General features: G+C 42.7%; 4 protein-coding genes across 10 annotated transcripts in view; 3 read left to right on the top strand and 1 right to left on the bottom strand.

Annotated features, from left to right (window-relative positions):
• The window catches only part of LOC110508783 (cAMP-responsive element modulator), a 12,316-nt gene extending 5,047 nt beyond the window's left edge, over positions 1–7,269 (top strand). Inside the window, exons 6-8 of one of the 2 annotated variants that reach the window (XM_021589598.3) lie at positions 1,622–1,801; positions 4,839–5,004; positions 5,354–7,269. In XM_021589598.3, the coding sequence (XP_021445273.1) occupies positions 1,622–1,801; positions 4,839–5,004; positions 5,354–5,498 (491 nt within the window). In that variant the 3' untranslated portion in view covers positions 5,499–7,269. Of the gene's footprint in view, positions 1–1,621; positions 1,802–2,414; positions 2,705–4,838; positions 5,005–5,353 lie in introns of those variants that run through there. The other variant, XM_021589599.3, reaches the window with a different exon arrangement.
• Positions 7,270–14,143: 6,874 nt separating this feature from the next.
• Positions 14,144–45,799, top strand: LOC110508781 (cyclin-Y). Of its 6 annotated transcripts, none has more exons than XR_016492720.1 (13): positions 14,144–14,529; positions 14,721–14,904; positions 36,017–36,091; positions 36,778–36,798; positions 37,460–37,494; positions 37,628–37,651; positions 37,982–38,076; positions 38,180–38,215; positions 38,332–38,389; positions 38,544–38,751; positions 41,054–41,220; positions 41,517–41,679; positions 42,011–43,522. XR_016492720.1 is itself a non-coding variant. In XM_021589597.3 (13 exons), the coding sequence occupies exons 2-13, from the start codon at positions 14,751–14,753 to the stop codon at positions 42,125–42,127; spliced, it is 1,065 nt and encodes a 354-aa protein (XP_021445272.2). In that variant the 5' UTR covers positions 14,144–14,529; positions 14,721–14,750; the 3' UTR covers positions 42,128–45,799. The 6 variants fall into 6 exon arrangements, 4 of the variants coding, with proteins under 4 accessions (XP_021445272.2, XP_036822647.1, XP_036822648.1 ...); XM_021589597.3 differs by having other exon boundaries at positions 38,544–38,663; positions 42,011–45,799; XR_016492721.1 differs by lacking the exon at positions 37,628–37,651.
• A 408-nt stretch (positions 45,800–46,207) lies between these two features.
• Positions 46,208–51,004, top strand: LOC110508780 (gap junction Cx32.2 protein). The gene is made up of 2 exons (XM_021589595.3): positions 46,208–46,800; positions 47,087–51,004. Exons 1-2 carry the CDS (start codon positions 46,737–46,739, stop codon positions 48,271–48,273), a joined length of 1,251 nt encoding a protein of 416 aa, XP_021445270.3. The 5' UTR covers positions 46,208–46,736; the 3' UTR covers positions 48,274–51,004.
• A 7,564-nt stretch (positions 51,005–58,568) lies between these two features.
• On the bottom strand, positions 58,569–61,472 carry LOC110508779 (frizzled-8). Its single transcript, XM_021589594.3, has one exon. The coding sequence runs from the start codon at positions 60,704–60,706 to the stop codon at positions 58,955–58,957; it is 1,752 nt and encodes a 583-aa protein (XP_021445269.2). The 5' UTR covers positions 60,707–61,472; the 3' UTR covers positions 58,569–58,954.
• Between the last annotated feature and the right edge of the window lie 10,617 nt (positions 61,473–72,089).

The following is a 72,089-nucleotide window of genomic DNA, read 5'->3' as shown; positions in this document are numbered from 1 at the left end:
AAAATACAGCTGTTTCCAGCTAAAATAGTCATTTACGACATTAACAATGTCTACACCGTATTTCTGATCAATTTGATGTTATTTTAATGGACAAAACATGTGCTTTTCTTTCAAAAACAAGGGGAATTTCTAAGTGACCCCAAACTTTTGAACGGTAGTGTATATACACTATGTGATGCTCGTCAAACATCTCATTGCAAAATCATGGGCATTAATATGGAGTTGGTCCCCCCTTTTGCTGCTATAACAGCCTCCACTCTTCTGGGAAGGCTTTCCACTACATGTTGGAACATTGCTGCGGGGCCTTGCTTCCATTCAGCCACAAGAACATTAGTGAGGTCGGGCACTGATGATGGACGATTATGCCTGGCTCGCTGTCGGCATTCCAATTCATCCCAAAGATGTTGAGGTCAGGGCTCTGTGCAGGCCAGTCATGTTGTTCCACACCGATCTCGACAAACCATTTCTCTATGGACTTCACTTTGTGCACGAGGGCATTGTCATGCTGAAACAGGAAGGGGCTTTCCCCAAACTGTTGCCACAAAGTTGGAAGCACAAAATTGTCTAGAATGTCATTGTATGCTGTAGCATTAATATTTCCCTTCACTGGAACTAAGTGGCATAGCCCAAACCATAAACAGCCCCAGACCATTATTCTTCCTCCACCAAACTTTACAGTTGTCACTATGCATTCAGGCAGGTAGTGTTCTCCTGGCATCTGCCAAACTCAGATTTGTCTGTCGGACTGCCAGTTGGTGAAGCGTGATTCATCACTCCAGAGAATGCGTTTCCACTGCTCCAGAGTCCAGTGGCGAGCTTTACACCACTCCAGCCGATGCTTGGCATTGCGCATAGTGATCTTAGGCTTGTGTGCGGCTGCTCGGCCATGAAAACACATTTCATGAAGCTCCCAACGAGCAGTTCTTGTGCTGATTTTGGAACTCGGAGTGTTGCAACCGAGAACAGACGATTTTTCAGCACTAGCCGATCCCGTTCTTAGAGAAACAGGTGTGGCTGAAATAGCCAAATCCACTAATTTGAAGGGATGTCCACATACATTTGAGTCCAAAACGGGACACTGGCCCTTTTCAGGGCCTCCCCCGTGCCGTACTCCACAGCACCACCTTCTGAAATTATCCTGGGGAGAACCCTGACATTCATTTCTATATCCAGTTTGTGTTATTGTGTAAGAGATCTTAAACGGAAGATTCATTGTGGAGGCCAAATTCTCCAGGTTACAGTTGTGCATCAATAAGCCAGTGACCTTCCATAATGTACAGTACTTTCCTTTATTTCAAGGAAAACATCTAATCTAATGGACCAAAACATCTAATCTAATGGACCAAAACATCTAATCTAATGGACCAAAACATCTAATCTAATGGACCAAAACATCTAATCTAATGGACCAAAACATCTAATCTAATGGACCAAAACATCTTGCTTAGAAGCAGCTGATAATCAGCTATTTGTAGCAGTGGTCAGAAATGCACACTCCATTTTAGCTCTGCACATTTACTATCTATATTTTGGTCAGATAAGTTTTAATAAGATTCACACAAACATTCACAATATACCTCTGAGTAACCCATCACTTCTAAAAATGTGTGTCCCTCCTCAGTTGCCATCACCCAGGGGGGAGCCATCCAGATAACCAGCCCAGGCAGTGAGGGTCTGCAGGGCGTACAGACTCTGGCCATGTCCAACTCTGGTACACCCCAGATCCTGCAGTATGCAACCCAGGCAGGGGACTCAGGACAGCAGTTCTTCTCTGTACAAGGTGGCCAGGTGGTGATACAAGGTAGGAACACCTATACCTAAATTAACTCAAAAGTAGTGCACTATGTAGGGAAAAGTGTGATTCATCAACTTATAGATTTGCATTAATTTGGTAAATGAACAAAAGGAAGCTCTTGAAATGGCTGGAGCTTGACTAGTTTGTCTCTAAAAAGTGTAAAGTTTGGCTGGTTGACCCCGTAATGTTACTATGGAACCAGTGTTATGATTTAACAGTAGAATAGATTCAAATGATGTTAGTTGAAGTAATGTCCACCAGAGTAATGTACGCTTTTTCCCCCTCAGGGGTTTCAGTAAAACGTCAGTATTTTTATCAATCCAACAACTGGAACATTTCCCACTTTTTATTATTTTAAAACCTTTCTGTTAGGCTACTTCTTTATTAGGCTGAACTTATTTACCTTATTTTTCAGAGAAATGAATGAAAAGCTTAATAATCATATATTAATAACAAGTATTAAAAGTGAATCGCCTGGGAGTGCTTCAATCAGGGTGCTCACATTAGTACGGCTGCTGTCACTTGGGCACAATATTCTAATGTTTGTTCTACATCGCCTAGTTGCGTCATAGGGTCTAAAAATAACCAGCTAACCCTCCCTCCCCTATCTTGCTGCATTGTGTTGCTCCACTTTAGCATTTGATCCAGGAGCAGAGCAGGGGAGGGGCCTAGAGGCAGAGTGTCTTATTGACTTCAGCAGGTCCAATGATGTCATTGTGATGTCAGTGTCCTTAATTTTAATTTTGTGCAAAGTTGATGGGTGTCCACTCCATGTAGAGAGCAGGCAGGCAGGGAGAGAGAAAGACACACAGTCAGCTAGATAAAAAGAGAGAAAGTGTGTAATACTGTGGATCCCAGATTGTTAGAGAGTAGAAGATATGGCTGTTACTGGAGATGAGACTGAATCAGGTATGTAACTATCTTTGTCTGTTTTCCTTTCTCAGTATTTCTCAGTTTAATTTTTATAGCAAGTTAAATGTATCATGCTGGCAGTGATAAACAATGTATACCTGCATTGTTGTTCAATTCAGAGATTTACTTGCATTGTTTCTGTATTTAGAGGACTAAATACATGTTTTTTTTTGTGAGTAATTACTTTAAAGTTTGGATTGTTAAGTGTCTTTACATAACTTTTAAAATGTATTCAAAAGTGTGTGTGTAGTCTACCATAGTTATTAAGTCATAGCAGTTGGCTCAGTTGGAAGCCTCAACTGTGTTTCAGAGTATTAGCAAACTGATGTGCACTGACTAACTAATTCAGGTTAATAGATATCTACTACAGAGGCATCCTGCCCACAGTTCTCTCTCTGAGACTTGAAAACATTACAAGAGTACTGTATAATTACCATTCAACATTCCCATAGTGAAAAGCTAGACATTATGTTGACCGAACATGGTAGTAAGTGTTTAGTTAGCTTGCTCAACCCAGTTCCTGTCTGTCTGAATGCCCCCTAAAACACTCAAACAGAACGCTTCTCTGGAGCAGCCAGGGAGGGGGAGGGGTGGCGTTGACGTCACTCCGGTTTCCTGGAACCAGATGGGGCCAGGGAAATGAGAATGCTAACTGTCGAGTGAGACTCACATTGACGTCAGCTGGGAGTCATACTGTGATTCCAGACAGAACAGAGCCCTCTGTGGGAGCAGTGAAAGAGCAGTGATCACAGCTTCAGCGCTACCAGCTTAGTCATCCACTTCGATAACGACAGGAGAGAGAAGAATTCAGCCTTGTTTATCCCTTTAGATCTGCAAGCTGTTACTTGCTCACTCTTGCGTTAAAACACGGGGGCAGTGGTGGCATTTGGGCTATTATAAATTCATAAATGGAAAAAATAGTCAAATGTTTTGTTGTGAAAATATAGTTGTTTTGAATAAGTGTTTATTCTTGCCATATAAGGATGATAGTTTTCTCGAGTATCAGGAAATGTCAGAGAGACATTTATCAACATACTAGTGGTCAGATCAGAACCACATTCCTACACCAAGGAGCACATTGGAAATACTTTCATGTGTTCTCTTCTGGGTTTTTTATACATCTATTGTGTTCTTCTAGTTTTTTTATTGACCGATAGTAGTCAGAAATGTAGATTGGGAGATGGATAAGAGGGGTACAGTACGGAAAGTGAGTGGGGGAATGGAGGATCACATCGCTGCTTTGGACTACTTTGTACACTACTCAATTTTACAGTACAACATTTGTTTGACCCCAAAATGAATGAATCAGTAGTGAATCATCACCAAATATTGTAGGCTGAAACATAGGCTACAGCCAGTGCTACTGTCTTTTCTCTTTCACTTGGATGGCAGTTATCCACCCAGCTACCAGAAAGACGATTGTCTTAACATAGTCTGACAAAGACATGTCAAGGAGGTAGTTGTAGTAACACCCCACCCCGGACAGTATACCACAACATTCTATAGAAAGTACTACACATGATCAAGGGATAGTTTAGTGTGTAGTATAGCATTCTACAGTATACTACAGAATTCATTAGTAAGTACTGTAGTATTCTATAGTAAACTGTAGTATTTGTTCATGTGGGTACTCAAACCACACAAAGCTAGATCTGTGCTTAGGCCTACTCTCCCTAATTTGGCACCTGTGCTGTGATCTTAAATCTGTCTGTAGAAAAATAACATTTAAATGTCTGTTGGAATCTGGTCTTGTCTGGTTGTTTTAACTGAAAAAACATTAAACAAGTGGTCAGTTGTTGTTAGTTGTTGTGAAATGGACCCATCTACATGATTTGTGTTCAGCGTTTATGTCTAATTTATGGTCGCTTATCCTCTAAGGAGATAGAAGATGAGAAATCTGTGTGATTGAAGGACTGGAGTAAAAAAATACAGCACTTAGTTTTTGCCCCAGTGAGCTAAATATAGGTAAGTGGTCAATGCAAGCGAGAATTTGTTCTCCAGTGACCACCTTGCTTGAATAAATGACGTAATCACTTCCAATTCTGATGTCCTGTCTGTCTGTGCAAGTGATAAACTTGGTTAAAAGAAGTACTATTAAAATGAACCCTGGTGTTCTGTCTGTGTCCCCTAGCTGCCACTGGAGATATGCCGGCATACCAGCTCCGTTCGCCCACCTCGTCGGGCCTGCCCCAGGGTCTGGTGATGGCTGCGTCCCCAGGCTCCCTGTCCATGCACAATCCCCCGGTGCACACTGAGGAGGTAACACGCAAAAGGGAGGTCCGCCTCATGAAGAACAGGTGAGACAGACACAGGTTGCGTCCCAAATTGGCATCCTCTTCCCTTTATGGTGCACTACTTTTTCCCAGAAGCCCTGATCAAAAGTAGTGAACTATATAGGGTGCCTTTTGGGACACATACTAGTTTTACTCTGTTGCTCTGAATTTGGTCAACAACTGCAAAAGGGGAACAGATTTCTAAATCATTCATGGTCCTCATTCTCAGTTTCCTGTAGATTTTAAAGCACCCCTTTGATAATTGATTATCTATAAAGGTTGACTGGATGTTATGGGAAGTCTCTAAAGTGTTTTTGATTGGTGCTTAGAGCTGGGATTTCTCCCGCTGTCTCTTTTACTCTGTCTTCTCTAGGGAGGCTGCAAGGGAGTGCCGCAAGAAAAAGAAAGAGTATGTCAAGTGTCTGGAGAACCGTGTCGCCGTGCTGGAAAACCAAAACAAGACCCTCATTGAGGAACTCAAAGCGCTAAAGGATATTTACTGCCACAAGAATGAGTAGCTGAGTAGCTGCTCTCAGCCTTGTGCCAGGAGAGAGAGAGAGATCCTACTGAGAATGCACAGAGTGGAGTTTACAGATTGACTGCTGTAAAAAAAAGACTCTGGGACGAAAACTACTTTCACTGTCTTTGTTTCTCGTTTACTCCGCTTGTTTGGGCCCAGTCAATTTGATGCTGCACCGGAGGTTGTTAGGTGGCCGTAGGCTTGTGCTCTCCGGGCTGAAGTCAAGTCCTGCTCCGGACAGGACCCCTGTCTGTCCTTGCGCTTGTATGTGAATACACAAGTGACGCCCAGACGCGTTTGCTTCTGCTGTTTGCAGGGAGGTAGCCAATGAGATGCTAGCCTGCAGAGGAAGAGGAAGTAGATATGCTTCCTGAAGGCACACCGCTCACCACCACTGGCTCACCGCATTTGAAAAGCAGAAGCTGCGAAAGAGCCTCACTATCAGCCAGCAAGTTCACATTAAGTGCACGCAGACTCACCAGCAAGTCAACCTACCACAGCCGGACTGTTTGTGCTGTCATGCCAACTCCTTGTTACTTTTTTATCACATTTGGCTTGACAATGAAAGCATTTGAGTTGGCAAGAGTACAACCAGATCTGGGACCAGGCTAAACCTATATATCTTTACTTGTCACTGCTAGCTACAGTTGTTCTCCTTATATTACTGTACTTCTCTGCTCACCTTGGCTGTTGTCAACATACCTTTGTTAAATCAGGTGGACCTCTTCTTTCAGGACAGTGTGATGAGTAAATACACTTTCCGAAATTATTTTAGTTTTGAAATTCTATATTTGTCCTTTTGACTGTCAATCGGGGTTGTCTAATGACTTCACGTGTTACCTGAATCAATGTGTAAAACCCAGTGTGGAGGATGTGAGTATACGCCTTTCACTTGGTCTCTTCAAACAACACAGTTCAATTTAAAATGTCAAATTAACATGGCGTGGCCCTCGGATTAGTGTATCTAAAATAATTATATATTTCTAGCCATTGGAGGAATCTTATCTCACCAAGACCATCTTGAAATGACTACTGCTTTACCACACAAAATTGCTACATTTGATGTTCACTGAATCTCTCACCAGTCATTGTCCCCTTTGTCTGTCTGTCTCGGAACAGTACTGTGCTGTGCCAGTGTACTGTACAAAAGAAGCACTGAAAGTGCTGATAAGCTGACGTTTGGGTATTTTGATACTCATTATAAGCGTTTTATGTGAATTAGTTGATCATAACATATAAGATATGGCCCAAATGGCCCACTATTTTCTTTATAGTGCACTACTTTTGACCTGAGTTCTATGGGCCCAGGTCAAAATTAGTGCACTAAATAGGTAATAGTGTGCCAGTTGGCATGTAAAAATAGAGTTCATGACTGCTCTGTTTGAAAGGTATGTCCATGAGAGCACAGACCTGACTATGAAGATGATGATGATAATGATGTAGCTTTGTTATTCTTTCCTCATACCAGTTCTGCTTGCAGTGATTTTGCAGCCTCCCGCTTGCTTTGAATTTCCTGATAACCTTTCTGTTTACATGTATATGTCCTTTGTATGTTTGTTGTCAGGCCAGTAGTTATACAATTCAGGTGAGATGTAAAATAAATTTGATCTCAGTAAATGTTTTGGATAGAATTGAAAAGTATGTCAAACAGGTTAGCTCTTAAAACCAGATGTTCACCTCATGTGTATTGATCCCTCTTATGTTTGAATATTGTCAAAATATACTATTTCTAATAAAATGTCCATACCACAGTATGAATTACACTGAAATGATGTGTTAGATTAATCCTCATTCAGTAAACTACACACTGTATGGACTGAAGTCTGTACCACACAATGCCTTTGGGCTCACCTCTGAAATAACAAGCACAAGGATGAACAAATACTAACCAACATAATTTCTCTTCACCTCAGATACCTTTAACTCTGACATCACAACATTTCACAACAGAAGTGTTACACCAGACAATTTACATCTTCATGATGCTCTAACATAATTCATTATGATACTCCAGGCATCAGAAATGCATATAAGAAATAGATTTTCTCCCCTAGAGTCCCGAAGGAATATCACTGTTATACCATTATATCACACATACTGTCACACCCTGATCTGTTTCACCTGTTTCTATGATTGTCTCCACCCCCTCCAGGTGTGGCTTATTTTCCCCAGTGTATTTAAGTCAACCAGCGGTTTTTTCCTGTATTCTTTTTTGCTGTTTTTTCTAGTCTTCCCGGTTTTGACCCTTGCCTGTTTCTGGACTCTACCCGCCTGCTTGACCATTCTGCCTGCCTTGACCATGAGCTTGTCTGCCACTCTGTACCTCCTGGACTCTGATCTGGTTTTGAACTTTTGCCTGTCCACGACCATTCTCTTGCCTACACCTTTGGATTATTAAACAGAGTAAGACTCCAACCATCTGCATCTGGGTCTCGCCTTGTGCCTTGATACAGACTATCTCAAGTACAAGAACAGTGTATTGCTTTATAGTGTAGCTAGGAAACAATACTGTTTTATACCTTGTTTCTGCTCTACTAACTGCCCTCAAGGTTCTTGTTATTTTTAAGCCTTGAATTTCTCATCTCTGGAAGTATTAGTGTGAAGGTGTAGTACAATATTCTCTCCTGTTCAGGTCTGTGGACACTGCAGAGTGGATGGGCTGGACCTGTGAACAGGGGCGTTGGAATGAAACCTTAAAACAACTTCTGTTTTTCCTCACTGTTCTGTTGTTGTAAAGCCAATCTGTGACCCTCCACTATATTCTGTGATGTCAACACAATATACAAGTGTCTATCTAGTACAATGTGCTAAGGTGTTTTCACACTTGGTCCCTTTCAGCAAATGTTTGTGAACTCCGTGTGTTTTTCTGTCCAGTGTGAACACTCCAAAGGAACTTAGACCCCTCAAAAGAGCCTCTGAAGCGAACCGAACTGACCAAATCGAGAGGTGGTCTGAGTTCAGTTCACTTGAAATCCTTGGTTCGGTTCCCTTTTCTAAGGCAATGTGAACACAAAGCTCCCCAGGTTTGCTTGTCATTATTTCCGCACCACACACTAGACTACTGCAACAGCGTTTCCCCTGACATAACCCCTCACATTGGTGCCACGAGAAGATGAACATGTGTAGGTTCGCTGAAAAAAATGTGTGCTGTTTTTGGATATTGATTAGCGATTGTCAAGGATGCACAGATCTATAGGCTAAGAGAGCTTCATAAGCTGTTTAATGATTGTGGGGTTTGAATAGTGTGAGAATGACAACATACATGACCAAAAGTATGTGGATACCTGCACGTCAAAAATCTCATTCCAAAAATCATGGGCATTAATATGGAGTTGGTTCCCCCCCCTTTGATGCTATAATAGCCTCCACACTTCTGGGAAGGCGTTCCACTAGATGTTGGAACATTTGCTGCGGGGACTTGCTTCCATTCAGCCACAAGAGCATTAGTGAGGTTGGGCACGGATGTTGGACGATTAGGCCTGGCTCTCAGTCGGTGTTCCAATTCACCACAAAGGTGTTCGATGGGGTTAAGGTCAGGGCTCTGTACAGGCCAGTCAAGTTCTTCCACACCAATCTCGACAAACCATTTTTGTATGGACCTCGCTTTGTGCATGGGGCATTGTCATGCTGAAACAGGAAACTGTTGCCACAAACTTGGAAGCACAGAATTGTCTAGACTGTCATTGTATGCTGTAGCGTTAAGATTTATCCTCACTGGAACTGAGGGCCCTAGCCCGAACCATGAAAAACAGCCCTATGCATTGGGGCGGGTAGCGTTCTCCTGGAATCCACCAAACAGAGATTTGTCCAGACAGCCAGATGGTGAAGCGTGATTCATCACTCCAGAGAACGTATTTCCATTGCCCCAATGGCAGTGAGCTTTACACCACTCCAGCCGACGCTTGGCATTGTGCATGGTGATCTTAGGCTTGTGTGCAGCTATTCGGCCATGGAAACCCATTTCATGAAGCTCCCGACGAACAATTATTGTGCTGATGTTGCTTCCAGAGGCAGTTTGGAACTCAGTAGTGAGTGTTGCAACTGAGGACAGACTATTTTTATGGCTTCAGCACTCGGCGGTCCCATTCCACTTCACAATAACAGCACTTACAGTTGACCGGGGAAGCTCTAACAGGGTAGAAATTTGACAAACTGACTTGTCGGAGAGGTGGCATCCAATGACAGCGCCACGTTGAAAGTCACTGAGCTCTTCAGTACGAGGTATTCTACTGGAAAAAAATCTTGGTTCCTTTCTGAACATAGCAATGTGAACGCAAAGAGAACTCCGACCACAAAATAGGTGAAGTGAACCTGCATAAGAGTTGAGTCCTCATTCAAAGCCAAGGGCAGTGTGAATACAAAGAGAACTGAGTTCTTACATTTATATTTTTACCAAAGAGTTCACTTTAAAGAGGTCGGTTATTTTAAAGAGGATTATATGTGAATAGATTCTTTCAGAATTTATGTCCAATTCTCACTTACACAGAAAGTGCCCATTTGAAGAGTGAATGAACGAGCGTAGGTGAGGGTTTCATTGTCATACGGAAAATCAACTACCGGTACTGTATATTTAGCAGCTTGCCTACAATGCTTACTATATGAGGATTGCACCCGTCAGATAGGACCTATCAAAACTGAGAAGTTGAACAACTTGAGGTGGGTGTATGTTTAATATTTTATTAGCAGCATTGCAACATCTTACTGAAGTTCATACTGTCTGGTTGAAGTGGAAATTTCCACTACAGGAAATTGCGCTCTCCAGTGGTCAATCCTGAAGCCACTACCTTCACTGATAGTTGATCCACACTGGCCTCTTGTGGACAGAGGGTATTATTACATCAAAGATCTTAAATAACTTAAATGTAGTTGAGCCAAAACTACTTACAAGGGCTGAAACATACATGACAATAAAACATCTCTGGTTGAGATATGTCACAACTTAAAACAGATATTGTATCTATATTTGATTGCATCGAATGACATTCTGTCTGTAAATGAGGGAACACCTGCACTTCTCTATCACGTTCATACTTTCGTATGGAAACGTACATTGAAGTCGGAAGTTTACATACACCTTAGTCAAATACATTTAAACTCAGTTTTTCACAATTCCTGACATTTAATCCTAGTAGAAATTCCCTGTCTTAGGTCAGTTAGGATCACCACGTTATTTTAAGAATGTGAAATGTCAGAATAATAGTAGAGAGAATTATTTATTTCAGCTTTTATTTCTTTCATCACATTCCTAGTGGGTTAGAAGTTTACATACACTCAATTAGTATTTGGTAGCATTGCTTTTAAATTGTTAAACTTGGGTCAAACATTTCGGGTAGCCTTCCACAAGCTTCCCACAATAAGTTGGGCGAATTTTGGCCCATTCCTCCTCACAGAGTTGGTGTAACTAAGTCAGGTTTGTAGGCATCCTTGCTCGCACATGCTTTTTCAGTTCTCCCCACACATTTTCTATAGAATTGAGGTCAGGGCTTTGTGATGGCCACTCCAATACCTTGACTTTGTTGTCCTTAAGCCATTTGACCACAACTTTGGAAGTACGCTTGGGGTCATTGTCCATTTGGAAGACCCATTTGCGAACAAGCTTTAACTTCCTGACTGATGTCTTGAGATGTTGCTTCAATATACCCACATAATTTTCCTACCTCATGATGCCGTCTATTTTGTGAAGTGCACCAGTCCCTCTTGCAGCAAAGCACCCCCACAACATGATGCTGCCACCTCCGTGCTTCATGGTTGGGATGGTGTTCGTCAGCTTACAAGCTTACCCATTTTTCCTCCAAACATAACGATGGTCATGATGGCCAAACAGTTCTATTTTTGTTTCATCAGACCAGAGGACATTTCTTCAAAAAGTACGATCTTTGTCCCCATTTGCAGTTGCTAACCGTAGTCTGGCTTTTTAATGGCGGTTTTGGAGCAGTGGTTTCTTCCTTCCCAACCATCCCAACCGTGAAGCACGGAGGTGGAGGCATCATGTTGTGGGGGTGCTTTGCTGTCTCAGCCTCCAGTATTTTTGCTGCAGTAGTTTATGTGTTGGGGGGCTAGGGTCAGTCTGTTATATCTGGAGCATTTCTCTTGTCTTGTCCGGTGTCCCGTGTGAATTTAAGTATGCTCTCTCTAATTCTTTCTCTTTCTTTCTTTCTTTCTTTCTCTCTTTCTTTCTTTCTCTCTCTCGGAGGACCTGAGCCCTAGGACTATGCCTCAGGACTACGTGGCCTGATGACTCCTTGCTGTCCCCAGTTCCCCTGGCCGTGCTGCTGCTCCAGTTTCAACTTATCTGCCTGCGGCTATGAAACCCTGAACTGTTCACCGGACGTGCTACCTGTCCCAGACCTGCTGTTTTCAACTCTCTAGAGAAAGCAGGAGCGGTAGAGATACTCTGAATGATCGGCTATGAAAAGCCAACTGACATTTACTCGTGAGGTGCTGACCTGTTTCACCCTTGACAACCACTCTGATTATTATTTTTGGACCCTGCTGGTCATCTATGAACATTTGAACATCTTGGCCATGTTCTGTTTTAATCTCCACCCGGCACAGCCAGAAGAGGACTGGCCACCCCTCATAGCCTGGCTCCTCTCTAGGTTTCTTTCTAGGGAGTTTTTCCTAGCCACCGTGCTTCTACACCTCCATTGCTTGCTGTTTGGGGTTTTAGGCTGGGTTTCTGTCCAGCACTTTGTGACATCAGTTGATGTAAGAAGGGCTTTATAAATACATTTGATTGATTCCTTTCTGAGCGGCCTTTCAGGTTGTGTCGATATAGGACTCGTTTTACTGTGGCTATAGATACTTTTGTACCTGTTTCTTCTAGCATCTTCACAAGGTCGTTTGCTGTTGTTCTGGGATTGATTTGCACTTTTCGCACCAAAGTACGTTCATCTCTAGGAGACAGAATGCATCTCCTTACTGAGCGGTATGACGACTGCGTGGTCCCATGGTGTTTATACTTGCGTACTGTTGTTTGTACAGATGAACGTGGTACCTTCACCTTCAAGGATGAACCAGACTTGTGGAGGTCTACACTTTTTTTCTGAGGTCTTGGCTGATTTCTTTTGATTTTCCCAATTGTCTAAACAATTGTTGGAAAAATTACTTGTGTCATGCACAAAGTAGATGTCTTACCCGACTTGCCAAAACTATAGTTTGTTAACAAGAAAAGTGTGGAGTGGTTAAAAAAAAAGTTTTAATGACTCCAACCTAAGTGTATGTAAACTTCCGACTTCAAATGTATAAGGTTCCTTTTGTCTAATCCTTATCTGTGCATGGGTATATTTTTAAGTTCCCGAGCTTCATGGCAGTGAGTTCATGATTTACAAGACAGATTTCTGTGGAGCCAATGCTCACCTCATCTATCCATTCCATAAAAACAGACATTTCAAGTGTTATATTTAAGCAATCAAATCAAATCCAATGTATTTATATAGCCCTTCGTACATCAGCTGATATCTCAAAGTGCTGTACAGAAACCCAGCCTAAAACCCCAAACAGCAAGCAATGCAGGTGTAGAAGCACGGTGGCTCGGAAAAACTCCCTAGAAATGTAACGGCTGTCTTGGGTGGAAGAAGGAGAGGACCAAAACGCAGCGTGGTTAGTGTTCATCTTATTTAATAAATCAAAACTGAACACTGAATAACAAAAACAACAAAGAAACAACTGAAATAGTTCTGTCCGGTGCAGACACACAAAGACTGAAAATAACCACCCACAAAACACAATTGAAAACAGGCTACCTAAATATGGTTCTCAATCAGGCCAAACACAGAAATAGAAAATCATAGAAAAACTAACAGAGACAACCCACCCAACTCACGCCCTGACCATACTAAAACAAAAGACAAAACAAAGGAACTAAGGTCAGAACGTGACAAGAAAGGCCAAAACCTAGGAAGAAACCTAGAGAGGAACCAGGCTATGTGGGGTGGCCAGTCCTCTTCTGGCTGTGCCGGGTGGAGATTATAACAGAACATGGCCAAGATGTTCAAATGTTCATAAATGACCAGCATGGTCAAATAATAATAATCACAGGCAGAACAGTTGAAACTGGAGCAGCAGCACGGCCAGGTGGGCTGGGGACAGCAAGGAGTCAACCCTTAGCCATGGTATATTGTCCATACACCACAGACCCCCGGGGTGCCTTATTGCTATTATAAACTGGTTACCAACATAATTAGAGCAGTAAAATTACATGTTTTGCCATTCCCCTGGTATAAGGTCTGATATACCACAGCTGTCAGCAAATCAGCATTCAGGGCTTGAACCACACAGTTTATAATATTAGCTATGTGCAGTGTTTTAGCAATGTGTAAATAATTGTAGTAAGAATAGTGGGGAAAGATAAATAATGTTTATGTTTATTTATTTTGCCTTTTGTACTTTAACTAATTGCACATCGTTACAACACAGTATAATATAATATGACATTTGAAATGTCTATTCCTTTGGAACTTTTGAGTATATTTACTATTCATTTTTATATTATTTGTTTCACTTTGGTTTATGATCTATTTCACTTGCTTTTGCAATGTAAACACGTTTCCCATGCCAATAAAGCCTTTTGAATTGAATTAAATTAACAGAAAGATATTGGTGGTATTTACGATGTTGTTTGTGCTCCATTGGTTGCCCTTTTCTCATGGCAACGTGCCACAAATGTTGCTGCTGTGATTACACATGGCTGTATTTCGCCTAAAAGATATGGGAGTTTATAGAATTCTTTGTGGGTCTGTGCGATCTGGGAATATGTGTCTCTGATGTGATCCCGACAGGAGGTTCTGAGCTAAATTGTAACCACCCACTTGAACCGGAACCTTTTCAAGCTACAACTGTGTTGCCTTCACGATCATGTGTATCGCAGAGCTTCATTTACATTCCCTTTACACAACTGATAAAAACGACGATGTCTCCTCCTCATCAAGCATGGATGATTTAAAAATGAACGTTAGTCATGTTCAAAAGCGTGCTTAATGCGTGGTCTTGGCCGACTGTGGAAGCTTAATTGATTTACTTAGAAGAAGGTAGGCTGGCTAAAAACAGTTTACAGTGTAAAATGCGAATCATTTATCTGCTTAGTTGCAGATGTTGTTGGAGGATTTATCATTGACAGTGTATTCATGTGCTGGTCGCGGCGGTGGTTTCACCCTCGTTGCTTTGATCCTCCTCCCCGCTTCAGTAGCGATTTGAACTACCGGTGTCATTCTTCCAATAGGTAATTGCAACATTGTAACGCATTGGAAAGATGGGGAGCACGACCTCTTGCTGTGTGTCTTCAAGTCCGAAGCTCCGAAGAAATGCTCATTCGAGGCTGGAGTCGTACAACACCGAGCCGGAGTTGAGTAGGGAGGATACGGGCTGCAACCTGCAGCACATCAGCGACCGAGAGAATGTCGACGGTAAAGTATAAAATAATTGCCTAATGTAGACCTATTAATGTTTAATGTTCTCGTGTGATGGTGGTGAGTGTTTTGAAACACGACTCAACATTTTGAAGTTCACACTGAATGTTTTATTGGTTTGGCTTGCCAAATAGGCTATAAATATAACATGTCTCTGCAACCTGGTCTCAGAGTATTTCGTATTGTAACGACCCTGGGTTTATAATACACTGGGTTTATAAGCGGGGAAATGGACTCTGCCTCGCGGCACAGTCGATCGCGCGCCGGACCTCGGGCTCGAAGGTCGAGGGTTCGAGACTTGCTCCCTGCTTGTTTCATTACAGTATTATTCTGTACGGAAACCAAGACACTCCATTTAATGTATTTTAAGTTTCATAAGGTATGCATTAATTTGTAGATGTCCATCACCCATTTCGTATGATATGTTAGGAATTCTGGCTAGGTGGCTAACGTTAGCTAGGTTAGGAGAAGGTTTAGCTAAAGGGTTAAGATTAGGGTTATTTGAGGGGTTAGTTAAAAGGGTTCATGTTAGGGGAAGGGTTAGCTAACACAGTAAGTAGTTGCAAAGTAGCTAAAAAGTAGTATGTAGTTGAAAGGTTGGATAATTAGCAAAAATGCTAAAGTTGACTGATGAGATTTGAACTCGCAACCTTTGGGTTGCTAGACGTTAGTGTTATATGCCTGATCAACCACCCTATTTATTTTTTTTGCCTTAAATAACCAGCTGTCTTATATAACCATACCACATGTAACATACCATACTAATTTTAGTATCCAGGATTTATATTTACTATGTTACATCTAGTGTATGAGACCAGGCTGCATGTCGGCAACATTTACTAGTGTGGGACCTTTATTGGTAATGTATAATATATGCATAGTCCTATCAGCAAGGATTTCTCCTCCCCCTGGCAATGGATCTATGTGATTGACTTAATGTATATATTAGGCCAGCCAGATTATCTGAATGTATGTTGTTACATATATTATTACATAGGTATTTCTATACATGGGGGCAGGCAGCATGGGCATCCAGACTGCCTCTCAGTCCCATGTGACATGTTGAAATATGGGTTGTCCCAAATAGCACCCTATTCCCATTAAAGAGCACTACTTTTGACCGTAGACTGAGCCTTTATAGGTCCTGGTCAAAAGTGGTGCACTATAGGGAATAGTGTGCCATTTGGGGGACAGCCTTGGTGCACCAGAGCAGACAACATCCTGTTCATAAATGCTTCTCTTTGTTTTCACTTGGAGCATGAAAGACACACCAACGGTGGCATGGTATAGCACTCTTTATAGAAACATATATTAAAAATGTATACATTTACTCTCAAAGTGTAAATGGGTATAACCTACTCAAGCTGGACCGACTCATGTAGAGATTACATTCTCTGAAGTTAAATATTGTAAGGTCTGCTCTGCAACACGCATGTCTGAAAATCCATGAACTGCAAAGTCTGCACATTTGACATCAACTGCTATTGGGGTTTCCTCCATTCCCTGTCACGACATCAGGCCACTGAAGATTCATCAGTAATTCTTATGTCCAGTGCTTAAAGTGGATTTAAATATAGGCCGGTACTCACTTTGTGTCCAGCCCAGTATTGTATATATTTAGGTGACAGTACTCCACAATATTTGATCCAATATTCTATAAGATATTCTGTTACTCAAGCAGTAGAATATTTTGAGGTGGTGGTACCGGTGTGTACCGGTCCAATTCAAACACGGGGTATGTCCAAGCCACAGTGAACCTACAGTGGTGGATAGAAGCTGTGACTGTCTGTACAGTTTTAATTATAGGCTGTCTCACTCTGCCTTGGCTCTTACTTCTGAGAGCTGGAATGGACAGAACAGCAAACCCATAATCTGGTGGTGTGGGTTTAATGCACCCAGGATGTTATTCTGGAGCAGCCTTGCGAGTCCCTAGAAACACCACCAATAACACCTCTGCTTTTGAGATTTAGCTTGAAGACGAGAGCAATGTGACACAGAGTATCCCTCTACTACACATATGGATGGTGAGGAAAAAAATAGAGGGAGGGAGATTAAAGAGAGACTGACAGAGAGAGAGATACTGGGGACTGCTCATTTCGTGATTTGAAAGGAGCATATTGGTGAATGTGTTTGTATTTATTATGGATCCCCATTAGCTGCTGCCAAAGCAGCAGCTCTTCTTCCTGGGGTCCAGCTAAATTAAGGCGGCTTATACAATGTTGGGTGTCTGTCAGACAGCATCCAGAGCCCTGGTCAAAAGTAGTGTACTATATATAGGGAATAGGGTGCTATTTGGGACGAGGTCTGTGAGTGAGGTCACAGACAGGATGGCGATGTGCTTCTGAACAGCAGACTGATCAGGGGGCTGTCTGTCGCTGTCCTACCACAGCAGTTGTGTGTGTGTTATCTGTAGCTGTCTTACCACAGCAGCAGCTGAAGCCTGTAGATGCAAATTACATGCCCAGCGGGACAAATCACTACTGAGAGAGACAAACTAATGCCTTCATTTAGAGATGGGGAGTCTTATGAGACACTATAAAGAGGGTTATTCACTTCTGAAAGGATGGACTGTTAACCCCAAGACTCTCATGGAATAAATCTCAGTATTTGTTATTAGAATACTCTTGTCTAAATAGTTCTGGGTCCCTCTTTTAAAAGACCTACAGGGTCGTTCCACGAATAGAGTACATTTTGTGTTGTGTAACTTGGTAAAAAAACATGACATTCTGATGTAATGAGCACATGTTCAACTTCATAAAAAACATGTTTTCCCATCTCCGGGGGTTGAATAAAAAAAAGTGACAATAGTAAGTGCCAATAAAGTAACAGGGTTGACCGTAACAGGGTTGACCGTAACAGGGTTGACCGTAACAGGGTTGAACGTAACAGGTTTGAACTTAACAGGGTTGAACGTAACAGGTTTGAACTTAACAGGGTTGATGGTAACAGGGTTGAGGTTTTCATCATAATCAGCCATAAATCTCCTTGTGACGGGGGAGATGGATGCTTGTTGTGGCAACCGGGAGTAGCAATTGAATGTAAGCTTCACCCCAAAAATGACATTGTTAAAATATTTCTAGCCTAACTATGGGTAACAGGGTTGATGTGTTATGCTCGACTCGCTCAGCTCAAACACCAGAAAATGGCTCAAAGTAGTAGAACCAGCTTCTACATTATTATTATTTTAAAAATTATTTCAAAAAATCATTTAAAATGGAATAGTTTCACCATAATAAAACGAGAGTTCTGTTCACATAACAGGGTTGACCTTAAAATGAGGGACAGATGTAAATTATTCACTAATAATATTAAATAAATAATTATCTTCAGAAATGACTGTCAAAGCAAGAACATAACTAGGGTTTTGCAATGATGGTAACAACTTGAAGAAATGTTGGCGTTAAGTGTGTAAAAAAAAAAGAAGACAAAATTAATTTGATTTAAATCAATTGATTCATTGAATTTCCATGTGGTATAATTAGTAAACTTAATTTAGTATAACATCATTGTTTTATTTAATATTGGTGCTGCACATATTTACTTATAATATCACAGACACTGGCAGTCTCGGGCAGTCTGGGTTATGTTATGTCTGACCCAGGCAGCCTGGGTTATGTCACATCCCATTTATGGCTTTGTGGCCCTGTCCTAAAGTGACTCTCTCCATCCTGTGTTTTTAAGCAGGGGTCATCACGACACTATTTCAAACCCCATGCTTGCCCTGTATGAACTGATCTCTTGGCTGATACTAAGATTAGATTTCAGACTGACGGGCCAGGCAGGCAGGCTGCTTTTGAAGAAATTCAGAGCATGTCTTACTTTGTCCAGAGATGACTCCTGGGTGGATCTGCCTCACATATGCACATGACAAATGGTACCCCATTCCCTTTATAGTGCTGTCAAGACTTCCGCCGAAGTTGGTTCCTCTCCTTGTTCGGGCGGCATTTGGCGGTCGGCGTCGCCGGTCTTCTAGCCATCATCGATCCACTTTTCATTTTCCATTTGTCTTGTCTTCCCACACACCTGGTTTCAATACCATCATTACATGTTGTGTATTTAACCCTCTGTTCCCCCCATGTCCTTGTCCGGAATTGTTTATTGTAAGTGTTTGTGCGCGTTATTCTGGTGTGCGACGGGTTTTGTACTTATTGTATTGATTGTTCTGTTTACGGTGATTTTTATACTGCACCGTTGTAACAGTTTTTGCTCTCCTGCGCCTGACTTCTCTGCCACCAGTACGCACCCCTTACAGTGCACTACCTTTCACAAGTGTCTGGGCTCTGGTCAAAAGTAGTTCAATGTATAGAGAATAGGATGCCATTTGGGACACAATTATTCTGTTGAGAATGGTGCCGACTGGCAAGGCCATTTTTTCTCATTACCTGAGTATAGAAGACAACATGTTCAATACCAACGATCCTGTGTCCTATATTCAGGAAATATCCTAGAATAAATATAATTTCTCTCTAGTTAAAATTTGAATAATATCTTTGAGCGAAAACTTATTTTGTAGAGAAAGAGAGAGAGAAAGAGGTAGGGAGAGAGAGAGATGGTCACAAAGAAATAGACACTCTCAGAGGGGGGGTGGGGGGGGGGACAACGCAGTCTTATGTTCTCTCTGTCACACAAAGCTTACTGTGTTCCTGAATCCTGCCTTAAGATGATTGCTCATTCTGCAGACCAGGGCGCCAGGCAGGCATCAGCTGACGCTCCTATTTAAGTTTATAGATGCAGGGAGTCTCTCCTCTCTTCTCTCTGTGGGGTTTGTGTAATGGTATCTTGTTATTAAGTCCATAATGGGCTCTCAGGGTTGGGTGAGCTAAGACACGGCTTGCGTCCCAAATGGAACCCTATTCCCCATAGGGCTCTGGTCAAATGTAGCACAATATATAGGGAATAGGGTGCCATTTGGGACGCACTGACCTAACATGCTGGGTGCTTTGAAGTCGACTTATAGCTCATTACTTGGAAGTAATTGATGATGAAAGGGTGAGGAAAGGGTTTCTATCATCTTGAATGTAATGGGGAAGAACTCCTGTAGCCTTCTGGAGGTGTTCTAAACATGCCCTCTCCTTTGTATTTATCAATGTAGTGGCTAGATTCCATTCATTGCACTAATTATTTGGTGCAGAAGGAACATCCTTTATTGATTATATGGTCAGAAACGGTCTATATATTATTATGACTCTGCATGAGTCCCTTGCCATGTTATTCTCTCCCCCCATGTGACTAGCGTGTGCATTGTACGTGGAGTAGTCAACAGGAAGTGAGATGCAGCATTTTTAAAACTAGAAACCCTTTCCTCAACTGTCTTTATTCTCTCTTACATTTATCACTGCCTATATATGTCAAATAGACTGGTTTATTATCAGATATAAGATGGTGCTCACTGCTCATGCCTTGAAGAAAACGTCTTGTAATGTATCACAAGCTCTGTGTGCTTCAGGCCTGTTGAGATATACAGTTGAAGTCGGGAGTTTACATACACCTTAGCCAAATACATTTAAACTCAGGTTTTTCACAATTCCTGACATTTAATCCTAGTAATAATTTCCTGTTTTAGGTCAGTTAGGATCACCACTTTCTTTCACATTTCATTTTAAATGTCAGAATAATGGTAGAGATAATTATTTATTTCAGCTTTTATTTCTTTCATCACATTCCTAGTGGGTCAGAAGTTTACATACTCTCAATTAGAATTTGGTAGCATTGCCTTTAAATTGTTTAACTTGGGTCAAACGTTTTGGGTAGCCTTCCACAAGCTTCCCACAAAAAGATGGGTGAATTTTTGCCCATTCCTCCTGACAGAGCTGGTGTAACTGAGTCAGGTTTGTAGGCCTCCTTGCTCGCACATGCTTTTTCAGTTGTGCTCACACATTTTCTATAGGATTGAGGTGATGGCCACTCCGATACCTTGACTTTGTTGTCCTTAAGCCATTTGACCACAACTTTGGAAGTACGCTTGGGGTCATTGTCCATTTGGAAGACCCATTTGAGACCAAGCTTTAACTTCCTGACTGATGTCTTGAGATGTTGCTTCAATATATCCACATAATTTTCCTCCCTCATGATGCCATATATTTTGTAAAGTGCACCAGTCCCTCCTGCAGCAAAGCACCCCCACAACATTATGCTGCCACCCCCGTGCTTCACAGTTGGGATGGTGTTCTTCTTGCAAGCCTCCCCCTTTTTCCTCCAAACATAACAATGGTCATAATGGCCAAACAGTTCTATTTTTGTTTCATCAGACCAGAGGACATTTCTCCAAAAAGTACAATCTTTGTCCCCATGTGCAGTTGCAAACCGTAGTCTGGCTTTTTTATGGCAGTTTTGGAGCAGTGGCTTCTTCCTTGCTGAGTGGCCTTTCAGGTAATGTCGATATAGGACTTGTTTTACTGTGGATATAGATACTTTTGTACCTGTTTCCTCCAGCATCTTCACAAGGTCCTTTGCTGTTGTTCTGGAATTGATTTGCACTTTTCGCACCAAAGTACGTTCATCTCTAGGAGACAGAATGCGTCTCCTTCCTGAGCATTATGACGGATGCGTGGTCCCATGGTGTTTATACTTGCGTACTATTGTTTGTACAGATGGACGTGGTACCTTCAGGTATTTGTAAATTGCTCCCAATGATAAACCAGACTTGTGGAGGTCTACAATTCTTTTTCGGAGGTCTTGGCTGATTTCTTTTGATTTTCCCATGATGTCAAGCAAAGAGGCACTGAGTTTGAAGGTAGGACTTGAAATTCATCCACAGGTACACCTCCTATAGACTCAAATTATGTAAATTAGCCTATCAGAAGCTTCTAAAGCCATGCCATCATTTTCTGGAATTTTTCTAGCTGTTTAAAGGCACAGTCAACTTAGTGTATGTAAACCTCTGACCCCCTGGAATTGTGATACAGTGAATTATAAGTAGTGATTATAAATGAAATAATCTGTCTGTAAACAATTGTTGGAAAAATGACTTGTGTCATGCACAAAGTAGATGTCCTAACCGACTTGCCAAAACTATAGTTTGTTAACAAGACATTTGTGGAGTGGTTGAAAAACGTGTTTTAATGACTCCAACCTAAGTGTATGTAAACTTTTGACTTCAACTGTACAAGTTAGCTGTTATGGTACAGTTTGACACAGTAGGAGAAACGGGGGACAGACAATCTCACTGTTCTTTCATACATTTTCCACCACTTTCAACTCCATTTCTGTTTCTTCTTCTCTTCATCACTCGCTCCCTATTCCTCCCCTCCTGTCTCCTCCTTCCTACTTCTCTGTCTGTAGACACCGGCCTCATCTGAAATTATGCAAATGTAGAGATGCTTAGACGCTGTCCTATTTCCTTTTAATACTTTTAATATTCTGTTAAAACTGGTGGTTTTGAAGAGAGGAAAAGGTAAGCATTTTTACATAACCTTTTGACTGTAATCACAAACCAATCATCTCTATACCTGGAATTAGTGTGCCTTAAACCATTGAATGTGTCTGTCCAAAAAGAAATGTCTAAAGTTTGCAGGAAGGAGAGAAGTTAAATTCCCGCTTACTGCTAATTAATCATTTCTAGCAGATTAAGCCTTGGCAGGAGTATGAGAGGTGGTTAGTTGATTTATTGACCAGTAAAAGGAGAGTCATTTATTCCCATCAGTGAGCATCTCATCACATGAATAACCCATTTAGAAGCATTGGTGTCATTGGCCTTCAATAACGTGCTCAGAGGAAATCATTTACTGCCAATCTGATTTTCACTTGCCATTATGCAAATAATGCAATTATACAAATCTGAGTTGTCTGGTGTTGAGTAAGATTCTTGGATTCTTTAGTTGCAGAGAAATAGTCTTCTCAGGGGAAGACTGAAGCAATTAGTTACATATATGATTGACAAGACTAATGGTGCTCTGGCCTTAGTCTGGCCCTGTCAGTGCTACTTTTCTCACCCATAGGGCTCTGGTCAAATGTAGTGCACTATATAAGGGATAAGATGCTATTTTGGACACAGGCTGTGTTTGCTAAGTGACAGGATGGATGATACAGACAGTCGTTTGGTAGTAGTAGCTGTTTTTGTTAATTCTATCCCTTCTGACATTTGCATGTTTTGCTTTGGGTTAGGAGTTTATAAAGGAAGTGTCATTCTGTTCAGTTGACACAAAGATGCATTTATGTGCAAAGTATTTGCAGCAACTATCAGTCAGTAATATTAAGAGAATCCTTTTAGCGTAGTGAGAGCCACACAAAAGAATGGCAGCCAGTAGTCATCTGGTCAACACTGTAAATACTCATGTTGACATTACTGGACTAGATCCTTAGGAGGAGTCCTCTTGTAAAGTATCAACAGAGACAGAGAGCAGAGGAAACAAGTGTTGTTATTTCTTCAGGGATTTTCTAGGGTTGCCTTACACTTAAGACCTTTCGCAAATTATATGGAAGTATTTTACAGCTTATTTTTTTAAATTGACTACTCTATCATTCTCCCATTATCTTCATACCGATATTCTCAAACTGAAAACTCTATTGTTTTGGACCAAATCTAAATGTGTTGTTGCTGTATTGAATCCTTAAATCTATTCAATCCCTGTTGTTAAGTCTAACAGAAACAACAACAAAAATGGCCCCCTCCCTCCTGCCTGCCCCAGTCACCTGTCACTAGTCAGCCGCAGGCATCCAATGTTTCCAAACAAACATGTGACTGTGATATGTGGCCTGCGTTGTGGTAGCCCCAGCCTCTGTTCTTTCCTCCTTTATGCCTCGCTCTCTGCCTCTCTCTCTGTCTCTCTCTCTCTCTCTCTGCCTCTCTCTCTCTCTGCCTCTCTCTCTCTCTGCCTCTCTCTCTCTCTCTGCCTCTCTCTCTCTCTCTGCCTCTCTCTCTCTGTCTGTCTCTCTCTCTCTCTCTGTCTCTCTCTCGCTCTCTGTCTCTCTCTCTCTCTCTGCCTCTCTCTCTCGCTCTCTGTCTCTCTCTCTCTCTCTCTCTCTCTCTCTCTCTCTCTCTGTTCACAGGACTGTTTAACGGTCCCATTCTTAATTCATAAAGCCTATCAGAGAACAGCAGGCCTACGCTACAGGCGATAGCCTTCACTTACACGGGCTGCATCCCAAATGGCACCATATTCCCTACATAATATTTGGTGATTTTCCACCTGAGATTTACCCAGCACCAGTGTGTCACCAGTGTTTATGTTAATGTTAGCTCTAGTGTTATTTTGTTTCCATCAGGAGTGGGACACTAAAGACTTGGGGAAGAATAAACTACTGGCGATTTGCAAAGAGCAGAATAAACAACCCCTGCATCATCAAGATAGTTGCTTTGTGATGTTTTAGTTCTAGAAAGGTGTTAACCCATGTTCACAGTGAGCCATTGTTATGTAAATAAAAGCTGAAAAGTACCAGTTGCCAGGTCCAGTTGCCAGGTCCAGTTGCTTGACCCCCAAGTCAGTGCAGGTCCACCGAGGCCATGACCCAGTGCGACATGTGTGCCGGTCCGTGTGTGCCGGTCCGTGGAGATAGAAACAGAAAAGTCACACTGGGGTAATTCTCAGGTGGGAAACTCTGCATAATGCTCTACTTTTGACTAGAGCCCTATGGGTCTTGGTCATAAGGGCTCTAGTCAAAAGTAGTGCACTATAAAGGGAATAGGGTGCCCCTAAATCTTTGTTAAAGTTTACCAGCAGTGCTGTCTATGAATTCCATTAATGTTCCACAGTTGACTCCCGATAAGTGTGCTGCAGTTCACCACAAGTCCCAAATACATACATGTTCTATAATATACTGTATCTGTGTCACCTTTAACCAAGGTGATGAATTTACCTAAACACACCATGTTTACATTAAGCTGTACAGTAAGCTTGTGGTCACTGTACATGTGTTTTATGAATGAATGGAATGTCAAAGAAAACACAGGGTAACTGACTGGCTTAAAGCACCTTGGTTTACACCGCTCTATCTCATAAAGAGAACATAACTGAAACCAGTTGAACCATACTATTCAGGCCAACCATTTTTTTTGTGTCATAATACTTGTTTTGAGTAATAACATGGACTAATTGTCAACACTCTCAGGGCTGATTTCCCAGACATACATTTTCCATTGAAAGTTTTTCTTAGTCCAGAACTAGGCTTAATCTTTGTCAGGAGTTTAGCTACTTTCAGATACTCTACTAATGCCTGGGCCATGAACGTTACATTCCTGATATTCATACTACTCTTCCACAGTCAAATGCATTTCCTCAATGACCTACTATTTATATTTTACCATATAAATCAATTAAAGACAACCAGAAATGTAATGAAGCTTTTACAGTGGTTCGCCCTGTAATGAATAATTGTATTGCACCTCTCAGTCTTTGCCAAAAATACTTCACAACTAGTCCTTACATTGAACACGCGTGCTCACTCACCTTATGTAAATAAGTGTTCAGACCCTTTGATATGAGACTCAAAATTGAGCTCGGGTGCATCCTATTTTGGTTGATCATCATTGAGATGTTTCTACAACTTTATTGGAGTCCACCTGTGGTAAATTCAATTGACTGGACATGATTTGGAAAGGCACACTCCTGTCTATATAAGGTCCCCCAGTTGACAGTGCACGTCAGAGCAAAAACCAAGCCATGAGGTCGAAGGAATTGTCCGTAGAGCCCTAGAGCCCTGACTCGACACAACAGCATTGTGTCGAGTCACAGATCTAGGGAAGGGCACCAAAAAATGTCTGCAGCATTGAAGGTCCCTAAGAACACAGTGGCCCCCATCATTCTTAAATGGAAGAAGTTTGAACCACCAAGACTCTTCCTAGAGCTGGCCGCCCGGCCAAACTGAGCAATCGGGGGAGAAGGGCCTTGGTCAAGGAGGTGACCAAGAACCCGATGGTCACTCTGACAGACCACCAGAGTTCCTCTGTGGAGATGGGACAACCTTCCAGAAGTATAACCATATCTGCAGCACTCCACCGATCAGGCCTTTATGGTAGAGTGGCCAGACAGAAGCCACTCCTTAGTAAAAGGCACATGACAGCCAGAGTTTGCCAAAAGACACCTAAAGGACTCTCAGACCATGAGAAACAAGATTCTCTGGTCTGATGAAACCAAGATTTGGCCTGAATACCTTCACATCTGGAGGAAACCTGGCACCATCCCTACGGTGAAGCATGGTGATGGCAGCATTATGCTGTGAGGATGTTTTTCAGTGGCAGGGACTGGGAGACTAGTCAGGATCGAGGGAAGGATGAACGGTGCAAAGTACAGAGAGCACCTTGATGAAAACCTACTCCAGAGCGCTTAGGACCTCAGACTGGGGCGAAAGTTCTCCTTCCAACAGGACAACTACCCAAAGCACACAGCCAAGACAACACGGGAGTGGCTTTGGGACAAGTCTCTGAATGTCCTTGAGTGGCCCAGCCAGAGCCTGGACTTGAAACCGATTTAATATCTCTGGAGAGACCTGAAAATATCTGTGCAACAACGCTCCCCATCTAACCTGACAGCGCTTGAGAGGATCTGCAGGGAAGAATGAGTTACTCCCCAAATACAGCTGTGCCAAGCTTGTAGCGTCATACCCAATAAGACTTGAGGCTGTAATCACTGCTAAAGGTGCTTCAACAAACTACTGAGTAAAGGGTCTGAATACTTATGTAAATGTGATATTTAAGTTTATTTTATTTTATACATTTGCAAAGATTTCTACAAATCTGTTTTGCTTTGTCATTATGGAGTATTGTGTGTAGATTTATGAGGGGAAAACACAATTTAATCAATTTTAGAATACGGCTGGAAAGTAACAAAATGTGGAAAAGGTCAAGGGGTCTGAATACTTTCCAAATGCACTGTAAGGCTTTGTAATAAATATAATCTAGTGATACATCATTTGACATTTCTACCATCCATTGTGGGAGGAGAGCCAACCTTTCTATTAATTGCAATGCATTTTATAGCCCCTATAAATGCTAGGTTACACTGTTTCTTCTGTTAACAGTCTCAGTATCAACATTTCCAATAAACAAAAAAAACTGGGAAAAATCTGTAGACATGCTGAGAGAAAATGTTCCTGCCTCGTGTTGCCATCTATTTTGTGAACTTCACCAGTCCCTCCTGCAGCAAAGCACCTTCACAACATGATGCTGCCCAACAGTTCTATTTTTGTTTCATCAGACCAGAGGACATTTCTCCAAAAAGTACAATCTTTGTCCCCATGTGCAGTTGCAAACCGTAGTCTGTCTTTTTTATGACGGTTTTGGAGCAGTGGCTTCTTCCTTGCCGAGTGGCCTTTCAGGTTATGTTGATATAGGACTCGTTTTACTGTGGATATAGATACTTTTGTACCTGTTTCCTCCAGCATCTTCACAAGGTATATTGCTGTTGTTCTGGGATCGATGTGCACTTTTCACACCAGAATACGTTCATCTCTAGGAGACAGAACGCGTCTCCTTCCTGAACGGTATGACGGCTGCGTGGTCCCATGGTGTTTATATTGCGTACTATTGTTTGTACAGATGAACGTGGTACCTTCAGATGTTTGGAAATTGCTCCCAGGGATGAACCAGACTTGTGGAGGTCTACGTTTTTTTCTGCGGTCTTGGTTGATTTCTTTTGATTTTCCATTGATGTCAAGCAAAGAGGCACTGAGTTTGAAGGTAGGCCTTGAAATACATCCACAGGTACACCTCCAATTGACTCAAATTATGTCAATTAGCCTATGAGAAGCTTCTAAAGCTATGACATAATTTTCTGGAATTTTCCAAGCTGTTTAAAGGCACAGTCAACTTAGTGTATGTAAACTTCTGACCCACTGGAATTGTTATATAGTGAATTCTAAGTGAAATAATCTGTCCGCAAACAATTGTTGGAAGAATTACTTGTGTCATGCACAAAGTAGATGTCCTAACCTACTTGCCAAAACTATAGTTTGTTAACAAGAAATTTGTGGAGTGGTTGAAAAACTAGTTTTAATGACTCCAACCTAAGTGTAAACTTTCGACTTCAACTGTAGTTGCTCTATTGATGGTCTTAAACTGCAGTAATTTATGTCTGAGATTATATGAACATGACTGGGCATTCTAACGTAACATTCATTCGTCGTCATGAATATAGCATAGCGTCTCCCAGGTCTTCCTCACATTTTAGTTTTACATGTTTTGTGTCATCGGGAAAAGCCTTTATCATCCTCAACTTTAGAGGTTTGTCAGACTGTCTTACAATATTTTCAATCATTTTGCTTGTCCAGTGTTTGCTGCACAGAGAAAATAGTGTTGTGTCTGCAAAAATTCACCTCATCTCAGTCAGACTGGTCTTCCCTGGCTGCCTGACCCCGATGAGACCCCTGTCACCATCTGATCCTGCTCAGATGAGGCATGACAAATAATTACATTGGTGTACATTTATACATTGTATTATCCATGAATAGAATCAATGGTTCAACAATTGAAATGACCATTATTCCCAGATCCCAGACTGTAGTCTACCCATCAACTCAAGATGGAACTTAGTATCCATTCACTGATTGTTATAATATAATGCAAAATTGTACGGACCAACCCCATTCCGTACAAATGTGCGCAACCGCAACATTCAAACGAGGCATCAAAGAAAACTAATGGGACTGTAGCGACTGTGTTGACTTCAAAATCTGGGGTGTGAACTAGGTTTCTATTCTAGCGTTGATCGACATGGTAATGGCGATCAACATGGTATTGGAGAAAAGTTGAAAAAACGGAACCTCCGTTAAAATATGACACGCCACGATGTAACGTACAGCACGCATAAAGCAACTATTTCTGTCTTACAATCTCTCTCCACCAGGGGTAGCACTTCGCTCATCCTTTAAAAACAAGAAATGGACAGTGACGGGGGTGGGGGGTCGTTTCCCCACCCGCCATTTTTAAAAAGACCCGACGGGGCTCATTGCCTGCTTGAATTATGCAGAAACGGGCCGTGTTTAGGTCATGTAATTGATTATGTTGGAAAGGGGAGAAATTGTGCTTTGCAATGGTATTGACATTACAGTTGATCTGGAAGTATTATGTTTTTGGTGCGCTAAAATAAGGGCAATTGTACGGACCAAGGCGATGTACGAGGTTATGTGAGTTTACTTTACTAGCTCAGAACTAGGAATATTTTTTCTTCTTCTGTCAAACAGCAGTTACTTTGCCCGCTAGATTAGTGAACTAAAGAGTGGCCATTTTCTGCTCGGCTGGCTTTTACAACTCAGAGAAAAAGCACAACACAGACAGCAGCTGCCTCTGTTCCTCTCTCCCGAGCTGGTCCTATACGCCAGCCTTTCAGAAGCTTTGCCTTCACACAGCCTGTCTGCAAGCTCTATGGTGACTGTACGGTCCTAAATCCACCGGAAAACAGCCTACCCAGAATGTGGGTGTCACACCCTGACCATAGTAAGCTGTTTATTCTCTGTGTTGGTTGGGGCGTGATTGTGACTTGGGTGGGTCATCTAGGTGAATTTGTATGTCTATGGTGGCCTGATATGGTGCCCAATCAGAGGCAGCTGTTTAAATATGATTGGGGATCATATTTAGGTAGCCATTTCCCCAGGGTTATTAGTGGGCTCTTGTCTACATTTAGTTGCTTGAGTGCACACCAGTAGCTTCATGTTTCGTTTGTGCTTTATTGTTTTGTTTTTTGGGTGAGTTTCAGTTTATTAAAATATGTGGAACTCTACTCACGCTGCGCCTTGGTCTACTCATTACTACAAACGTGACAGAAGATCCCACCAACAAAGGACCAAGCAGTGTGCCCAGGAGGAGGAAGTATCCTGGACTTGGGAAGAGATCCTGGATGGGAAGAGATCCTGGACTTGGGAGGAAATCCTGGCGGACAGGATTGCCTTCCTTGGCGGGAGTCGCCTAGGAGCATGAGAGGACAGCAACAACGTCGGGGTGGAAGCTCACAGAAACCCCAATAATTTTTTGAGGGGAGCACATGGAGCCAGTCAGGGAGTCGAGTGAGGAGCTCGATGCAAGATTCCGGAGAGAGGTGCTGGCGTTGAGAACGCTGCAGAGCGGGCGTGCTGAGGTGCGTGTCATCAGCCTGGTGTCACCTGTACCGGTCCCACGCATCAGGTCTCCAGTGCGCCTCCACAGTCCAGTACGTCCTGTGCCTCCTCTCCGCACTCGCCCTGAAGTGCGTGTCATCAGCCCGGTGCCACCTGTACCAGTCCCACGCATCAGGTCTCCAGTGCGCCTCCACAGTCCAGTACGTCCTGTGCCTCCTCTCCGCACTTGCCCTGAGGTGCGTGTCATCAGCCCGGTGCCACCTGTGCCGGTCCCACGCATCGGGCCTCCAGTGCACCTCCACAGTCCAGAGCTTCCGGGAACAGTTCCCAGTCCAGAGCTTCCGGCAACGGTCCCCAGTCTGGAGCTTCCGGCGACGGTCCCCAGTCTGGAGCTTCCGGCGACGGTCCCCAGTCTGGAGCTTCCGGCGACGGTCCCCAGTCTGGAGCTTCCGGCGAAGGTCCGCAGTCCGGAACCTCCTGAGACGGTCCGCAGTCCGGAACCTCCTGAGACGGTCCGCAGTCCGGAACTCTACTCACGCTGCGCCTTGGTCTACTCATTACGACAAACGTGACAGTGGGGGAGGGGGTCATGCACCCCTGGGTTTAAGTATAACTTTAGTATAACTGAAGCTTTAAGTGAGAGGTTTAATGCTTTAACAATTAATCATTTTTATCCCCCCAAACTTGTAATCATTATATAAATAAGCACATTTAATTTTGTCTGGCTAACCATTCCGAATACAGATAATATGTTTTGCTTATATACACTGAGCAAAAATATAAACGCAACATGTCAAGTGTTGGTCTCATGTTTCATGAGCTGAAATAAAAGATCCCAGAAATGTTACATAGACACAAAAAGCGTTTTGTTTGTTACATCCCTGTCAGTGAGCATTTCTCCTTTGCCAAGACAATCCATCCACCTGACATGTGTGGCTGATTAAACAGTATGATCATTACACAGGTCCACCTTGTGCTGGGGACAATAAAAGTCCACTCTAAAATGTGAAGTTTTGTCACACAACACAATACCACAGATGTCTCTTGTTGAGGGAGCGTCTAATTGGCATGCTGAGTGCAAGAATGTCCACCAGAGCCGTTGGCAGAGAATTGAATGTTCATTTCTCGGCCATAAGCCGCCTCCAATGTCGTTTTAGAGAATTTGGCAGTACGTCCAACCGGCCTCACAACCGCAGACCATGTCTATGGCTTCATGTGGGTGAGCGGTTTGCGGATATTAACATTGTGAATAGAGTGCCCCATGGTGGGATTATGGTTTGGGCAGGCATAAACTATTTCATTTTTAATTTAATTTTACCTTTATTTTACTAGGCAAGTCAGTTAAGAACAAATTCTTATTTTCAATGACGGCCTAGGGGGTTAACTGCCTGTTCAGGGGCAGAACGACAGATTTGTACCTTGTCAGCTCAGAGATTTGAACTTGCAACCTTCAGGTTACTAGTCCAACACTCTAACCACTAGGCTACCCTGCCTCCTTGTCCATGGTGCAGAACTGCAGGGTTTTGTTTCTGTCAGAGGATTGCCTGACCCCCTTTCGCTAATTGTGTTCAAGTGACCTCTGCCTCTGAATACCTCCTGGTTCTAATTTCTGAATGTGTTGAAACGTCTCTCAGTGTAATACTATGGGTCTGTGTCCGAAATGGGACCCTATTCCCTATTTAGTGCACTACTTTTGACCTAAGCCCTGTTAGCCCTGGTCAAAAGTAGTCCAATATACAGTGAATAGGATGCCATTTCAGACACAACCTGGGTTTCTGTTGCATAAGTGTGCTAAATTGACGGAATGGCTGTGTTTTATGCAAGACTAATCCACACTGTCAGCCCATTTAGAGTTGCCCCACGTCTCAGCGAGCTAACGAAAATTATAACCAAAAGGGCCTCTCTCAGCTCTGGCACACCCCTCCGGGTCAGTTGGCCTACAGCCAGTCCAGCATGCTCTCTGTCTGGGTTGCCGCCAGGTCATATCCCTCTGCTGCTGACTAACACCTCAGACCTCTTCATCAGCAGCAACAGCACCCCCAGGTCTCTCCACCCATCACAGTAGCCATTTGTTGTATTGAAACAAGATGATAAGAAAAAACAATGAATAAATGACACAAGGCAGAAAGCATATTTTTCCTTTTAACACCCCTCATAGCAACTCCTTTGCAGCTTGCCATTGACTGTTCAGTTCTGTGGTATATTGTTCTGTAATCTACTGGCTGGGTCTGCCTGCCAGGGGAAGGGATACAGTAGAGCTGTGTGCATACCAAATGGCACCCTATTCCCTTTAAAGTGCACTACTTTTAACCAGGGCCCAATAGTGCACTATATAGGGTGCTGTTTGGGCCACTGTAGGAGTTAGAGGACCTCCCTGCATTCCTGGCAGTTCTTTATTCAGAATTGACAAAAAAGGCTCTTCAAGGTACTCATTTCAGTACAAGGCTATCTTCAAGGGACTTTTCTCACTCTTGAATATGAAGTTGGCCTAGCTTTGTGGTTTGAGTTTATTCTATTCAATTATTTAAGGTAGTACCAATAGTCCTGTTGTTTGAGCATGAAACCCCCATTTCCTGGTGCTGTTGAGGTGTTGTTGTTGTTGTGGTGCTGTTGAGGTGTTATTGAGCTGTTGTTGTTGAGCTGTTGTTGAAGTGTTGTTGTTGAGGTGTTGTGGAGGTGTTGTTGTTGAGGTGTTGTGGAGGTGTTGTTGAGCTGTTGTTGAGGTGTTGTTGTTGAGGTGTTAATGAGCTGTTGTTGTTGAGCTGTTGTTGAGGTGTTGTTATTGAGGTGTTGTTGTTGAGGTGTTGTTGTTGTTGAGCTGTTGTTGAGCTGTTGTTGTTGAGGTGTTATTGAGCTGTTGTTGTTGAGCTGTTGTTGAGGTGTTGTTGCGGTGTTGTTGAGGTGTTGTTGTTGTGGTGTTGTTGAGGTGCTGTTGCCCCTGGAAAAGTAACTCTGTGAGGGCTAGAGTAGCGTTCAATGGTATCAAATGTATATTTTGACACATTGCAGACATTATCATGGAGACTTCATTATACACAGTCCAAATGAATGGTAGCTATAGTGGCTTATTAGTATCCTTCAGTACCTTTTTCTCCATTAGGGTAATTTACCATACTATAGCATATGTATAGCATATGAGTGTAACTATTTGTTTGATGTGAGACATGAACGCCCATCCGTAGCTCATATACAGTGGGGCAAAAAAGTATTTAGTCAGCCACCAATTGTGCAAGTTCTCACACTTAAAAAGATGAGAGAGGCCTGTAATTTTCATCATAGGTACACTTCAACTATGACAGACAAAATGAGAAAACAAAATACAGAAAATCACATTGTAGAATTTTTAATGAATTTATTTGCAAATTATGGTGGATAATAAGTATTTGGTCAATTACAAAAGTTTAACTCAATACTTTGTTATATACCCTTTGTTGGCAATGACAGAGGTCAAACGTTTTCTGTAAGTCTTCACAAAGTTTTCACACACTGTTGCTGGTATTTTGGCCCATTCCTCCATGCAGATCTCCTCTAGAGCAGTGATGTTTTGGGGCTGTTGCTGGGCACCACAGACTTTCAACTCCCTCCAAAGATTTTCTATGGGGTTGAGATCTGGAGACTGGCTAGGCCACTCCATGACCTTGAAATGCTTCTTACGAAGCCACTCCTTCGCTGCCCGGGTGGTGTGTTTGGGATCATTGTCATGCTGAAAGACACAGCCACGTTTCATCTTCAATGCCCTTGCTGATTGATGGAAGGAGGTTTTCACTCAAAATCTCACGATACATGGCCCCATTCATTCTGTCCTTTACACGGATCAGTCGTCCTCGTCCTTTTGCAGAAAAACAGCCCCAAAGCATGATGTTTCCACCCCAATGCTTCACAGTAGGTATGGTGTTCTTTGGATGCAACTCAGCATTCTTTGTCCTCCAAACACGACGAGTTGAGTTTTTACCAAAAAGTTATATTTTGGTTTCATCTGACCATATGACATTCTCCCAATCTTCTTCTGGATCATCCAAATGCTCTCTAGCAAACTTCAGACGGGCCTGGACTTGTACTGGCTTAAGCAGGGGGACACGTCTGGCACTGCAGGATTTGAGTCCCTGGCGGCGTAGTGTGTTACTGATGGTAGGCTTTATTACTTTGGTCCCAGCTCTCTGCAGGTCATTCACTAGGTGTGTGGTTCTGGGATTTTTGCTCACCGTTCTTGTGATCATTTTTACCCCACAGGGTGAGATCTTGCGTGGAGCCCCAGATCAAGGGAGATTATCAGTGGTCTTGTATGTCTTCCATTTCCTAATAATTGCTCCCACAGTTGATTTCTTCAAACCAAGCTGCTTACCTATTGCAGATTCATTCTTCCCAGCCTGGTGCAGGTCTACAATTTTGTTTCTGGTGTCCTTTGACAGCTCTTTGGTCTTGGCCATAGTGGAGTTTGGAGTGTGACTGTTTGAGGTTGTGGACAGGTGTCTTTTATACTGATAACAAGTTCAAACAGGTGACATTAATACAGGTAACGAGTGGAGGACAGAGGAGCCTCTTAAAGAAGAAGTTACAGGTCTGTGAGAGCCAGAAATCTTGCTTGTTTGTAGGTGACCAAATACTTATTTTCCACCATAATTTGCAAATAAATTCATAAAAAATCCTACAATGTGATTTTCTGGATTTTTTTTCTCATTTAGTCTGTCATAGTTGAAGTGTACCTATGATGAAAATTACAGGCCTCTCTCATCTTTTTAAGTGGGAGAATTTGCACAATTGGTGGCTGACTAAATACTTTTTTGTCTCACTGTACCCAGGCCGTGATGTAGATAATGCCCTGAATCGCAAAGCATGAATCATTCTTCAATGTCTCTGTGAGAGTGAAGAGAAACAAACAACAATTTATATATGAGTACTAGAGGGGACAGCAGATAACACAAACAACACACAGGGCTCTGGTCAAAAGTAGTGCACTATGGAATAGGGAATAGGCTGTGATTCGGGACGCATCCTATGGCGCTTCACTGTTAAGGCAGTGCTTCACTATGGCGCTTCACTGTTAAGGCAGTGCTTCACTATGGCGCTTCACTGTTAAGGCAGTGCTTCACTATGGCGCTTCACTGTTAAGGCAGTGCTTCACTATGGCGCTTCACTGTTAAGGCAGTGCTTCACTATGGCGCTTCACTGTTAAGGCAGTGCTTCACTATGGCGCTTCACTGTTAAGGCAGCTCACTCTTTCATTTCCTATAGCCTGTGTTTTTCAGAAAAGCTATTAATTAGTATTTTAATTATATTATTATTATTTATGACCGTCGGCAGGTAAGAGCCAATTTACTTGATCCGATAATGTGGTCGGAGGCTCCGTGTTGATGGTGTGACGCAATTGCGAAGCCTCCGGAGGCATGCAGAGGCCAAATTGAGCTTCATACCGCACTACCGTGTGTCTCTCAAAATGTGTAACAATGCAGAGGGCTCCGTATAGCTCCACATTGACATGATTGGTTGATGGTAGGTGAGGGCAGGAGGTCCTGGATAAACACAGACTCATCTCCTTGACAACTTCCTTCACAACAGCTCTATATGTATGACACATATCCTGTCTGTCTATGGAGTCCATCTGAACTGTACTGTGCTGGTTTGGATATTTTCTTTTCACATTGTCCTTTCCAGTACGCTTCCAGCAACTATCGTGATGTGTAATCAGGCCAGCCCAGTACAGCTCAGCTTGGTTTGGCTCGGTTTGGCCCTATTGTGTGAAATAGGCATGTGGCTATGTTCTGTCTGATGTCATATACTGGCTGAATGAGTTAACAACGAGGCCAATGCATGGATGAGAGAGAAACTTTGGGTATAAATGTAACCTTTGAAATGATGTCATCTCACCCCTACATTTTGGCGGTCAGTTGTAAGTTGCATGTGTTTGTCTACAATGAAATGTTTTCATATTCAACAAGAGGGTGTTTTTCTGTCTCTTGCAAAACATTTGTGTTGTAACTTGAGGAACTCCACACATCTGATCCGACAGGTTAATATTTAGGTTGTGTCTCAAATAGCACCCTATTCCCTGTACCGGGGCCCTAAAGTGAAGGGAATAGGGTGTTATATTCAGTAACTGACAGAGTGATTGTCTTTGTTTTCTCAGAGCTGAACATGGAGTACAACCCCTCTGACCATCCTCGGGCCAGCACAATATTCCTCAGCAAATCTCAGACGGATGGTGAGTGGCTCTCAGTCAATCAATAAAAAATTATGAATCTTTGACGTCACTCAACGGGTGCATTTAACTTGGACATACTGGTAGGCCCTGTACTCCACGTTCAGGACTTTAGCTAAAACCAGGATTGCGTCCCAAATGGCACTCTATTCTATATAGGGAACAGGGTGCCATTGGGGACGTATCAGGGTTTCTTCCTAACCATGTGACCTGACCAAGAAAACACACAGGTTTATCAGGGAAAACTCATGGATACTGTCAATACAGTATAACCTCTGTAATATGTTATAAAGTAGGATATTCCCAGATCACAAGACTGCTTCCAGTGAACACAGCCAGCTCAGCTCTGTGTGGTAATGTATGCCTTGCCCTGGGGTGTTTCCCTAGAAGTACTACAGTATCTACAGCCTCTGGGATTCTCATCCTATCACACTGTTTTTCACTGATAAATCTTTCCATTTTACTAGGAAGGATTTTAGAACAACACAGTGATTCTAGAAACTTTGAGTCATGCTTAGCTATGTTATACTGTAACAAGACAGTATTAGCATAGCAGGTTAAGTGACACAATTGTCCAGGATAGAAGCTACATTTGATACATACTATTGTATTAAAGTGAGAGCCAGGGATAGATGTGTGTTTGAGTTGAACCGGTAAATTAAGTAGATGGCTTTTGGTTTGTTTTTCAGTGGAGTTGTCCAGCAAAAGTGGTGAGTAGTGTATAGGTACAGTAATACTGAGTGCTTCTGTTTCCCCCTAGCTGTGGAGTAATGTCTGCCTCTAATACTCTCTGTTCATAACCAGTCACCAGCCCTAACCATAATGAATCATCTCTGATAGTGTGATATTAACCACTTTGTCCTCTTTGTGCACACTTGGTTACGCTTCTCGCTGTACAGTATGTTGCAAATAACGCATGTAGGGTCCATAGAAGCGTTGCTGTTTCAGTGCAGAATGTCTTGCTGAAACTCTCATCTGCCATTGTGCTTTTTTCTAACCACATTTTTTTGGCCACGAATTTCTCGCAAACCCTCCCCATCCCAAATCTAATGACAAAACCTTAGAATCTGTACATTTAGATTTTTACATCAACAAATAACCTTCAACTCATTACATTTTCATCTCTTATCAACCAATAAATATATTTACTCAATAACATTTTATTTTTCAAAATGTATCTTTCTCAAAAACATTTGTATATTGTCCCAGAAAATAACCTGTACTCTTCATGTTTTGTAAAAACTAAATATCATCATTTTGGCGACCCCACTGCAGTTCGTGACCCCGGCATTGAATACCGCTGCTCTAGGACAATGCTGATAACAAAGGATAAGAGCCTTTCTCAATCTTTCTCTTCTTATCTCTGTTTAGTGCGTGAAAAAAGAAAGAGCCTCTTCATCAATCATGTGAGTATTAAATACGTATTAAATATAGATTCAGGCTAATATATTATTTCCTTATATTGGACAGTTAGTCTTTGTAACGGACTCATAATAATGTATGAATTGCCCATGGTAATTCTTTATATTGTTTTACAAGTTAACACACATTGACGAGTCAAAGGTAAGGTACAACATTATTTACGTGTGTCCTCCATGGATCCATTTCATTACTACTCATGTGACATCATGTTAAATTCATATAGTTAGGGCTGACTTGCATCATTCATGGTAACATGTTAGGGGTGAAGGACCCTCTGCATGATTGACAATGATTAGCAATCTTTAAATAGTGAATACACAATTATGTCTTAATTTGCCACGCATGTCCATCGCATGCTACATTTGAGGAGGTAGCCTCAGTAGAGTAACAAAATGCCCTCGACTAATGGTCAACTTCTATAATTGCAGCAATGTAGAGATGTGTATTTGTAATTCTATTTCATTTTTATAGCATGGATCAACTAGAAGAAAACACAGCTCCTGTTCCACCATCTTCCTGGATGACAACACAGTCAGTCAGCCCAATCTTAAATTCACCATTAAATGGTGAGTGTATGTCCCAGTTCCGTTTACATGGGTTGACCTATGGGACAGACAGAAAGTACTGGTTGTGACAAATGCTTTAACAGCTACCCTTCTTTCTTTACAGTGTATCTCTTGCAATATATTACCATATCAAGAATAGGTAAGAATACTCTATCACTGTGAGCAAGCAATGCCTTGAATGGAGAGTTTGGTTAGCTAGTGTAACAGTCCAGTAAAATATTTGACCTTTGAGCGTTCCTGAATGACCTGTTTCAGGGACACAGATGGAGGAATGCGGCAAGACATTTTTGACGAGAAGCTTCACCCTCTCTCGGTAACAGCCAATGCAATCCGTTCCTGTATTCATATTGACCCACTGTGTGTGTGTGTGTGTGTGTGTGTGTGTGTGCCTTTATGGATGAATCTATACATTTAGTTTTATACAGTGACCATGTTCGTATTGCCTTCATGTTCTTCTACTCTCTCAGAAATCTGAAGTGCCGTCTGACTATGACAAACACGACCCCGAGCAGAAGCAGATCTACCGCTTCGTCCGGACGCTGTTCAGCGCTGCTCAGCTCACTGCAGAATGTGCCATTGTTACACTGGTAAAGGAGGGGGACTGGTTGACTCCATTGTTTGCGTCCCAAATGGCACCTGACCCTATACCCTACATAGTGCACTACTTTTGACCAGGTAGCTTACCAATGGGACACTTGTTTCATCAGAGGTGTCATAAATTAGACCTACAGTGCCTTGCAAAAGTATTCGGCCCCCTTGAACTTTGCGACCTTTTGCCACATTTCAGGCTTCAAACATAAAGATATAAAACTGTATTTTTTTGTGAAGAATCAACAACAAGTGGGACACAATCATGAAGTGGAACGACATATATTGGATATTTCAAACTTTTTTAACAAATCAAAAACTGAAAAATTGGGCGTGCAAAATTATTCAGCCCCCTTAAGTTAATACTTTGTAGCGCCACCTTTTGCTGCGATTACAGCTGTAAGTCGCTTGGGGTATGTCTCTATCAGTTTTGCACATCGAGAGACTGACATTTTTTCCCATTCCTCCTTGCAAAACAGCTCGAGCTCAGTGAGGTTGGATGGAGAGCATTTGTGAACAGCAGTTTTCAGTTCTTTCCACAGATTCTCGATTGGATTCAGGTCTGGACTTTGACTTGGCCAATCTAACACCTGGATATGTTTATTTTTGAATCATTCCATTGTAGATTTTGTTTTATGTTTTGGATCATTGTCTTGTTGGAAGACAAATCTCCGTCCCAGTCTCAGGTCTTTTGCAGACTCCATCAGGTTTTCTTCCAGAATGGTCCTGTATTTGGCTCCATCCATCTTCCCATCAATTTTAACCATCTTCCCTGTCCCTGCTGAGGAAAAGCAGGCCCAAACCATGATGCTGCCACCACCATGTTTGACAGTGGGGATGGTGTGTTCAGCTGTGTTGCTTTTACGCCAAACATAACGTTTTGCATTGTTGCCAAAAAGTTCAATTTTGGTTTCATCTGACCAGAGCACCTTCTTCCACATGTTTGGTGTGTCTCCCAGGTGTCTTTTGGCAAACTTTATACAACACTTTTTATGGATATCTTTAAGAAATGGCTTTCTTCTTGCCACTCTTCCATAAAGGCCAGACTTGTGCAATATACGAGTGATTGTTGTCCTATGGACAGAGTCTCCCACCTCAGCTGTAGATCTCTGCAGTTCATCCAGAGTGATCATGGGCCTCTTGGCTGCATCATGTTTGAAGCCTGAAATGTGGCAAAAGGTCGCAAAGTTCAAGGGGGCCGAATACTTTCGCAAGGCACTGTATATATTTTTAGAAAAGTTAATTCTCAACTCGTCTGACACCTTCTCAGACAGGGCAGACAGAACTCTCCACCAAGTTATTCTCTCCCCTTTAGCTACAGCATTTTATGTTTGATCAACTGGTGTCTTGTTGGTTACTGCCTGTCTGTCTATCCTTGGTCAGACTCGGGCTTGGAGTGTTCCTGTCTCAGGCTGATCATCATGTCAGTCAGTCTGTCAGAGGCTGCTAACTAGCCTGTGGTTGCTTCCCAAATGTCACCCTTTTCCCTATTTAGTGCACTTCTTTTGACCAAGGCCTATATAGGGAATTGGGATGCAGGCCAATTCTGTCAGAAGAAGCCTCCTAACTAGCCTGTGTCTGTGGGCGGCTGGCAGCCAGTGTCAGAGCCAGTGATATTCACTGACATGAGCAGCAGTGGAGGAAAATTAGGCCAACCGCCAGGGGCCAAAGCCAGTTAGCCACTCTGTCCTCTACTGCACAAATGTACAGTAAAAGGCCTGGGTCTACTACTCTACTGCCAGAGGAACACACAGATGGTCTGCAGCCAGAGCAGAGTTAACGTCAGCATCACAGAAGCACATTCTCCACACACCAAGTGACATTTCGATGCACCAACGTTGTGGCCTTGTCTTCAATTTACACACATCCTTGTCTTCTCTCAGGAGGTCATCCTGAGAGGGCCCTGGGGGCTGAGGGGGAGTAGGGGGAGGGAGGGAGGATGGCCCTGGGGACTGAGGGGGGCTGTGTGGGAGTAGGTGGGATGGATGAGGGATCGGGGGGATGTGTGTGATTAGGGGGAGGGAGGAGGGATGAGCGGGCTGTGTGTGAATAGGGGGGAGCTGAGGGGGGCTATGTGGGAGTGAGGAGAGGGAGGGAGGGATAGGGGGCTGTATGGGAGTAGGGGTGAGGGATGGAGGAGGGATGGGGGGTGGTGTGCCTCGGGTGAGAAGAGGTGGGTTAAGAGGGATTTCACAGGAGGTTACTGTATGAATCAAGCTTCAGATACGGGTCAGATTTGTAATATGGCTCTGTGTGTGCCACGCATTATCAGGAGATGAACATACTATTTAGGCAATACGGTGTTATATGGGAAGCAGCCAATATCACAAAGTTAGTTGCCTCAATTACCTCATGACTTTAGTATTCATTTTCCCACTGTGTTTTTCAGGTGTACGTTGAGAGGCTGCTGACGTATGCAGAGATAGACATTGGCCCAGAGAACTGGAAGCGTATGGTACTGGGAGCCATTCTGCTGGCCTCTAAGGTCTGGGATGACCAGGCTGTTTGGAACGTAGACTACTGCCAGATCCTCAAAGACATCACCGTGGAGGACATGTAAGAAGAAAATAAATCAGGGACTTCTGCTGGCTAATTTCAGCTGCCCTGTTTTGCTGCTCACATTTAGTGTGTACACAGTGTTTCTGGAAAGCTCAGACTTGACTGACTTACTGTAGGTCTGACACTGGACCACATTGTGAAATCAAAACCATGTACTGTACATTCAGCAATTCGTTTTTTACACTGATGTTTTGGATATGTGCCCCTAATATGTTGGTGTCGATCTCTAGGACAGTGAGCTGAGTGCCATCATTTGTTGTGAAAAACATATATTCTAAATTTTTTCTCAACAGGAACGAGCTGGAGCGTCAGTTTCTGGAGCTTTTGCAGTTCAACATCAACGTTCCATCAAGTGTTTATGCCAAGTATTACTTTGACCTGCGCTCACTGTCAGAGACCAACAACCTGAGCTTCCCTCTGGAGCTCCTGAGCCGGGACAAAGCCCAGAGACTAGAGGTGAGCCACTGCTCAATTTAGCTGTTTATCAATAACTAGATTTATTTAGAAAGCCCTTTTTACATTAGCAGCTGTCACAAGGTGATTTTACAGTAGCCCGGCCAAGACCTCAAGAGAAGCAGAGGCTATGCAGTAGAGGGTAGGCTGGGTTACTATAGAGCACTTTGTGTCAACGGCTGATCTGAAAATGGCTTGTGTTGATGGCAGCTGATCCTCTGAATAGTCTTGGTTTAACACTTTAACTAACTCTTTTAGTCTATACCTGAAGGGCAGTAACAGTTCTGTTCAAGCGAGTTTGTTTATCGATTCATCATGTTTGTTGCTCCTGCAGGCGATCTCAAGGTTATGTGACGACAAGTACAAGGATGCCAGGAGAGCTGCCAAGAAGCGCTCAGCGAGCGTGGACAATCTGGTCGGGGTGCGATGGGTCCCTGCCATCCTTTCCTAACAACCAGGAACGTAGACCACTCCTGAGACTGGGCCTGAGACTGGGCCTGAGACTAGGCCTGAGGCTGGGATAGAGACCAGCATGGTAAAATTCCCAGGTTTTCCAGAATACCTGATTGGAGGATTCCCGATTTCCTGCTGATTCCGGGAATCATCCAATCTGGATTCCTGGGGAATTTTGGAAAAGTTACCCGAATTCTGCAACCCGAACCTGGATAGACAGACCGACCTTGTCACAGATAGATGCCTTCACAGTGCCTCCGCTCCTGTAACACAGGGAAGAGTTCTCTATAGGACTGGTAGTTCACTGACTGTTAAGAGTAAGACAAATGAAAGCTTCTTTGTGATACAACATAAAGATGACTGTTAAGAGATCTCATGACATCACAGTTTTCTGTGGACAGAAGCAGCCAGGTGACCATCAAGACCATCAGAAGTAGCCAGCCAACCATCACTGTGGAAACATTAGCTTTATGCGTTGTAGCAGCAAACCAACAGAGAAGTTGTCAGAAAACAACATTTCAGTGTCATTTGACCTCTTTTCCTGGGTCGTACCAAACGAAAGAAAAAGGACTGAAACGGTTGGATGAACTGAACTTGTCCATTAAGAAACGGTTTCCGTTGAAAAGGTTTTGCTTTGTCGTGCACTAATGAATAGGATCATGGGTCCTAGACTGTCCAAGCTGGCGTGGCACGACAGACAGTTGGTTGCCTTTGGAGATGGTTCTGTAACTTTTGGTGGAAGGGTTTATATTCATTTTGTGTTCATAAGGTTGTTTTCACTGCCTACTGCTATAGCCGACCAAACCCTAGTACCTGCAGACATCATTTGATCAGGTAAAACAGCATTCTAGCTGTGCAGGCGTTTCTACTGGGGATCTACATTCAAATTCCAGAAACATTTAGTTCTTAATGAACACAATTATTTTGTTCATGTTCAAACAAATTGACCATATTACTTTACTACCCACTGGGCAAAAACTGGTTGAATCAACATGGTTTCCACATTTCAACGAAACAATTCAATGTGATGACGTTGAATCAACATGGTTTCCACATCATTTCAACGAAACAATTCAATGTGATGACGTTGAATCAACATGGTTTCCACATCATTTCAACGAAACAATTCAATGTGATGACGTTGAATCAACATGGTTTCCACATCATTTCAACAAAACAATTCAATGTGATGACGTTGAATCAACATGGTTTCCACATCATTTCAACGAAACAATTCAATGTGATGACGTTGAATCAACATGGTTTCCACATCATTTCAACGAAACAATTCAATGTGATGACGTTGAATCAACATGGTTTCCACATCATTTCAACTAAACAATTCAATGTGATGACGTTGAATCAACATGGTTTCCACATCATTTCAACAAAACAATTCAATGTGATGACGTTGAATCAACATGGTTTCCACATCATTTCAACGAAACAATTCAATGTGATGACGTTGAATCAACATGGTTTCCACATCATTTCAACGAAACAATTCAATGTGATGACGTTGAATCAACATGGTTTCCACTTCATTTCAACGAAACAATTCAATGTGATGACGTTGAATCAACATGGTTTCCACATCATTTCAACGAAATAATTCAATGTGATGACGTTGAATCAACATGGTTTCCACATCATTTCAACAAAACAATTCAATGTGATGACGTTGAATCAACATGGTTTCCACATCATTTCAACAAAAGAATTCAATGTGATGACGTTGAATCAACATGGTTTCCACATCATTTCAACAAAACAATTCAATGTGATTACGTTGAATCAATGTGGAAAACTGATTGGATTTGAAAAAAGTACTTTTTTCACTGAACTTTTAACCTAAACTTTTTATGTAAATAAGAAATAGACGTTGAACTGACGTCTGTGCCCAGTGGGTACCTTTCCACTAGTATATCTCCCTAGTTACTGTACATCCCAATACTCAGAATGTTATATTCAGATCTGCAGCTAAATTCATCAATGCTTTACTACATGGCCAAATGTGTGTGGACACCCCTTCAAATTCGTGGATTCGGCTATTTCAGACACATCTCTTGATGACAGGTGTATAGAATTGAGCACACAGACAAACATTGGCAGTAGAATGGCCTTACTGAAAAGCTCAGTGACTTTCAATGTGGCACCGTCATAAGAAGCCACCTTTCCAACAATTCAGTTCGTCAAATTTCTGCCCTGTTAGAGCTTCCTTGGGCAACTTTAAGTGCTGTTATTGTGAAGTGGAAACATCAAGGAGCAACAATGGCTCATCCACAAAGTGGTAGGCCACACAACCTCACAGAAAGGGACCGCTGAAGCGCGTAACTCGTAAAAATCGTCTGTCCTCGGTTGTAACATTCACTACTGATTTCCAAACTGCCTCTGGAAGAACGTCAGCACAAGAACTCGTCGGGAGCTTCATGAAATGGGTTTCCATGGCCGAGCATCCGCAAACAAGCCTAAGATCACCATGCGCAATGCCAAGCGTCGGCTGCAGGGGTGTAAAGCTCACCGCCATTGGACTCTGGAGCAGTGGAAATGTGTTCTCCTGAGGAATTAATCACATTTCACCATCTGGCAGTCCAACGGACGAATCCGGGTTTGGCGAAAGCCAGGAGAACACTACCTGCCCGAATGCATAGTGCCAACTGTTAAGTTTGGTGGAGGAGGAATAATAATGGTCTTGGGCTGTTTTTCATGGTTTAGGCTAGGCCCCTTAGTTCCAGTGAAGGGAAATCTTAACGATACAGCATACAATGACATTCTAGACGATTCTGTGCTTCTAACTTTGTGGCAACAGTTTGGAGAAGGTCCTTTCCTGTTTCAGAATAACAATGCTCCCGTGTACAAAGCGAGGTCCATACAGAAATGGTTTGTCGAGATCAGTGTGGAAGAACTTGACTGGCTTGCACAGAGCCCTGACCTCAACCTCATCGAACACCTTTGGGATGAATTGGAACGCCGACTGAGAGCCAGGCCTATTCAAGAAGAGGCTGTTATAGCAGCAAATCGGGGACCAACATTAATGCCCATGATTAATATGTGTCCACATACCTTTGGCCATGTAGTGTAAATGTGAGTATTTAGCTACTGTGAATGTGTCATCCACAGGATTCAAAGTAGGTTATATTGACAAGAAGGTGACCAATGAAAGGATAGAAATGGGTTATCATACTTGATACACCGTGTGAAGCATGACTTGTGTTTTTTGTTTTAGAACTCTATGTTTTAAGCTACAATGTTTCTTTATTTGTTTAAGAACAAAAACCTGAACACTGAGCCAACTTCTATATAACATAGCTCCTCCAAACGTTATACAGTTTGATTTTGTCTAATAAATATATTAATATTGTTATATTCATGATCAACTTTTATTTGTGTTTTTTCATTTGTCAAGAAGACCCTACTGACAACTGAAGCACTACAATTGTATGAATTATTTTGAAAATAAACTGTACAGTGTATAATCAAGTATTAAAGTGATGATGCGATCATTAACTTAATTTTGAAATATTTATATGAAGCCGTTGATCCATGTTTGTAATAAAAGAAAATGTCTTTTGATTTTGATTCATTTATTTTTGGGTGAAAACTATTTGTACAGTTTAGAAATCCAAGAGGACAACACATGAAAGTGTAAAATACACTTATTTCCAAAGCGTTTGTCTGACTGTTGTATTCATTTATGTTTATATGTGGAGAACTTGTTAGATCACGTGTGTATGCTAATCATTAAATCCCCCTATTAGCAGTCTATTTGTAGCCAATGTGGAATTGCGAGCTAGTTGGCTGTGTGCTAGAAGAGGGACAGAAGCCATACTGTTACATATCCAACATGTAGCAGCTGTCGTCTTGACATGACCATTAAAATGTCTTCATGGAGATGTAGTCTCGCGTTACCATATCCCCAAAAATGCATCCTAATAGCACCCAATCCCTATGTAGTCCACTACTTTTGACTAGGGCCCATACGGCTCGGGTAAAAAAGCAGTGCACTATATAGGAAATAGCGTGCCATTTGGGATGCACACCCAAGTATCATTAATCACTGCTATTTCCGAACGAATGTGAGGAAGCCTGTGTATTGAGGTTAATGGACAGGAGGCCAAGATCGCCACCATTTGGGCACAAAGCTACAATTCTCATTATTGTCCTATAACCTTTAACCTGGTCACCTCAATTCGAATAACATTCTATAATCACGATGCTTCTTTTATGTAGACCCGTCCAGTTGTCTTAGATCAGTGTATTTTGTTGAAATATCCTAGCAATGCTTTGATGGTAACATGATTTGGATGTGATAATAATAGCAGAGAGAGGACCCTGCCTGGCACCACTGAGCTGTTTATAACACTTGAGAGAGATCTATAGTCTAGTAGACATACACTCTGGGGAACTGACAACTTACTCTGGAGCCACTTCTCTACAACCAAATGAGGTACTTGGATTTGAATTGGACTGATTTGAATTGAAGTGAATTGATTGAGTTGAACTGAACTGGATTGATTGGACTGAAATGGACCCTTGCTGAGTAATCTAGATTGGATCAAGGTATACAGACAGGATCTCTATGGGGTGAGCTGCTTGTTGTTTTTATCATGGAGAAGACGGGCCTAATGGAAATACTCTTCATTACTTTCAATCACAACGTCACTTTTCTGGGTAGGTTTTCCTTTCCGCCACGTGGACATACTGTACTGTATGTAGATGAGCCTGTAGATGCTGTATGTATGGGATAGTTCATGTTACTGACATGAAGATTTTTTTCAAGAGTATCTAACACTAAAATTATCTTTGTTGTACTTGCAATGACTGTGATATGTGGTTGTCTTACCTACCTTAGTTGAATGCACTGACTGGAAGCTGCTCTGGATAAGAGCATCTGCTAAATTACCAAAATGTTTAAATGTGTGTGAGTGAATATTTAATTGATTTGCTGTTACTGCAGGGAAGACATGGTTGATCTTGATGGTGGTCCTGAGGTTACTCATCCTCCTGTTCTCTGGCTATCCCCTCTTCCGGGACGAGCAGGAGCACTTTGTGTGCAACACCATCCAGCCGGGCTGCACCAACGTCTGCTTCGACAGTTTTGCTCCCCTCTCCCTCTTCCGCTTCTGGCTGTTCCAACTGATCATGCTCTGTCTCCCTCACCTGATGTTCATCTCTTATATCATCCACAAAGTATCGTCAACTCTCCGTATCAGAGGGAACTATTTCTCTGGGAGCAGAAGTCAGACCGGAGCAGGCACTCTGTGCACCCCTCTACACGCTCTACCAAAAGGAACACCTAACTTTGTAAGTGCCTATCTTCTGGATGTGATACTGCGGATTCTGCTGGAGGCAGCGTTCAGTGCCGGCCAGTACTACCTCTATGGCTTCTCTGTCCCCAGGAGCTTCCAGTGTTATGAATTTCCCTGTACGTCCATGGTGGAGTGCTACATTTCCAGCCCCACAGAGAAGACCATCATGCTCAACTTCATGCTGGCGGCTGCCTCCCTGTCTCTGCTACTGAACTTGGCAGATCTTGTGTGCTCTGTGCAATGGATGGTGACACAGAGGACCAGGAGAAAGGGCAGACGGTTGATGAAAGGTGGGGTTGGGGAGGACATGGAAGTCCTGTACAACCAGAACCACAAGACCCCCAAAACTGTCCTCAAGAGAGGACAAAGTCACATGGACAAACCAACCTCGAACTGTAACCCAAACGGTGACCTTTCACACAGAAGAGTCAGAATAAATGATGAGACTCGCGTTAGGGTGGCTGCCCAACCACTGCAGGGGAGCAGGCTGCCGCGGAGGGATGCAAAGATTGAACCGCCATTTCACCCCATTCCTATGGGGGCTCCATGGAGCGGGCACTTCGTTCATCCCAACCACATCTCCCGTTCATCTTCCGTCCCTCTCTCCCGGCAGTTAGAGAGAGACCCAGTAGTAGTGTCACGCCAATTTACACCCTCACAAATGTACAGTGGTCGGAGGCATGGCCAGTCCACCATGGTAGACGCAACACTCCTGGAGCAGCATCATGATAGTGCAGAATCCCGTGATAGGCTCCTAGACGACGTCAACCTGCAGGAAGTAAGGGGCTCCTCAAGCTCTTCCAGTGATTCTTCTTCCTCATCAGATGCTCAGTAAAGTAGATAGGTCTAAATAAAACAATGTAATTCTATGCAAGGCAGCAACACAACAATGGGAGAGCTGTGTTTTTTAGTTCAACAACTTCTAGTTCAACAACGATGATTTACTCATTACATACACTTAAATTCATTTTTCCCCAAATTGTAATAATAGGCTACATTGCATTTTGTTGTTGTGACTTCACACTTTCAGCTCTACAAACAGTGGAGCTATGTGTTAGCTAACAGAATTATAATGGGTGATCCAATTAATGCCAGTTAGTTGACCTTCAAGAGCAATGATGGCCGCACTCCGCTGTTGTTCAGCTCACACGGTCTTTCATTGGGTTCCCAAACAACAGTCAGACAAGACTGACATGCCCTGACTCATCAGAAGCTAAGACCACTTGGAGAACTGAGGGAAACAAAGGAACATTACTCCTCTACCAGGGTGGCAGGTTGCCTAGTGGTTAAGAGCGTTGGGCCAGTAACCGTCAGGTCGAATCCCTGAGCCGACTAGGTGAAGAATATGTTGATGTGCCCTTGAGCAAGGCACTTAACCCTAATTGCTCCTGTATGTCACTCTGAATAACAGTGTCTGCTAAATGAATACATTGTAAATGTCAGGAGAGGCTTTACAGGAGGCCAGTGATGGAAAAGTTGTGGTGGATGCAAGCCAACCTACTGTCAACAATGCTGTGGATGTCAGCTCAAGTGTAAATGACATTTAAAAGTCAAACACAATATGCTGCTCTACAACGTGCCTTGGATTCAATCCTGGCCGAAGCCTTCGTGTGGTTTTGAGTGTAGGGGAAAGCCATTTGTTACATTCAGCATCACCCCTTCAAGGGAAATATAGTTTTCTTTCTAACAAAGATATTTACATATATTTCAGTATGTTGTGCATCCCTGTAAATAATTAAAAAAACAGTTTTGAAAACATACACTATATTTACAAAAGTATGTGGACCCCTTCAAATTAGTGGATTTGGCTATTTCAGCCACACCGTTGCTGTATAAAATCAAGCACACAGTCATGCAATCTCTATAGACACACATTGGCAGTAGATTGGCTGAAGTGCTCAGTGACTTTCAACATGGCACCGCCATAGGATTGACATTTTAGTAATTTAGCAGATGCTCTTATCCAGGGCAACTTACAGTAAGTAGTGAGTGCAGACATTTTCATACTGGTCCCCCGTGGGAATCAAACCCATAACCCTGATATTGAAATCACCATGCTCTACCAACTAAGCTACAAAGGATGCTATCTTTTCAACAAGTCAGTTGGTCAAATTTCTGCCCTGCTAGAGCTGCGCCAGTAAGTGCTGTTATTGTGAATACGGCAAAAAACGGCCCAGCCGCGAAGTGGTAGACCACGTAAGCTCACAGGATGGGACCGCCGAATGCAGAAGAGCGTAGCAGGTAAAAATCATCTGTCCTCCATTGCAACACTCATTACTGAGTTCCAACCTGCCTCTGGAAGCAACGTCAGCACAAGAACTGTTGGTCGAGAACTTCATGAAATGGGTTTCCATGGCCGAGAAGCTGCACACAAGCCTAAGATCACCATGGCAATGCCAAGCGTCGGCTGGAGTGGTGTAAAGAACGTCCACATACTTTAGTAGTGTATCTTTTCCAGAGAAAGTGGTCTCTTGGAACAACTTACTCCGGGTAAGTGGGTGATGATGCTGGTAGGTCAAAGGTTAATTAAAGGAATGGGGTTGTGGTATATGCATCTTAAATGTATGCCTATATTCAGATATAGTTGTCTGGGACAGAGAAGTTGTTTCGTTGTTCAATTCGTAGGCAAGTTCTCTGCATTTATATAATTTGTTTTTTAAGTAATTGTACAGACTATTAAACATGTATGTACACATGGGGCTGCCATAATCATTACCTTGTTTGTTTTAGGGCTCCCGAGTGGTGCAGCTCAGTGCTAGAGGCGTCACTACAGACCCTGGTTCAATTCCAGGCTGTATCACAACCAGCTGTGATTGGGAGTCCCATAGGGCGGCACACAATTGGCCCAGCGTTGTTTGGGTAGGGTTTGGCCGGGGTAGGCTGTCATTGTAAATAGGAGTCCATGAAACAACAGGGTCGCGTAACATCTGAATAAGTGTATGCCATTGTCTTTACTGCCCTCCACTGGTAGATAAATGAAAGTGCAGATACAAGAAAGAACCACTGCCAAATTCTTAATCCATTTTAAAATACCTATACATACTGTATGTAGGTATTTTTCCTTAACTGTAAATTGTAACTTAATTATTTTTATATTTTAAATCATTTTTATTTTCTGAATTTGTTTTGCAAGCATGATGTTTGGTGTTCACATGGGAAAACCACAACAGTGAGTCAACCTTATTGATCCACTGTTCATATGCATCCCAAATGGCACCCTATCCCTAAATAGTGCACTACTTTTGACCAGAGCCATGTTCATCTGAAAATTATCCAACCCTCACTGGTCCTATATGCTGTTGGTACAGTACTCAGATCTCATGGTTGACAGAAACTAGTGATAGATTAATTTAGGCAGAGAATTCAGCATTGAGCATAAGAGAACATCAAAAATATATAGAAAATATCAACATGTAAGATTTGGTAAGAAACTCCGTTCTCCTTAATTTAGTATGATACATTATGTTAGGTTACATTATGAATGGAATAGCAGTTGTACAATATCATAGGAATGAGAGGACGTAGAGTATATGTTTTACCTGATCATACAATAAATAGCATACGAATTGGATGTTGTAACTTATAATATATATTATATATATTATAAATTTATTAATTTATTATTATATATATTATAATATATCTAATATATCTTGGAGGACGTATAGTATTATAAGTCTTTCTCTGAGACCAGATTGCATGTTGTGAAGAGAATTCAGTAGGATTATGTGTTTGTTGTCCTTGGTGACAGAAAAATCCATTCTCACTCCTTGGATGTTGATGTCGGAGTAAATGTAGAGATCACTACATACAATGGACGATTCCCAGCAAGCCTACAGGGTTGCATTCATTATTGCGAACCGTATCAAAACGTAGCAAACTGTTTTGCAACAGAAAACGAAAACGAGCATTTCTTACAGGACAAAGTCAGGATGTCCCTTGCTGTTTTAGTATGTTTTCTTTGTTTGGGGCCTAGTGAATATGACTCTGTTGTGTAATGTAAATAAGTGGAGAGACAGTATACAGGCTATTAGTGTTCTCTGTGTATTGAAGAATTAGAAAACACTGTCAGAGTAAAGGCAACATAGAATAGATATGCAAAATTGTTGTTTTTCCTGTATATGGAAATGGAAATGTCATGCATACATTGACTTACTCACAAACACATACATACACACTTTCACGAACATGGACTGACGGATATAGCCATAACCGTTGACCTTTGCAACCCTCACCTCTAGTCTAATTTTGAGTGATGAATGAACGATGTACAACCCTGTCTGAAGATATAGTGGTAAAGGAATTAGAGAGCCTGCTTCACTGAACATACACTGAACAAACACTGAACATACACTGAACATACACTGAACAAACATTTAAACACAACATGTAAAGTTTTGGTCACATGTTTTATTATGTGAAATAAATGTTCCCAGAAATGTTCCATACGCACAAAAAACATTTTTCTCAAACTTTGTGCACAAATTGTTTACATCCTTGTTGGTGATAATTTCTCATTTGCCAACATAATCCATCCACCTGACAGGTGTGGCCATAGCCATGAGAAGTATGGGTGCAGAGGGTTCTGCAGCACCCCCTGGAAAATTAGAAGAAAATATATATATATTAATAGAAAAAACATTTCTCACAAAGTTAGTGCACTGGGCCTTTAATAGTCATGTATTAGCAGACTGATATAGCAGTCTGAAGCGCCAGCATGGGCAAAAAGATTTGTACAGCACCTTCGGGATCATCTTAGACCAGCCACCTGGATAGCTGATGAAACTGTAGGTTTGCACACCCCAAGAATTTCTGCACAAACTGTCAGAAACCGTCTCCGTCCTCGCCAGGGTCTTGACCCGACTATAGTTCAGTTTCGTAACTGACTTAAATGGGCAAATGCTCATCTTCGATGGCCACTGGCATGCTGGAGAAGTGTGCTCTTCACGGATGAATCCCGATTTCAACTGTACCATGCAGATGTCAGACGCCTGTATGGCGTTGTGTGGGCGAGCTGTTTGCTGATGTCAACATCACATCGAGAATAGAGTGCCCCATGGTGGTGGTGGGGTTATGGTATGGGCAGGCATAAGCTACGGACGATGAACACAATTGCATTTTATCAATGGCAATTTGAATGCACAGGGATACCGTGAAGGATACCTGAAGCCCATTGTCGTGCCATTCATCTGCCGCCATCACCTCATGTTTCAGCATAATGCACGGCCCCAATGTCGTAAGGATCTGTACATAATTCCTGGAAGCTGAAAATGTCCCAGTTCTTCCATGACCTGCATACTCACCAGACACCCATTGAACATATTTGGGATGCTCTGGATCGACTTGTACAACAGCATGTTCCAGTTCCCGCCAATATCCAGCAACTTCGCACAGCCAGTAAAGAGGAATGGGACAATATTCCACAGGCCACAATCAATGGATTTACTGACTGCCCTCCCCCAGGTGGTGAGGATAGGCAACGACACATTCGACACGCTGACCCTCAACACGGGGGTGCGTGCTTAGTCCCCTCCTGTAACCCCTGTTCACCCACGACTACGTGGCCGCGCACAACTCCAACACCATTGTTAAGTTTGCTGACGACACGATGGTGGTAGGACTGGAATCGGAGGGACGAGCACGCCCCGATCCACATCAATGGGGCTGTAGTAGAGCAGATCGAGAGCTTCAAGATCCTCGGTGTTAAGATTATCATGGTCCACACACACCAACACAGTCGTGAAGAGGGCACGACAATGCCTCTTCCCCCGCAGGAGGCTGAAAAGATTTGACATGGGCCCTCAGATCCTCAAAGTTCTACAGCTGCACCATTGAGAGCATCTTGACTGGCTGCATCACCGCAATAGCTACCTGGAATATCTGCATTGACCCGCTTTGCACTAACTCTTTTGACTCATCCCATACGCTGCTGTTACTGTTTATAATCTATCCAGTTTCCTAGTCACTTTATCGTTACCCACAGTGCCAGTCAAAAGTTTGGACACACTTACTCATTCAAGGTTTATTTTTTACTATTTTCAACATTGTAGAATAATAGTTTAAGACATCAAAACTATGAAATAACACAAGGAATCATGTAGTAACCAAAAAGGTGTTAAACAAATCAAAACATATTTGATATTTTAGATGCTTCAAAGTAGCCACCCTTTGCCTTGATGACAGCTTTGCACACGCTTGGCATTCTCTCAACCAGCTTCATGAGGTAGTCACCTGGAATGCATTTCAATTAACAGGGGTGCCTTGTTAAAAGTTCATTGGTGGAATTTATTTCCTTCTTAATGCATTTGAGAAAATCAGTTGTGTTGTGACAAGGTAGGGGTGGTAAACAGAAGGTAGCCCTATTTGGTAAAAGACCAAGTCCATATTATGGCAAAAACCATTCAAATAAACAAAGACATGACAGTCCATCATTACTTTAAGAGATGAGGTTCAGTGAATCAAGTGCAGTCGCAAAAACCATCAAGTGCAACGACGAAACTGTCTCTCATGAGGACTGCCACAGGAAAGGAAGACCCCGAGTTACCTCTGCTGCATAGGATAAGTTCATTAGAGTTACCAGCCTCAGAAATTGCAGAGTTCAAGTAACAGACACATCTCAACATCAACTGTTCAGAGAAGACTGCGTGAATCAGGCCTTCATGGTTGAATTTCTGCAAAGAAACAACTACTGAAGGACACCAATAAGAGGAAGAGACTTGCTTAGGCCAAGACACACAAGCAATTAGACCATTGGAAACCTGTCATTTGGTCTGTCCACATTTGAGATTTTTGGTTCCAACCGTGTGTCCAACCGTGTGAGACGCAGAGTTCGTGAATGGATGATGTCTGCATGTGTGGTTCCCACCGTGAAGCATGGAGGAGGAGGTGTGATGGTGTGGGGGGCTTTTCTGGTGACACTGTCAGTGATTTATTTAGAATTCAAGGCACACTTAACCAGCATGGCTACCACAGCATTCTGCAGCAATACACCATCCCATCTGGTTTGCACTTAGTGGGACTATAATTTGCCACACTAGGACAATGACCCAACACAACTCCAGGCTGTGTAAGGGCTATTTGTCCAAGAAGGAGAGTGATGGAGTGTTGCATCAGATGACCTGGCCTCCACAATCACCTGACCTCAATCCAATTGAGATGGTTTGGGATGAGTTGGACTTCAGAGTGAAGGAAAAGCAGCCAACAAGTGCACAGCATATGTGGGAATTCCTTCAAGACTGTTGGAAAAACATTCCTCATGGAGCTGGTTGAGAGAATGCCAAGAGTGTGCAAAGCTATCATCAAGGCAAGGGGGGCTACTTTGAAGAATCTAACATTTTTTATGTTTTGATTTGTTTAACACTTTTTTGGTTACTACATGATTCCATATGTGCTATTTCATAGTTTTGATGTCTTCACTATTATTCTACAAGCTAGAAAATAGTAAAACATTAAGAAAAACCCTTGAATCTGTTGGTGTGTCCAAACTTTTGACTGGTACTGTATATGTACATATATCTGCCTACCTCAATTACCTCGTACCCCTGCGGTTTGACTGGTACTGTATATGTACATATATCTGCCTACCTCAATTACCTCGTACCCCTGCGGTTTGACTGGTACTGTATATGTACATATATCTGCCTACCGAAATTACCTCGTACCCCTGCGGTTTGACTGGTACTGTATATGTACATATATCTGCCTACCGAAATTACCTCGTACCCCTGCGGTTTGACTGGTACTGTATATGTACATATATCTGCCTACCTCAATTACCTCGTACCCCTGCGGTTTGACTGGTACTGTATATGTACATATATCTGCCTACCTCAATTACCTCGTATCCCTGCGGTTTGACTGGTACTGTATATGTACATATATCTGCCTACCTCAATTACCTCGTACCCCTGCGGTTTGACTCGGTACTGTATATGTACATTTACTACCTCGTACCCCTGCGGTTTGACTCGGTACTGTATATGTACATATACTACCTCGTACCCCTGCGGTTTGACTCGGTACTGGTACCCCGTGTCTGTAGCCAAGTTATTGTTACTTATTGTGTATTTATTCCTTCTGTTGTCATTTTTCTTATATATATTTTTTTCTGCGTTGTTGGGAAGGGCCCATATGTAAGCATTTCACTCTTAGTCTACACCTGTTGTTTACATGTGACAAATATAATTGTATTTTATTTGGGACACAGATCCTAGTAAAACCCGAGGGGTGGCCAGCAGTCCCTCTGGCTGAAATCAGTAGTCAGTTCATCTAAAACTGAATAAAATACTCGCTTTGATGTTTTCCTTGCAGAATCCTTATGGAATTGTCTCGATGTTAGCCAATGTACTGTATACGTTGATGTACAATATTCTGTATACGTTTGGATTTTCTGTCACAGTTATGTGGCCTTTTTAACTGTGGCACCATCTTATTCAATTTCAACAGATGTTTCTCAATCAGTCAGTAGACAAAGACACCATTCAATGTGCCCTTATTAATAAATGGCACCCTATTCCCTATGAAGTGCATTGCTTTTGACCTGGGCCATTTGGGACACATGCTATGGATGGCCTCTAAGTGATGGTCCCTTCCTGTACCCACTAGTGAACTTCCTGTTTATCTTGGCAGGAGGTGGATCTGGCGTGACCTCCATAATCTCATTTCCTCTGTTGATTTTAGCCTAGAGTGTACACAGCCTGACCTGCACACACACACACACACACACACACACACGTGCGCATGCCCTGACCTCTCTGCATTGGATTGGAAGAATCTCTGGCTACGTCCCAAATGACTAGGGCTGGTCAAAAGTAGTGCACTATATAGGAAATATGGTGCCATTTTGGAAGCAACATATGAGTTTGTCTCTGAGCTGAAGCATAGTTGTAGCCACCTGTTTGTTCCCTATATATTGTTAAAATAGCATAGGCCTACAAATTGTTTTATATTTTATTGGAACGTCAATTACTTAAAGGCATTTAAAAAACAAAATAATTAAATGTATTCAATTGATGTGATATTGTGCATATTTAATACATTTTTATTATTTTGAAATAATGTTCATTAAGTGCTTGTTACAGGTTTGTTGAAAGCTTGTAACTCATGGGGATATTCTTTGTCCACAGGGTGGCAGTATGGTATCACTGACTGCAGTAGCCAAGTTGATACAGTCTATATTTTAAATAAATGTCAAATTAAGTCAGGATTGCAGTTTATGAACTAGGATGAGAGCAATTACAACTGGCTCCCAACAACATCATGCTGTTTGGTTGGACAGTTTTAAGAGGTAAGCCAACGATCTGTGATGGACATGACCTCTTCTAAATCTCCAAATGGATAAGAACATTTTAATTGATTTATAAATACATTTTTATTTCATATTATTATATATCTGGGTATTGGCTAAACAGTAAACACACTGTTTAACTTTGATAAAGTAAACAGAGGCCTCATTTTGAAGGCTTGGGCCTCTAAAACACAAGTGTGTTCGCACCAGGCAGTGGTGCTATTTGCAGTTTTCAAATGCAATAGTTTCTTTATGCTTGTTAAGAAGATAATCCAGCTGTTTAAGCACTGTTATGGTCAGATACACAGTAAACCGACCACACACAGAGTCTTAATGACCTTTTAACCATGAGCTGCAGCCTGGTCCCAGAGCATTGCATTATTCTGTACCAATTAGAAATACTAGCAAAATGTACAATATCTTACAAATTTGAAAAACGTATAATATGTTATGAATTCTAAAGTTAGCTAGGCTAAACATTAGGGTTAAGAGTTATGTTAAAGACTTAAGGTTAGGGTAAAGTTTAGCTAAAAGGGTTAAGGTTATGGTTGGGGGAAGGTTTAGCTAACATGCTAAGTAGTTGCAAAGTGGCTAAAAAGTAGTTGAATAGTTCTTACTTAGCGAAAATACTAAAGTTTTCCGTGATGAGATTTGAAATCACGACCTTTGGGTTACTAGACATTCGCGCTATACACCTACCCAACCACCCGGACAAGTAACCATCTGTCTTATGTAACCATAATCGCTCAAAAGTGGCACAGGGGTCTAAGGCGCTATATCACAGTGCTAGAGGCGTCACTATAGAGCTTGGTTCAATCCCGGGCTGTATCACAACCGGCCGTGATTGGGAGTCCCATAGAGCGGCGCACAATTGGCCCAGCGTCGTCCGGGTTCAGGGAGGGTTTGGCTGGGGTAGGCTGTCATTCTAAATAAGAATTTGTTCCTAACTGACTTGCCTTGTTAAATAAAACCATACCAAATGTAACAAATCATACTATTTTGAGTGTCCCGGATTTACGTGCACTATGAATAATCTATGAGACCAGACTGGGAAAACATAGGGTCACCTATTGAGTGTGGGTTGAGTCGCAAATGGCACCCTATTCCCCATATAGTGCACTACTTTTGACCAGAGCCCATGTGGCTCAGGTCAAAAGTAGTGCACTATATAGGGAACAGGGTGTCATTTGGGATTCATACCAGTCTTCCCTCCCTCACTGTCTGACATCTTAATTATAAGGCCTATGACATCTTGACAGTAAGAATGGTGAGTATCCAGAACTCTGCCCCACACAAACCTTAATAGGAATAGTAGTAGAATCCCTTTGATTTCATATTCATATGCAGGTCAGTGTGTGACATGTTTCACTGGGTCATCAGTATTAATTGGGGGCAGATTACGCAGCGTTGTAACATAATTGTTGCACAGAGGGGTTCCCTAAAGAGAGGATTACTTGAACAGACCACATGTAGGGCTTTCACTGCCATTTCAACGTTTCTATGAATCCTCCTCGTACCCCACTGCTTGTGGTTGCATCTAGAATACCTAACAGTGATACCCACCATAACAAAAAGGAACGCAACAGCCAAACCACCTCTGCTCGTGTGTGGCGTAATTTTTTCCACAATGCTACCCAAAAAGAACCCAACAACCAACTGTTGTGTAGGCCTATTACATTTATGTGAATTAATAATTAGATCACTATTTGACAAATATGAATAGGGGGTTCTACTTATCCAAAAATATCGTATCACGGCATGAAGACAGAAAAGCAAAAATTACATTTGCAAAATATAGAAGTGGTGCGCAGCTTTGGCGCAGAATGACTATCAAGACGCACAGGTAAAAATGTAATAAAATGACTTTTATTACCAAAATAAAGATCTTCTATCAAAGTGAATTATACATATATTCAATCTCGTATAAATTGTATATACAAATTTACAATGTTTGTACATTAATAATTATATAAATACATTAAGCACCAACGAAACCCGTATGACATTAAGGCATAGCCTACTTCAAATCATCTTTGAAAAGCTCATTTTGCAGGTGAAAAGTTCATTTTATAGGTAAAAATTAGGCAAAGCCTCTAATTCTTCTGATTATATGGTTCTAATCTGGATGCGGGTCTCATTGTGCAAGAAAAATCATTAGGTGCTCGTTAATGTGCTAATTGGAACACGCTGATGGTCAATCCCAACGCAATTAGTGGTCCATTCTTCCTTTTCAAACCCGTGACAATGGCATCTGTTTGGGACAAGAGACAGAGCTCACAGTACCGGACCTCCACGTCAATCCCGTGCTAACGTCACTGTACATTGACCCGCTCGTGGCCTTGCTGCCCCAGCAGCAGCGGGTACAAAAAGTCCTCCAGGATTCTAGAGTTTTTCCCGACCAGACCCACGCGCCGGACGTGATGCCAACTAAAAGGCACATTAAATATTTCAGCATGAACACAGCATAGTCCGGCTTCTGCATTTCATGCTCCGACAAGCATGAACAGTTGTGGGTTATTTCCCAAGTCTGTCTGTTGTGCTGCTCATAGAAGTAACATGCTACTATAATCGTGGCTGGGACAGTGTAAAGCACTGTAAAAATACCGATCCTGATCATCAGTCTCTCCAACTTGTCTGTTTTCGTCCCTCCTTGCTTTATAACACTCCGGATCCGGAACAGTGACACAAACCCAGCCAGGAGGAACATAGTTCCAATGAAAAGATAGATAACCAAAGGCGCCAAAACAAAGCCCCGGAGATTATCCAAATTCTGATTGCCAACGTAGCATATTCCTGCCACAGGGTCACCATCCACTGAACTCAACGCCAACACAGCTATTGATTTCATGCTGGGTATCAGCCAGGCAGCTAAATGAAAATACTGGGAGTAACTGGCTATGGCCTCATTCCCCCACTTCATCCCCGCAGCCAGGAACCAGGTAAGAGACAGAATGACCCACCAAATAGAACTTGCCATGCCGAAAAAGTAGATAAGTAGAAAAACAATGGTACAAAGCGCAGGCCCAGTGGTCTCGTAGTGGATGTGTTCGGTATCATGCTCCATGTTACAAGCCACTTGTTCATGTCCAGCAATTAGTCTGACAATGTAGCCGACCGAGACAAACATGTAACAAGCAGAGAGGAATATAATGGGTCGCTCCGGGTATTTGAAACGATCCATGTCGATTAAAAAAGTTGCCACTGTTGCAAAAGTAGAGATAAAACATAACACGGACCATAGTCCTATCCAGAATGCAGTAAATGTCCTTTCGTCTTGGGAGAAGTAAGGGTTGTGGCAAGGCATGGCACAGTTGAGTATCTGTCCTGTTTTAACTCTGTTATATAGAGGATTACTGTTGCTGACTGGAACCATGGGAGCGCGGCAGTGACACTGGGGTTCGCATGGAGAACTCGGAGGTTTGTGTTTACTGGGGTCGTTAGAACGGCCTTGTCCATTTTTCTTTCGTGGGTTTACTGGTTTAACAGGCCGATGTGTGGGCTTTGCAACCACTGGAGAAACAGTCGTTGTACTTCTGTTGTAGTCCATGCATAGTGTATCTTGGTTACCTTGCACTGGTAATAAATCGCATCTCATTCTGTCTGGCCACGGGAACCCGTACTGTCTCATCAGAGGCGCACAGCCTGCCTTGGCTCTCTCACAGACACTCCGACAAGGCGGCAGGGGCTTCTTGTAGTCCTCCAGGCAAATAGGAGTGTACATGCTACAGAGAAAGAACTTCAGGTCCGGAGAACACTTGATTTCCACCAGGGGCCAAAACTGGTGCACCTCCAGCCCTGCCTCGTCCTGTGTGTCGTGGTTGAACTGGTTGGGCATGTAGGTGTAGTTGTATCCGATTCCTTTGCATAAGGGCACGGATATCTCCTGGCATTGTAGCTCCTTCGCCGCGGCGCACCTCGACCTGTGTAGAACGAGTGCAAAAAACATGCACCACCCCAAACCCAGCAAGTTACACTCCATCATCACTCACTGTTGAATTCGTCTGCTTCCAAGTGCCAACGAATTAGCGCTTGCAAGTAGGTTGTGAAGTCCGATTAATCAAGAGAGGCTGATAAACTCATCCTTGGCGCAGACAGTGTTCTTGGGGAGTAGCCTGTGGGTGTCTCGTCTGTCTGATAAAATGGTAGGGAATCCACACAGCACACCGATTTATTATATATTGATTTGACGTTATTCTGTAAAAATCGACCACTCTTCTCCGTCTGCTATTGACTGCCAGACTATGATTTACGCGCCGATACCATTCGGTTTCTCCCCGTGTTCGTAAATGGCACCATTGTTTTTGATCGCTCTGCATGCTCTGTTGTTGGCGGATGCATTGAATGGGATATATATGGAGGGAGGCGAAGTCACTCCCTCTATTGGAGCGCCTAATCACAGAGCGACGGGGGCGGGGAACCAGCGTAAATCAATCAAGTGTTTCTCAAAGGTGTTTGTTTACATGTTCCCCTCCATAGAATAATATTTTTTTAATGACTTCGTCTTTGTTTATTCTTCTCGTTATACAGTGAATTGAATTGTACCTTTACATGAGCTTGTGTTATGGGTAAATTAACACAGGCCTAAGCTTCCGAAATAGAAACATTTTTGCTGACTGATTTGTTGCATTGCAATAATTGTTAGGTAAATGAAGGCCTATTTCACAGGGTCCTTTTTAGGTCACAGTGTAATCATGCACTAGGCCAGGGGTTCAGAAACTCTTTTGACCCGCGACAAAATTTATAAAATAAAAAAATCACGACCCACCATGTAAAAAAAGTGATGTAATCAATGGTCAATGTACTTTTTTTAATTGGGGCTATGATGATTGCAAATCCTTCTGTCAGTACTTTTGACAGTATTTGTCCGAAGGAAGTATGGTTTGAAGTGACTGAAATGCATCAGAAAGGTATTGGGAAGTTCAGAAGATCATCAGGCAATAATGTTGTATGATTTTCTGTGTAGAAAAGAACATCATTGAGATGGTGTTATTTTCCCCCATCACATTTAGTGCCTGGTCTTGTCCACTCTGTTCTAATGTGGGCATTGTAGAAGAAAACAAAAGACACATACGTGTTCCTGAGAGTCGTATCTTTCAGTGATGGGGTCAGTGATGGGGTCAGTGATGGGGTCATAATATTTTGTAGCTTAAACCATTCAAAAGATAGAGCCACATTTGTAGGAAGAAATCAGAAACCTCTCTGGATGTTACTGACATAACCCAGAGTTTCTCTGTAACCCCATGTTCAAATCAGGGAAACACTGCACGAGGCACACCTAAAGGCGTCAGCATGCTCCAGTTGGGCTGGCGCCTAGCCCAACCAAACGAGTGTGCTCGCATACTTCCTGAAAATACATTCGCTTGAAAAACTAGCAAATGTCTTTTAAGAGAGTATGCCAGCACACTTGTTCGGTTCTGCTAGCTGGGTTCAGCTAGGCGCCAGCCCAACTGGAGCATGTTGACGCCTTTACACATTCAAAAGGATAGTTACATTTCAGTCAATCATGGATGCAATTTGAGAAATATAGAGATATTCATGACGTGGGGCATATCATGGTTTTAAATGTAACACATTAACTGGAAACCTTTAACACTGTGCTCTGTATAGACCCAAGGAACACATTTCATCGCACTTTGGGGCAGTGTGGAGACAGTGGGGGTTAATGTGGGAGAGTTAGGAGTCCCCAGGGCGTTGTCCAAAACTAAAGAAAGAGGTCTTAATTGTGGTGCCAATGTTTAATTTAGTGCTTGTATAGGCCCCATGCTGAGGAGGTGATTACCGAAATGCCTGTCAACGCCCAACAAACTTCCTGAGGATATGTGTCAATAGTCTAAGTAGATGGATTATGGGGAAATAGATGAACAAAGCTGATAGATTGGAAATATATGTGACGGCTGTCATTAACGTGATTCTGTTGGTGCACTAATTGGTTAGGGTAATCTCAAGCAAAGTCATAATGTTATTTTACTACAGTGACCAACTGCCCAAGTCTCCTGGTCTTATCTACATATTTCCTCTCTTTCGCCACCATTCTCCAATAGGCTACGATCATCATAGAATGGAGGAGGACAGGCACATCATTTAAAACATTGAGGTATGGCGCTTATGTGGTCTTCATGCATTTTGTTTCAAGGAAAGCTGGCAGAGCCGTGCTTCCAACACTTGCCACTGGCTACTCTGCATTGACATAGATTTCTCTGAGTGCTTCACCTCCTTCCCTGCCCCCATTACAAGGGTTTGTGTCCCAAATGGCACCCAAATCTATACATAGTGCACTACTTTTAACCAGAGCCCTATGGGCATTGGTCAAAAGTAGTGCACTATATGGGGAATAGGGTGCGATTTAGGATGCACACAAGCTGTGAACTGGAGGTGAAAGCTGCAGAACATAACAGGTGTCCAGTCTCAGGGCCAAAGGCCAACATAATGGAGACTATCAGATGAGGATCAGCATCAGTTACCCTGATTGTGTTTGCATGCCAAATGGCACCCAAAAGTAGAGCACTAAATAGGGAATAGGGTGCTATTTGGGATGCAACCTGTGTATATTAGAGTCATAGGGCCCTGTATTGATTATAAGACAGATAGAGGTGCAGTCCAGCCACCAACTGTTGAAACGCTGCCCCTGTTTGTAACTGCGATAGCAAGTGTTGGGTTACATATGGCCCCCTGCATTCCAAATTTAAAAGGGTGGAAATTGAATTACTGCATCTGTTTAAAACTCAATTTCTACTCTGTTCTCTGGCCTGTTCTCCCAGGGCTCTCACAGTTCATGATGCCAGGGAGAGAGAGAGAGAGAGGAGAGAAATAACTAGAGAAAGGGAGAGCGAGAGAGGGGTGGAGGAGAGAGAGAGAGGGGTGGGGAGAGTGGGAGAGACACATATAGAGAGGGGTGAGGGAGAGACACATAGAAAGAGAGAGGGGTGGGGGAGAGGGAGAGACATAGAAAGAGAGAGAGGTGGAGGAGAAAGAGAGAGGAAGAGACACAGAGAGAGAGAAAGGTGGAAGACAGAGAGAAATGATAGTGAGAGAAAGAGACAGAGAGAGAGATGGAGGGAGAGACAGAGACAGAGAGACATAGAAAAAGGGAGAGAGAGGTGGAGGGAGAGACACATAGGGGGGGGGGGGGGGGGGTTGAGAGAGAGCGAGAGGGCCCTGGCAGTAAACCCCAAAAATGCTAAAATAATATTTTTCCAGAGAAGATCCAGATCTCAGGGAATTAGACCAACGTTTTCAATTGGTACAAAATATATAGCGTACTGCACACACTACATATACTTAGGTTTAAAAATAAGCTCAACTGGACACCTTAATGATGTAGTGAATGAACTGAGAGAGAAAGCATGCAGGGCATTCTTCTCCATTAAATATGTTATTGAACCAATTGCACTTTATGCCAGCGAGGTGTGGGATCCATTTGCAAAACAAGATTTCACCAAATGGGACATACACCCCATTGAAACCCTGCATGCAGAGTTCTGTAAGATTCTCCTAAACGTCCAGAGGAAAACTACAAACAATGCATGCAGGGCAGAATTAGGGCAAAGAAAAGAGTCCCCCCATCCAGCTGGTCCTGGGGCTGAGTTCACAAACCTGTTCTACTAACACACTGAAGCCTCAGGACCAGAACATCCAATCAATCAGAATAAAACAAATTACAACACAGTCAAAACAAAACTACATTACTTATTGGGAAAAACAAGCACAAAGCTAAATGCAGTGCATCTGGCCCTAAATCGACAGTACAACATGGCTAACTATTTGAGTATGGTTATTGATCAAAACCTTAGAAAAACCTTGACAAAGTACAGGCTCAGTGAGCACAGCCTTTCCATTGAGAAAGGTAGACGCAGGAAAACCTGGCTCCCTGTAGAGGAAAGGCTGTGCAACCACTGCACAACAGCAGAACCTGAGACTGAGCTGCATTTCATGACAAAATGTAAAAAAATCTAAAACAATTAGTGTCATTTCCCTAAATTTGAAGCCATTATTCAAAGATTTCAAAGATCTCTCTGATGAGAGTAGGCTACCCGTCCTGTTGAGGGAGGATGCAGAGAGCTGTGGGTTGGCAGCGCACTACATTGCTGCCTGCCATAAGATGAGGGACAGTGTCTGACAGACCAATCAACCTGCACATGTCCTCTACTGTATGCTTATTGTTATTGTTCAATGTATGGTTATTTAGACCTTTGGTTATTTTTGTTACTGTTGTCCCATTGACAATTTTGATTCTTATTTTAATATTGTAAATCTCCAAAATAAGCTTTGGCAATATGTACATTGTTACGTCATGCCAATAAAGCAAATTGATTTGATTTGAGAGAGAGACGGGGGTGGAGGGAGAGGGATAGAGAGAAGGGTGGAGTAGTGAGGGAGAGACAGAGAGCGGGGTGGAGGAGAGAGAGAGGGGGGAGAGGGAGAGACACAGAGAGCGAGAGAGAAGTGGAGGAGAGAGAGGAGAAAGAGGGAGAGAGGAAGACTAATTTGAGACACATAGACGTTGAACCACAGCGACCATGTTCTTTTTGGGACGCGTATTTGATTCTGAGTTCAGACATATAAAGTTTCTATGCGAAAACCACTTCTAAGACACATACAGTCAGTTGTTCCAAAGTCGGGCTAAAGAGGGAGGCTCGCTCAGATAGTGGTATCACCAGCGCATATCAAATACACAACTGGAACTCAGATTAAGGTGTTTACATGTCCTAATAATTGTAAAGATTGCTCATGAAACCAGGTGTTTTAATGGTGTATGCTTACTATTGTGTTTACATGACTATTGCATAATCTGCCCACGGCCATCATCAGTTTTATATTGAATTATTACTGTGCATGTAAACCTACTCAGTTATTTGTAACATATTGGATATTTGGACCATTTTACAAGGATGATACTTGTTTGCGATTGTTGTGTTACAAATAATTTATAAATACACAATTTACGATTGATTTCTGTAGCACTTAGTCTAGCATTTCCTCTGGATTTTTCAACTGAGCATCCTGGCCTATTTTGCTAACTAAATCAGGTTTCAGAATATCTTCTGAAGTCTGGAAAAAGTAAATAAACATGTAATTTTGGTCCTAAGGTAAAGCGGAATCATATGTGTATTAGGAAAGTGGGCTGACAGTAACTAGATCTCATTTAGGACTGAAAAGAGATTGGGCCTCCTCTCTCTCAAAACAATGTTTACTTTAGTTTGAACACAGTCTTTAGGATGCCACCCTTCATCTCTGATGGGATACTGCCCTGTTTGTCACGGTTTTCTGTACGTGAAAGAGAGTCAGACCAAAATGCGGCGTGGCTATTGCGATCCATGTTTAATGAAACTGAAGCAACACGAATCCAATACAAAAACTACAAAACGTAAGGAAAACCCAAACAGCCAAATACTGGTGCACATACACACAGAACATCACGACACTAAGGACCCACATAACCCAACAGCCTAATACTGGTGCACATACACACAGAACAAGGACATCACGACACTAAGGACCCACATAACCCAACACCAAACAGCCTAATACTGGTGCACCTACACACGACAGAACAAGGACATCACGACACTAAGGACCCACATAACCCAACACCAAACAGCCTAATACTGGTGCACATACACACAGAACAAGGACATCACGACACTAAGGACCCACATAACCCAACACCAAACAGCCTAATACTGGTGCACATACACACAGAACAAGGACATCACGACACTAAGGACCCACATAACCCAACACCAAACAGCCTAATACTGGTGCACATACACACAGAACAAGGACATCACGACACTAAGGACCCACATAACCCAACACCAAACAGCCTAATACTGGTGCACATACACACAGAACAAGGACATCACGACACTAAGGACCCACATAACCCAACACCAAACAGCCTAATACTGGTGCACATACACACAGAACAAGGACATCACGACACTAAGGACCCACATAACCCAACACCAAACAGCCTAATACTGGTGCACATACACACAGAACAAGGACATCACGACACTAAGGACCCACATAACCCAACACCAAACAGCCTAATACTGGTGCACATACACACAGAACAAGGACATCACGACACTAAGGACCCACATAACCCAACACCAAACAGCCTAATACTGGTGCACATACACACAGAACAAGGACATCACGACACTAAGGACCCACATAACCCAACACCAAACAGCCTAATACTGGTGCACCTACACACGACAGAACAAGGACATCACGACACTAAGGACCCACATAACCCAACACCAAACAGCCTAATACTGGTGCACATACACACAGAACAAGGACATCACGACACTAAGGACCCACAAAACCCAACACCAAACAGCCTAATACTGGTGCACATACACACAGAACAAGGACATAAGGACACTAAGGACCCACAAAACCCAACACCAAACAGCCTAATACTGGTGCACATACACGACAGAACAAGGACATCACGACACTAAGGACCCACAAAACCCAACACCAAACAGCCTAATACTGGTGCACATACACACAGAACAAGGACATCACGACACTAAGGACCCACAAAACCCAACACCAAACAGCCTAATACTGGTGCACCTACACACGACAGAACAAGGACATCACGACACTAAGGACCCACAAAACCCAACACCAAACAGCCTAATACTGGTGCACATACACACAGAACAAGGACATCACGACACTAAGGACCCACAAAACCCAACACCAAACAGCCTAATACTGGTGCACATACACACAGAACAAGGACATCACGACACTAAGGACCCACATAACCCAACACCAAACAGCCTAATACTGGTGCACATACACACAGAACAAGGACATCACGACACTAAGGACCCACAAAACCCAACACCAAACAGCCTAATACTGGTGCACATACACACAGAACAAGGACATCACGACACTAAGGACCCACAAAACCCAACACCAAACAGCCTAATACTGGTGCACATACACACAGAACAAGGACATCACGACACTAAGGACCCACAAAACCCAACACCAAACAGCCTAATACTGGTGCACATACACACAGAACAAGGACATCACGACACTAAGGACCCACAAAACCCAACACCAAACAGCCTAATACTGGTGCACCTACACACAGAACAAGGACATCACGACACTAAGGACCCACAAAACCCAACACCAAACAGCCTAATACTGGTGCACCTACACACGACAGAACAAGGACATCACGACACTAAGGACCCACATAACCCAACACCAAACAGCCTAATACTGGTGCACATACACACAGAACAAGGACATCACGACACTAAGGACCCACAAAACCCAACACCAAACAGCCTAATACTGGTGCACCTACACACAGAACAAGGACATCACGACACTAAGGACCCACAAAACCCAACACCAAACAGCCTAATACTGGTGCACATACACACAGAACAAGGACATCACGACACTAAGGACCCACAAAACCCAACACCAAACAGCCTAATACTGGTGCACCTACACACAGAACAAGGACATCACGACACTAAGGACCCACAAAACCCAACACCAAACAGCCTAATACTGGTGCACATACACACAGAACAAGGACATCACGACACTAAGGACCCACAAAACCCAACACCAAACAGCCTAATACTGGTGCACCTACACACAGAACAAGGACATCACGACACTAAGGACCCACATAACCCAACACCAAACAGCCTAATACTGGTGCACATACACACAGAACAAGGACATCACGACACTAAGGACCCACATAACCCAACACCAAACAGCCTAATACTGGTGCACATACACACAGAACAAGGACATCACGACACTAAGGACCCACAAAACCCAACACCAAACAGCCTAATACTGGTGCACATACACACAGAACAAGGACATCACGACACTAAGGACCCACATAACCCAACACCAAACAGCCTAATACTGGTGCACATACACACAGAACAAGGACATAAGGACACTAAGGACCCACAAAACCCAACACCAAACAGCCTAATACTGGTGCACATACACACAGAACAAGGACATCACGACACTAAGGACCCACATAACCCAACACCAAACAGCCAAATACTGGTGCACATACACACAGAACAAGGACATCACGACACTAAGGACCCACATAACCCAACACCAAACAGCCTAATACTGGTGCACATACACACAGAACAAGGACATCACGACACTAAGGACCCACAAAACCCAACACCAAACAGCCTAATACTGGTGCACCTACACACGACAGAACAAGGACATAAGGACACTAAGGACCCACATAACCCAACACCAAACAGCCTAATACTGGTGCACCTACACACGACAGAACAAGGACATAAGGACACTAAGGACCCACATAACCCAACACCAAACAGCCTAATACTTGTGCACATACGACAGAAAAAGGACATAAGGACACTAAGGACAATCACCCACAAAACCCAACACCAAACAGCCTAATACTGGTGCACATACACACGACAGAAAAAGGACATAAGGACACTAAGGACAATCACCCTCAAAACCCAACACCAAACAGCCTAATACTGGTGCACATACACACGACAGAAAAAGGACATAAGGACACTAAGGACAATCACCCACAAAACCCAACACCAAACAGGCTACCTAAATATGGTTCCCAATCAGAGACAATGACGAACACCTGCCTCTGATTGAGAACCATATCAGGCCAAACATAGAACTAGACAAACTAGACATGTAACATAGAATGCCCACCCAGCTCACACCCTGACCAACCAAAACATAGAAACATACAAAGCAAACTATGGTCAGGGTGTGACACTGTTGCTGAGTTCTTAGCACCCAATGAATAACCAATTTACAAACATAGCCGAGCTGTGCCTCTCAGTACTGCCCACCTCGCTTCAGGGTGAAGTTCTTCCTAGGTACAGATCTAGGATCAGCTTTCCCTCCCCCAAAACCTTAACCATTAGTGGGGAAAATGCTATACTGACCCAAGATCAGTGTCTAAGGTCAACATCACCCTACACCCCCAATACCAACACTTTCCAAGTGCTGATTCACTCCCCAACCTGTAGTTGTAGCAGACCCCTGTCTGTTTTGTATACCCAGAGATTTGCTGCTAATCAGTTTGATTTCTCGTGTGTTTTCTATTTTTCTTCTTTAACTCTGCCTCGTTGGGGAAAGGCCTGTGAGTAAAGCATTTCACTGTATTGTGTTTGGTGCATGTCCATGTGACAAATAAAATAGTATTTTATTTTAGGTGTATCTGGGCCCCCAACTACACGCACACACACACACACACTTCCCTCCCCAGTAGCCCTGAGGTGACAAAGGTTGTATCTATTGAATGAGCATACCTCCAGCTTGTTACCTTAACAAAGAAGGCCCACCCCTCCAATCAGTCTGCTGCTGAGAGGAGCAGAGCAGAGCAGGTCAGTGAACACAGTAATCTGCTGATTAGGCCTAGCGCTCACTCACATAGTTGGATAGTATGAGAGCTGGCCAGCATGCATTGCCTTTACAAAGATGGGATTGTTGTGAATGTAGTCTCTGAAAGTACCTGGCTGGTAAACATGATAATGAAAAACATACTGTAACAGGTACATCAATAATAGCTAATAAACAAATCCATTGGAAAGCGAATGATGGATCTCTGAGAAAAAAATAGAGAACATGTTCCTAGTCTACATAGTTAATTTAGTAACGTGTGAGCCCAACACACCTAGGGTGCCATGTGTTCCCTTCTAAATGAACACTTCTCTAAACGTCAATAAACCCTGAAGCATGGGGCTATTTTAAAGGGAAGAACTGGAAACATTTATGCCATGTTTATAATTATACTCTTTCTTCTGCTGCTATGACGTCCTCAGTAAGGGAAACAGGGCCGTTCTGGCTTCACACAACCAGGGATTCATCAGAACTGTGACGACAAGCTGGAATCCTACTAGCTAGTGCACTTTGAGCTATTCATGATGGTTTATTGCTAACCTCTCATCTGAGGGAATGCCTGGGCTAGACTACTCAGTGGCCCTCAGTCCCAAAACACACCCTATTTCACTATATAGTGCACTACTACTTTTCACCAGAGCCCTGGTCAAAAGTAGTGCACTATATAGTGAATAGGGTGGGTTCTGGTAAAAAGTAGTGCACTATATAGTGAATAGGGTGGGCTCTGGTAAAAAATAGTGTACTATATAGTGAATAGGGTGGGCTCTGGTAAAAAGTAGTGCACTATATAGTGAATAGGGTGGGCTCTGGTAAAAAATAGTGTACTATATAGTGAATAGCGTGGGCTCTGGTAAAAAATAGTGTACTATATAGTGAATAGGGTGGGCTCTGGTAAAAAGTAATGTACTATATAGTGAATAGGGTGGGCTCTGGTAAAAAGTAATGCACTATCTAGTGAATAGGGTGGGCTCTGGTAAAAAGTAGTGCACTATATAGTGAATAGGGTGGGCTCTGGTAAAAAGTAGTGCACTATATAGTGAATAGGGTGGGCTCTGGTAAAAAGTAGTGCACTATATAGTGAATAGGGTGGGCTCTGGTAAAAAGTAGTGCACTATCTAGTGAATAGGGTGGGCTCTGGTAAAAAGTAGTGCACTATCTAGTGAATAGGGTGGGCTCTGGTAAAAAGTAGTGCACTATATAGTGAATAGGGTGGGCTCTGGTAAAAAGTAGTGTACTATATAGTGAATAGGGTGGGCTCTGGTAAAAAGTAGTGTACTATATAGTGAATAGGGTGGGCTCTGGTAAAAAGTAGTGTACTATATAGTGAATAGGGTGGGCTCTGGTAAAAAGTAGTGCACTATCTAGTGAATAGGGTGGGCTCTGGTAAAAAGTAGTGCACTATATAGTGAATAGGGTGGGCTCTGGTAAAAAGTAGTGTACTATATAGTGAATAGGGTGGGCTCTGGTAAAAAGTAGTGCACTATATAGTGAATAGGGTGGGCTCTGGTAAAAAGTAGTGCACTATATAGTGAATAGGGTGGGCTCTGGTAAAAAGTAGTGCACTATATAGTGAATAGGGTGGGCTCTGGTAAAAAGTAGTGCACTATCTAGTGAATAGGGTGGGCTCTGGTAAAAAGTAGTGCACTATCTAGTGAATAGGGTGGGCTCTGGTAAAAAGTAGTGCACTATATAGTGAATAGGGTGGGCTCTGGTAAAAAGTAGTGCACTATATATCAAATTTAAAAAAAAGAAATGTATTTGTCACATACACATGGTTAGCAGATGTTAATGCGAGTGCAGCGAAATGCTTGTGCTTCTAGTTCCGACAATGCAGTAATAACCAACAAGTAATCTAGCTAACAATTCCAAAACTACTACCTTATAGACACAAGTGTAAGGGGATAAAGAATATGTAC

The sequence above is a fragment of the Oncorhynchus mykiss genome, chromosome 28 (genome assembly GCF_057628025.1).
Source record: "Oncorhynchus mykiss isolate SJ-2025 chromosome 28, ASM5762802v1, whole genome shotgun sequence".
Lineage (NCBI taxonomy): Eukaryota > Metazoa > Chordata > Actinopteri > Salmoniformes > Salmonidae > Oncorhynchus > Oncorhynchus mykiss.
This window is presented reverse-complemented; position numbering and strand designations above follow the sequence as displayed.

Bases quoted from the DNA above. Each gene is read 5' to 3' on its own strand.
- LOC110508779 (XM_021589594.3), bottom strand. From the start codon at position 60,706: ATGATGGAGTGTAACTTGCTGGGTTTGGGGTGGTGCATGTTTTTTGCA.
- LOC110508780 (XM_021589595.3), top strand. From the start codon at position 46,737: ATGGAGAAGACGGGCCTAATGGAAATACTCTTCATTACTTTCAATCAC. The intron at 46,801-47,086 runs GTAGGTTTTCCT...CTGTTACTGCAG, and splicing joins TCACAACGTCACTTTTCTGG to GGAAGACATGGTTGATCTTG.
- LOC110508781 (XM_021589597.3), top strand. From the start codon at position 14,751: ATGGGGAGCACGACCTCTTGCTGTGTGTCTTCAAGTCCGAAGCTCCGA. The intron at 14,905-36,016 runs GTAAAGTATAAA...TTGTTTTCTCAG, and splicing joins CGACCGAGAGAATGTCGACG to AGCTGAACATGGAGTACAAC. The intron at 38,390-38,543 runs GTAACAGCCAAT...CTACTCTCTCAG, and splicing joins AGAAGCTTCACCCTCTCTCG to AAATCTGAAGTGCCGTCTGA.